At 46.3% G+C, this 66,329-nt stretch overlaps 1 protein-coding gene across 1 annotated transcript; it reads right to left on the minus strand.

Moving 5' to 3' along the window:
* Positions 1–11,621: 11,621 nt before the first annotated feature.
* Positions 11,622–41,845, minus strand: LOC147613151 (uncharacterized). The gene is made up of 9 exons (XM_086782435.1): positions 41,823–41,845; positions 29,703–29,889; positions 29,169–29,267; positions 28,852–28,912; positions 28,663–28,727; positions 12,733–12,807; positions 12,565–12,640; positions 12,257–12,459; positions 11,622–12,127 (listed from the first exon to the last, which is right to left on the minus strand). Exons 1-9 carry the CDS (start codon positions 41,828–41,830, stop codon positions 12,092–12,094), a joined length of 810 nt encoding a protein of 269 aa, XP_086638561.1. The 5' UTR covers positions 41,831–41,845; the 3' UTR covers positions 11,622–12,091.
* Between the last annotated feature and the right edge of the window lie 24,484 nt (positions 41,846–66,329).

The following is a 66,329-nucleotide window of genomic DNA, read 5'->3' on the forward strand; positions in this document are numbered from 1 at the left end:
TGAGTCGTACTTATCCTGCATGGCCACGTTCATTGTTCATTTTATTGTGCTTCCTCAAAGGAAACAGATTCCTCTTTATTACATATACTAACAATGGGAGCACGAACTAGAAAATAACAAGATGCATGATGAGAACATGCATATGTCTTGATAAGTAAAAGAATATCTAATTGCTATCCCATAATACCATTTGGCATACTCTTGGACACCTTAATGGATACCCTTTCCTGATCCAATGCATATCATCCACAATTGCCTCATCAATATGCTAAAATTCAAACTCATTTTAACCTGCTCTATATGGGCTAATTTGTAACACTGTGACGTGCGTGTAGCACCACTGCAGGTGCCCTCACAACAACGGAGGGATCGGTGACTAGTTCACCACCTAGCCATAGAGGAGAATGAGGATTACCTCCTCATTCCCGAGCTATAAAGTGTGTGGCCTGCCGTCCACACTAGCCCGGCCGCCCATGTCTCCGCACGGGCATCCTCTCCCACTGAATCCCGGATGGCCTCGACACTTCGGCCGAGCGCTGCCATCGGTCCGCCGATGGTCACAGGCATTACAGCCTACGTGACATTACCCCCCCCTTAAGAAGAGTTTTCGTTCTCGAAAACAAATAGGGAAAATCACTTGGAAATTGCACTACGACGTTCCCAAGTAGCTGATTCCTTGTCTGTATCCTTCCATTTAACTAGTACCTCAGGGTACAGTGTATGGCAGATTTTGTCGATCTCGATACCCAAGAATCCTTTCCGGTTCATGTGGTATCTTTGGTGGAGTGATCAATTCCACCAAAATATCTAGAGAAACTACGTTCTCTAACCTGTGAACTGATTTCTTCAGTTTACTAACATGGAAGACAGGATGAACTTGAGAACTCTCCGGTAACTCAAGTTTGTAGGCTACGTCCCCAATCTTCTTAAGGACCTTGAAAGGACCGTAATATCTAGGAGAAAGTTTATCACACTTTCCCGTTTTCATGGTTGCTGACTGCGCAGGAACCTTTAAAAATACAAAGTCACCTTCTGTAAAGGTCACTTGTCTGCGTCCTTTATCGGCAAATGTTTTAGCGCGATCCTGTGCGCTACGAATGCTCTCGCGTGTAGCTTTGAGCATATCATTCATATCTTCAAGGAACTCCTTGACAGATTGAATCTTCTTCTTATCTAGGCCTACAGCCAACGGAGACCTCAGCTGAAAACCATACATCAACATGAATGGTGTAAAGCCAGTTGTTGAATGCTTGGAGCTGTTATAAGCAAACTCCAATATGGGCAAATATTCTTCCCAATTTGATTGCTTCTTACTTACATAAGAACACAACATATCCTCGAGTATTTGGTAGTATCCAGCTTTTGAAGACTTCCCTCCAAAAGTGGCTGTTGAACTTTCTATCTCTATCTGACACTATATCTGCGGGCAAGCCATATAGCTTGTAGAAATGTTCAATAAAGAGTTTTGCCAACTCTGGCGTTTTTACCATTTTCTTGGTGGAAATAAATTTTGCCATCTTGGTTAACCTATCCACCACCACCTAGACCGAGTCATTACCTTGACTTGTTGTGGGTAAACCGGTGATGAAGTCCATGGAAATGCTTTCCCATTTCCCTTGAGGAATGCTTAAAGGATGGAGCAAGCCCCAAACCTTTAGCCTTTCACGCTTATTGACCTGACACTTATTGCATTGCAGCACATAAGTCTGGACGTCCTTGAACAAACTAGGCCAATAAAATTGTCGTTTGACTAGTGCATAGGTCTTTTGTATCCCGGGATGACCAGCACTTGGACTATTGTGACTTTCTCTAAGAATGCATGCTCGAAAGTCACCAATAGTTGGTATACACACCCTACCCTTGTAGAGTAAGTACCCGTCGTCAATGGAGTAGTTAGCATACTTCTCCCCCCAACGAAGTTTAGCATCATCCTTTGAAACCGTGTCGGAAAACAAAGGTGATGAAGGGCCTACGTCTGAGCTCTTCGGCTCAAAACTATACCCCGAAGACTCGGCTAGCCTCTCCGGACTAACTCTCGCTTCGCTACCAATGAGGAAGGTGGGCGCGGCTGTGACAAAGTGCGTACGCGTACAGCACACCAGACCTCTGTAAACTCAGGATCATGCTCACACAAGCCACGGAGTGATTCCAAGAACTCATTCTTGAAAACCGTAAAGCTTAACTCATTAATTTGTGGCATGCGGCTAAGCGCATCCACCACAACATTATATTTACCCCTTTGGTAGCGAATCTGAAGGTCAAACTCCTGTAGGAGCTCCGCCCACCGAGCTTTCCGACCTTTCAACTCGTTTTGACTCGAAAGCCATGTCAGGCTTTCGTGATCCGTACGTACTTCAAAAGTGGCACCATATAAATAGTGTCTCCACTTTTTAAGTGCATGTATGATGGCCAGTAACTCCCGCTCGTAAGCCGAGTAGTTACGCTGAGCCCTATCTAATTTTGCTCTCAACTGCAATAGGGCGTCCCCTTTGCAAAAGCACGGCTCCAATGGCCTCACCATTAGCGTCTGTCTCCAAGACAAACGGCTCAGTAGGGTCAACTATAGTCAAAACAGGTGCAGCTGCTATGGCTACCTTAAGTTTTTCGAAGCTTCTTTTGTTGGTCTCCCTCCCAACATATATTCTTTGTTTTTGTGCGCAATTGATCCGTCAACGGGACTGCGATCTTCGCGTAGTCCTTTACATACTGTCGGTAAAACCCCGACATGCCAAGAAAAATCTGCAGTTCTTTGAGATTTTTCGGGCTAGCCACTTGAGAATAGTTTCCACTTTCTCAGGTTCCATCCGCGTACCATGGGCGGATATAATGTGGCCCAAATAGTGAATTTCTCTTTCAAAAAATTCACATTTGCTCTCCTTCGCAAATAGCTTGTGTTGTCGTAATAACTGGAACACTAATCACAAATGTGCCAAGTGTTCTTTACGCGTTTTGCTGTACACAAGAATATCATCTAGGAAGACTACTACGAATTTTCCTAAGTATGGACGTAAAACACTGTCCATCAGCGTCATAAAAGTCGTTGGAGCATTGGTTAGCCCAAACGGCATAACCAAAAACTCAAAGTGACCGAATCGTGTTCTGAATGCTGTCTTCGCAACATCCTCGACCTTAATTCTAACGTGATGATACCCAGATCTCAGGTCTATCTTAGAGAAATATTTCGACCCATAGAGTTGATCAAACAACTCGTCCATAATCGTGACTTGATTAAGAGCCCGATAATCTATGCACATGCGCATAGAACCGTCTTTCTTCTTTACCAGAAGAATCGGTGATGCCCAAGGTCTCGAACTAGGGCGAATAAACCCTTTCTCTAAGTATTCGGTCAACTGCTTTTCCACCTCCTGTGCCTCGGAGTGGCTCAACCTATAAGCAGGCTTGCTTATTGGTTTGGACCCAGGCATAACTTCGATGCCATGGTCTACTTCCCTTGATGGTGGTAAACCATCTGGAACCTCTGTAGGAAAGACATTTGAAATTCCTGCAATAAACTTTTCAAAGCATCTACGTACTTCATTTTTAGAGTCTCTTTTGCCTTGGACTTTGTTGTTTCATCATCACATGCATGCCAAACAGGGTTTTCGGAAAACAGTGGGTCTCTTCCAAGGCTTTGTTTTCCATGTTTGTCTACGCAAACATTACTTTTAGTTTCAGCTACGGAAACAGAATTTACAAGAGGGTAACAAGCGTATACTTGTGCTACCTGGCCGCTGCGGACCGTGTGGCATAACTTGAGCGATGATATAAGTGGTGAAAAGGGGACACTACGGTCTCCCTGATGATATTACCCCTAGACTCAAACTGTAATGTGTTGTGTAAATAACTCCGAAGTAGGCTAGGACCGAGGCTATACAGCCACTCCCTGCCTAAGTAAACATCTGCTCTAGCCAAATGCATGACCTGGAAGTCAAGCACGGCCTCATAGTCCTGCATGATCAAAGGGACTCCCAAGACCACGGTATTCCATACCTTTTTATCATAACCATTGGCCAAACCAACGGTATACTCATGATCACTTGCGGTCTCTTTTAATTTCAACTTCTTGACCAATGAATAGTTCAAAAAGTTATGGCTAGCCCCATCATCTATAAAGACAGTGACTCTACGGCCACTTATGGTGCCATACATGCACACCATGTCATGCGGACCAACACTAGGCTGCCACATAGCTGGTGTCACTGAACAAGCGTGATGCTCGTCACAATGACTCATCGTAACGTCTCTGAACTCTCCGGCACTGAGAGGTAGCGTCTGCACCGTGTGCAACTGCCTAGAGGATTTACCATCGCTCTTAGGCGCCTTGCCACTAGTGCTTGCTTTTAACTTTGGGCAATCAACCTTGTTGTGCCCCACTTCATTGCAGTTGAAGCAATGATTTTCCTATTGTGCTTGCAAGTACTGCTCCTTTTTGTGGGTTTCAGAACTTCGTTATTTCTTGAAGGGTCTTGGTTTTCTAAACCAACGACCTCCTGACTCCCCTCCGTCCTCTCCCCTCTTTTTTCACTACGGAAATTCTTTTAAACTCGACCCCCTTTTTTCCTTTATCCACTGATCTCCCTGCCCCATCTCGCGCACCACGACGCTTGATGTCATCATAGATTTGCGCATACTTGATGGCCTGAGAGAGGTTCTTAGGCGCAAGGGCTCTACATACTCAAGATAATCATTTGTTAGGCCTCGTTTGAAGCCCCTCAATGTTTGGAATGCATCGATTCCCTTCAACTTGAGTATGAGCTCTCTGTAGTCAGAGATGTACTGGGTGAGGGTCTTGTGTTCTATCGAACACTTGTTCGACGCATCCCAACTTCTCTCTTCTTCATTGCCTAGTGAAAACTCCTTTCGAAACATTGTTTCGAAAGCTGCCCAAGTGGTAGGGCGAGTGGTAAGACTCATCCACCACTTGTATGCTTTGCCAGACAATAAGAAACTAGCCTCTACGGGCTGCACATGACTAGGCTGCTTACGCAGCTCATGAATGTCCGTCCATTTCGCTAAGAACATATTAACAGAATCCTTGTTACGCTCTCGTTCCTTGCCGCCAAAACTAGGCAACTTAAAATCTTTAAGTAACGCCGAGGCTGCTTCTACGCAGGCACTGCGGCCTGTCCTTTCGGGACCACGGGTGAGGCTGCGCTCACACGTGTCGTAGGCGGGCGTCTATCACGAGGAAGAGGAGAAGATGTCGAAATAGCGGACAACACGTCTAGGCGTGTGGAGATGCCCTGCAGCATCGTGACAACGTCATTCTAGACCCTCTGTAAGGTCGTCAATTGCGTGTTAACATATCTAAGCATCCCACTAGAGCGCTCCGTCTCTGTGAGGATGTCGGCAGGGTCAGTAAGGTGCTGGTCAAAGTCGTGGTCTGCCAAGAGGTCATCGTGTCCCTCGGCGACGTCAGTGTCCATATAATCCAGCTCATCGACCGGAGCGGGGTCAGCCAGGTCGGCGTCCTCTACGGGCATGCCAAGGTCAAGGGCAGGGTCATGAGACGTGGAAGGCGCCTGCGGGTCATGAGACGTGCCCGGAGAGCGCCCCTCCTTACGGGAGACGGCCTGGCGTCTACGGCCAGCCGACTCGGTCGGGGTAAGGCCCGCGACCGAAGAGAGAGGTCCTGAAAACCTACCGGACTAGTGGGTGGGGACACACTGGGACGGGCAGACATTTTTATTTACTTGCAATAAAACAGAAATACACAACAGAAACATCGGATTATCCCTTGCCGGGATTATCCCTCCCTAGCCAAGTCGAGAGAGAGGATCCGTTTTACTTTACTTTCATTTTTAATTTTATTAAAAATGAACAATGAAAATATATCACCCCCTGCAACTAGGCATTACGGTCTAGGAATTTCCAGGCGCTACGGCCGTAAGTTTTCTCCTCTAGGTGCACACGTGCTGGATGAAATTTTCTCTAGGCGCTACGGCCATAGAAGTGTTTACTGCTCTCTCTCGAAGGACTCGGCACTACGGCCGTGGGATTTGTCTTTCTCTTAGCACGCGGCACTACGGCCGTGTGCGGTGGGTCTCTTTCGTGGAAAACAGGCACTACGGCCACACGACGCGACGGCCGTGTTGGGTTTGTTTCGTGGGACGTACCATTGTTTTGTGTTTTTAATAAAAAATCAAAATAAAAAAAATAACGGGCCGGGCCGGTCCTCACCGCTTCGGGCGTGGCCGCCCGCTGTGGCCAGGCCCCGCCGCCTAAGGGCTGGCCGTCCGCCTGTGTGGCCGCCCGCTGGCATGGCCGCCTGGGCTGGCCGCCGTGGCCCCCCCCGTTTGGTTCTGGACTGTCGCTAGCCACACACACAGCGCCACACCCCCCTCTCCCCTTTCTGAAATTTGCGGACAGAAATAGCCACCCCCCCTCCTCGTTTCGATATTTAGGACAGCTGCCCTCCTCCCCGCTTGGAAGTTTTGGGATAGCCGCCTCCCTCCCCCCTCTTGTGCTTCGCGTCTCGCAAAACACAACAGGCTCACCCCATGTATGCCTCCGTAAAACAGCCCGCTTCCTCCCCGTGTCACAACAACGAAGAAGGAGAGGGAGTGGGGGAGGAACGAGAGAGAGAGAGAGAGAGAGAGAGAGAGAGAGAGAGAGAGAGAGAGAGAGAGAAGTGCACCTTTTTAGCTTTCCAATTTCTCTAGCACACAGAATTGGAGAAGAAGATGAACAGTGCAAAGTAGGAGTTGACTCACCTTTGCAAAAGAGTAGCACAACCTTACAATTGCATGGGGCCATTTCGTACGCGATGGTCACGAATCACTCAACCTCGCTCTGATACCAATGTGACGTGCGTGTAGCACCACTGCGGGTGCCCTCACAACGGAGGGATCGGCGACTAGTTCACCACCCAGCCATAGAGGAGAATGAGGATTACCTCCTCATTCCCGAGCTATAAAGTGTGTGGCCTGCAGTCCACACTAGCCCGGCCGCCCATGTCTCCGTACGGGCGTCCTCTCCCACTGAACCCCGGATGGCCTTGACACTTCGGCCGAGCGCTGCCATCCGATCCGCCGATGGTCACAGGCATTACAGCCTACGTGACAAACACCTTGTTGAGCATTCATTTACTCCACATATGGCTATCCAGCATTGTACAAAGGTAGGAGTGTATCAAAGATGCCATGTGAGCATACGTTTGCTCCGCATGGTTGCTCGGCATTGTACAAAGATAGGAGTGTATCAAAGAGGTCCCAGAGTATACATTTTTATGTCTTTTGCATAAAAGCATAGGCTGATATGAGTTCTCAACAAAGACAATATCTCTAGTAAACAAAATCTACCTTGTGATGGTTGTTGATAGACTCTATACCCTTTTCTTTTCAACTTGTATTCTACAAAAATATGTTTTACTATCTTATCATCCAGCCTATTGCGTTGTTGTTCAAGCGTAAGAGCATAAGCAAGACAACCAAAAACATGCAAATAAGTCACAAAGAGCTTCCTACTATTCCAAGCTTTATAAGGAGTAATTATCTGCAAGGCCTTGGTGGGGCATATGTTTACACATAAGTGGAATGCATAACTATCTCCAACAAAAATACATGAGATAAATCCTAACCTTCAACCATGCAACGAGCCATCTCAATGAGAGAGATGTTCTTCCTCTCAACTATACCATTTTACTCAGGTGTATAAGACATCTTGATGTTTTATATCTCTTTCATCTATATGCATGAAACTCCTTTGACATATACTTCTCTCCTCAATCTCTAGTAACCAAAATCTACCTTGTGGTGGTTGTTGGTAGACTCTATACCCTTTGCTTTCCAACTTGTATTCTATAAGAATACGTTTTACCACCTTATCGTCCAGCTTATTGCATTGTTGTTTAGACATAAAAGCATAAGTAAGACAACCAAAAACATACAAATAAGTCACAAAGAGCTTCCTACTATTCCAAGCTTCATAAGGAGTAATTATTTGCAAGGCCTTGGTGGGACATCTGTTTAGCATATAAGTGGAACGCATAACTGTCTCCAACAAAAAAACATGAGATAAATCCTGACCTTCAACCATGCAATGAGCCATCTTAATGAGAGATGTTCTTCCTCTCAACTATGCCATTTTACTGAGGTGTATAAGGCATCATGCATTGATGTTTTATGCCTCTTTCACCCATATACATGAAACTCCTTTGACATATACTTTCCTCCTCGATCTGCACAAAAAATGCCAACTTTACATGTAGATTATTTTAAACCATAGAAACAAAGTGTCTAAAGTATGTATCTTCAACGGATACACCCAAGTGTGCTTGGAGTAGTCATTTTAATAAAAGTCACAAAGTAGAGATATCCCTTGATCAATGGTTATGTGACAATCTCTCATATCTATTTAACCTTTAAAATCCATGAATTAGAGTACTGGATACCACAATGATATCTCCATCACTCCAATCATGAATTGTACACTTATTATTGACAAATCTAACCTCTATGCCTACCCTACAATCGCAGAGATTGACAACAAGTTCTTTTTAATGCTTAGCATAAACAAGACTTTTGAGAGAATGTTTGTTCCACCATTTATAACAGTGTGAGCACAACCTTACTAACTTCTTTCACTGTATATGAGAAATTATTTACACACGTGATTGCCTACTTGAGAAGCATACTTTAGAGAGGCAAACAACCCACGCTAAGAAGTAATGTGCTTACTATCACCACTATTAAAATACCAGACATGCCGATCATGGATAGAAGGATCATAATTGCAGTGCATAACGAATGCCCAATCATCATGTGCGTAGTTCGCTAACTCCTTGCAGCACTTGGTGTTGTGTGACTCTTTCTTCTTCTCCTTTTTTAAAAGTTTTTTTCTACATTTATTGATATAATGGCATGGCTTCTGGCAAGAGTTGCATTTACCTTTCTTCTCATCTCCTTTCTCGCCATCCTTGCCAGAAGACTGGGCTGATTCTGCCTTTGGCTTTTAGCCACCCTGAGAGAAGTCTGTCATTGGCAACAAATGCCTTATCTCCCATATGTATCCTCATTCCATTTGTCAAGATTGCTCTTTTTGCAAGAGCATTGCAACGAAATGTATTACTCTTCATTATAAGCTTAAGTGTGGATGCAAAATCTTGATATGAATTCGATAAAGCTATGAGAACAACACTAAACACCAATGAACTGTCCAGATATGCCTTATTAATACATGCAAGTTGCTCTTTGAGATCTTTGATCTTTGTTGTGAGAAACTCATCCATCAAAGTCTCCTTCATTTATATGAACAGACTCTAACTGTTTGCACAAGTAGACCACGTGACTTGTTAAGCATCTAGTAAAGCACAACAAGCACATCCTAAGCCTACATGGCAATTTTACATGACCGATTATGAGAAATAATGCTCCTTTTCATAGAAAGTGTCACCAATGCACATGCTGAAAGTACTTGTACTATCCTACGCTAGCAAAACATGGTGTACCTCAATGCCAATAACAACATTCTAAAGATGGTGTACCTCAATGCCAATAACAACATTCTAAAGACCTTTGGCAACTAATACATGATACATCATATAAGACTACAATGAATAGTTAGTTCCTTTAAGTTCAACAAAAAACAATCTAAATACATCACTACCATTTCAACCTACAAATAACGAACCTTTGACACAAAATAAAAATATCTAAACAACTTGCAAGTACTATCAATGCCAAAGAAGTGGCTACCATCATATCATTGATGTTGAAGAGATCTATAGTGTATGAAAAATGGTAGTGTGCATTGTAGAAATGTTACTAGCAAGGATACAAAAGTCGATGACAATGATTATGATGCTGATGAAATTGTTGATGATGAGCTCGACAATGCGATGTCTGGCTGGCCTGTTAGGGAGATTAGCTCTTTTCTACGAAGAGCAGCTCAAGATCGACTCATCTCATTCTAACAAGACTTGCTTACTTAGCGCCTCCCTGGAGCAATCCTAGATAGCCCCTAGTTGGAGTCTCAGATGGTTGTAACCTGCACACCGATATGCTTGGTTTGACAAGAGGAGGGTAGAGTTTTGATATGATGCTTGAGTATCCTTTTGAACCCACTCAGGATACATCACTAGGGATTTTTTTGAGCTATCAGGCACCCACCATCACATAGTCTTGGGCGCACTCAAATCAACTGACACAAGTCGTGTGATTTTTGGGTTGGATCTTCGCACCCCAACTTGGTGCCTTGTTGCCGTTTCATTGGATTCCTAATGGCACACTAGTCAAACATTTGGGTTGTTAGGTGGATATCTCACTTGAGCACCAACTTAGCCCCCTTCTCCTGAGCATTTGGAGGAAGCTCCTTTATGGGAGCTTTACTTGTCTCTCCCTCATCGGCCACGTGGTTGTAGCCAACTAGGTGCTCATGGCTACCGTGTTGCATATTACTTCTTGTTGGGTGTTCTCTAGGGCATGCCTTGGATAGGTGAAGCAGTTGATCAATAACTTTCCTTGGCGGGCAAGGACATAAAATTGGCTCACGTGGGCCAAGGTGGCCTGAAGAGTGATCATATAGCCTTGCCATTGTGGGGGCTTGGGCATCATCGTGGGCGACGTGGGCATCATTGAGATCTTGCTATTCAAAGAAGAGCTATGTTGGGCAAATTGGTCGTTCTAGGTCTTTAGCCAAGCAATGACACCAAGAAAGCTTTTTTCTCGTAATGGATTTCACAACCCGCAACCTCTCCTTGGGGGCCCTTGGACCCTAGTGTGTGATGGATCCTCATATGCCCGCAGTTCCAATTCCTCCTTCAAATTGCTTTGCAGCTAGTTTGATGAGAGCTTGGAGACACCTCAAGCCTGCCCTCTCCCAATTGCCTCTAACTACAAATGAGGAGACTTTGCCAGCCTTTGATCTAGAACCCCTTTTCAAAATGCCAAGTGGCCGCCCCTTGGGCGCTCACTCCCACATTGCCTGGAGGCCTCTTTGCAACGGTCCCACTCAATCATTCGGAGAGTAGTCCAACTTCAGGAACCCCTACTCCCAACACAAGCTGTAGAGTGAGAGCTAGATTGTAAAACTTTCATAAAGTACATGCTTTTGTAGGCTTGAAGCCTTATCTTTTAACCCATGAAAATCACATACACTAATAAGCTAAAGACACATGGCACACTTACCCTATCCACATCTAAACGGGTGTTCACACCTAATTGGGTGTTCACACCTAATAAGCCTTGAATCCCAACAAACCCCCTTTGGAGTGGAGGAGGAGGTGTTTGAGAAACACACACACACACATCTATGTATAGTATATACACATACATGCATGCCTACCTAGTTGGTGACTCCCTATCCTCGCTCTTATGAACACAAGCTCGATAAAGCCATCCTATTCTCCAACCTCTGACCAACTCAAGAGGGAATTAAAATATATATATATATATATATATATATATATATATATATATATATTGTGAAGATATGAATAATGTAATAGGGGGGGGGGGGGGGGGGGGGGGGGGGGGGAGAACCGAGATCACTCGGGAAAGGCAAGTTGAAGCTTGAGTAATGAACAGCTATTCTTATCTCTATAGATAGGTTGGGATTATCGCGCCCCAAAGACGTCGTATCATACTTTCACACTTAGATATAGTTATTTGAGCCGGATGTAATTTGCAAAAGAATGCCGAGTTAACTGTGGGCTTTGATATATATAGCAATAACCAGTATGCTTGGACAACCAAAAAGGAATAGCTCAAAGCAATACAAGTGTTCGCACAAAAAAGGATATAGATACTTTGACCTGCTGTCTGGAAAATCAGCAAGCCTTCCAAGGTAGTACACGGTTGCCATAATGCGAACTCTTGCTGTGTAAAGTTGCCATGAACATATGCATACTTCCATCACCCACTAAAGAAAAAATGTGCTCATGCCATCTTCCTCTGAGGGCTCGTGCAAATTTTAGCTTATACAAATCGAGGAATGACATCCAGGCAATGGGGAGAAAGAAATACAACCATTGTGCAGTATTTGAGAGCCATAAACATTGGTGGGCACACCTGAGTCTACACGCATGTACAATCAGACTCTGCCTTCAAAAAGAGCAGGTGTTGATGCCCTTATTGATTCAACTTTGCCTTTTTTAAAAGAGCAGATTCCCACGATTTTTGGCTTCACCCTGCAAGGTGAACCATTAACAATAAATAGTTTACGTAACAGAAACCTGGGGATGGGTTTGAGGGCACACTCTCGTCGCCAAATTTCTTTAATGAAAAACACCACTAGCAATTCGGCAGAGGAATTGTACCAGTAGATTTGGTGTAAAAAACCTCTTGTTTGTAAATACCCCCGCCGAAGTCTCCTCGTTAATATCCATCCATTGTTGGATCAAGGTTTCGTCAGGCACCATACTGATGTCGGTTACGGTGAGTCGAGGATATCCATTATCAGAGGAACGAGATGGAAGATCCCGCATAACCCACAGAACCACCAGGGAAGGTATAGACTCTCCTGCAATCACATCATTTAGCAGTTTTTCAATTTCAAAAACTAAGAATCTTAGCTGCAGATACAACGTTGCTGCAAAAAGAAAACCTAACATCAACAAAGATATACCTATGAAATAGTATGAAAAGAGGAGGGCAGGAAACTGATCGCCGTGGAAATCTTGAGACCTCCATATGTTCAGTGCCTGCAAGATTTGAAGTTGCTCATTGGATCTTTTTGATGAAAACAAAAAATGTTCTGCCATGTAAGCTGTTTAGCAAGGCAAAGAAACATTACGGGGATATTCATAAACAGTACTAGAAACGCTTGCAGCGAAAAGCACACAACGGAAACAACTGCCAGGCCTGCAACCTGCAAAAGCCCACACCACAGTCAGAAAGAAGAAATGCATTTTAAGTGTTATGTCCAATTAATTCTCCTTCTACGCCTCCGGAAAACTCCTGGGGTTTTTACCTTTTACATTGAGCCACTTCCGTTGGCATTCGGAGTCTCATGTGTGTCCCCTCGTGTGTGTGAACAGCCCCTAAAAGGGTTATTGTTCTAGTAGTGCGTGAACACTCTCTTATTAAGTGGATAAGATAAGTGTGCAATGTGGTGTGATATTTGCATGGGTCAAAAAAATAGGTTGCAAGCCTACAAAAGCCTTGTACTTGGTGAGTATCAATCACTTCTTCTATCAATCAAGCAACCATCATTGAGTCATGCAATACTCTCTTTTGAGCATTCTCTCTCTCTCTCCTTACAATCATTGAGGATGGATTCATCCAGCAACTGGGCTACCTGAGTGTTCACATGTCCCATGCCATGCGGATTGCGATTGGCCAGATATGGGTTTCATCCCACCGCCTCAGAGTGGAAACAGATAAAGTTGAGCGTATCTTCAAAGTGGGGAAGCTCACACGGAGACCTAGGTATGCCGATTATGCTACACAAAGGTTGCGATAGAGGAGCAGAGAGTATGCGGGGCCTGAGCTGGTGGGTGCAGGCGAGCATGGCAGATCTAGCAAGCGATGGCAGGAGCAAGCGAATAGTAAGAAAGATTCTTAGAGCAACTCACATGGTAAGAAGACCACAGATGACAAAACCTAAGAAGACACTAGCGGATAAGGTCAAGGAGGGCATTTTTGGAGATTATCTCCAGCTAGAGGAGCAAAAGCGGTATGTGGGACAGAGCCGATGTTTCTTCTGCCATTATGTGGGGCATGGCAAGAAGGATTCCACCACCAAGTGGGACATTAAGAAAGCCACCAAGTTGCCGTCCTCTATAGAGGCCCACCGCCACCGCCACAGCTACACCTACACCTCCACCTTCAATATCTAATGCCGTTCAGCTCTTGCCTGCTTTGAATCTAGTGCCTCTAGTGGTATTTGATGATAAGTAGGAGGGCGAGGCTGAGGGGTAGACGAAAGCTTCAACAAAGGCACAACAATTCATTGTCCTTTTCCATGTGGGAAACTCTGAAAACGCCATCTCTTCAAAGTCGGTTGCTAAGATGGGATGTACCTTAGTGTCACATCATCTGGTTGTGAACGGTTTTACACCTGGTCTCCACGAGCACATCACTCACAAAGCTCAACAGTTTCAATTCCATGTTTAGAAGGCCACATTTTAGTGAGATTTCATTGTTTCCCCACTCTTGTGGTTTGACATGTTTCTCGGCAACTAGTGGTTTCGAGAGTTTGCGCCCATCCTTGGTGGCGGGACACCTTCACTATTGTTGAAGGTCAACTTGAGCCTGTCATAACTCCTGGGGATAGGAGAAAACCTTGATTTCCACCCATGTCTCATTGGCAGGCCCATTTTACGAAAAAAGTACTTCAGCAGGATGCTAAATAAGGCTTTCACCCCCCTACTAAACCTACCCATCCCACGTCCAGCTTGACCGTGGGTAATGACAGGTAGAATGATTCTGTTTGCTTTCAGAAAAGGTGTGTTGATTTGTTCGCAGTCAACAATTCGCTGTTCATCAGACATCGGAACCTTTAGAGCAATGGTAGGTCTCCTTTTGCGATTTCAAGACCATGTTAACTTCTGCCCAAGTTCCCACCCATTCATCCTGAGGATCATTGGATTGAGTTGGTCCTACAGAACCTCCCAATAAGTTTCCCTACCGCATGTCCAAGGCATTGGAGGGCAAGCTAGAACAATATTTGTCCCAGATACTCCAGGCTCGATTTATTTGGCCACCATCCTTCACATTTGCTGCACACATATTATTTGTCCAGGAGAAAGATAAGACTACACGTTGTGAGGAGCAAAATGAGCCCCTCCTAAAGATGGTGTAGACAAATGGAGTATACAAAAGATGGTGTGAAATGGATCTCAAGGTGACAGGTGTGGCGTGGCAACCACATGGATAAGGCGTAGGTGCTTGAAACGAAAATGGAAAGCGTGTGGTGTAACGAAGATGATGGGTGGCGAATGGTTCTGGAAGAACAGTCAAGGCAGCGATGGCTCTATGAAGGCCAAGGGAGATGATTTTCAAGGATACAGTGGCAGAGGGGAGGTGGGCTTGAGAGACCACCAGTAGAGCTACTGCAAGAAAGTGTGTCCTCTGTGGTTTCTTTTATCTTCATGAGGGTTGCAGGCTAGAATACCTGCAGTTTATTTTCAAGTTTATAGAGGGGAAGACAATGCAGTGAGAAGGGAGCTGTTTGGGTCAAAGCAAAGGAAGAGTTGGAGAACAGAGTCGGCCAAGGTGGTGTGTTCCCTGAGACTTTTGAACCGCACCTTTGTTAGAGACTTGGTCCATTTTGTTTCGTCTTCCACTGTAGCTGTTGAAGCCAATGTCTTGAAGTTGCCGTCGCCAGGATCTACCTGAGGGGGAACCCTGTGTTTCTTTTGTGTTTTCTTCCCGTGTTGATGCCTAGGTCTCAGGGTTGTTGAGACAGTGAAGAGTTTTCTTGCATATCTGAAGCAGACAGAGAGATCGGGTCTTCTTTGCTGTCTTGATGTTTTGTTATGGTGAAAGTGTGGTTTTGTTTGAGCTTATGGAGTTGGCCTCCAGTGGGTGAGTGTCTGATGGCTAGAAAATTGTTTCTGAGTCATTTCTGATTGTCCGAATCTGAAGAGTAAGTACAGAGTTGTTTGTGAGTCAGCTGGACATCAGAACTGTCAGCTGCGGGTATAGAGGGCTTGCCTTGACTAGTATGAGTTGGTGTGCCGTGCTGTGAGCCTGGTCTGACAGTTTGGGACTGTCAGCAGTCAGAAGTCGGAAGGGCTAGTGGACAGGTGTTTTTGAGGTAGCTATGAGTCAACTGTTGTCAGCTAAGTGTCCCTTGTGATGGATCTGTGTGTGGTTTGAATGTTCTGAGGATATAGAAGAGCCAGCTGACATGGAGGAGAGAGAACCTGCATCAGCAGAGTTAGTTGTGCAAGTCTTGAGAAGACAGTTGGTTTGGAGGCAGTTGTGGATCAGTTGTAATCAGCAAAGGGCTTGTAGTGTGATATACTTGCAAGTTTGCTGCCCGAGGGCCTGTGTGTGTCAAAGGACATTTAGAGAAGGTGTCTGTCTCAATAAAGGCTTCAGAGTCAAACGATTTTGCATCAGAATTCTGAGGTAGAATTCGGACAGGTTCAGTTAGAGAGGGGTCAGAAGAAGGTCGACAAGTGTGCAGGAAGATCTTGGGGATTGGGATATACGGTCAGCTGATGCTGGAGGACAACAAAGGGAGCCTGGACAATAGATTTCTGTCTGGGAACTAGAGGAAGACTTCGGAGGCAGAATCAAGCTGTTCTGTGTCAGCGGAGAGGAGATTTTGGTCAGCTATGGTCAAAAGGGGCTTTTGGGTGAGTGATTAGAGCTTTTGAAAGCTTGGGCTAACCTGATAGGATAGCCAGAGGAGGCAACTAGGCCACAAAGGGAAGTTGGGAGGGTGAAGAAGTGACCTATTGAGTCAGCTGGAGGGCTGTGGACAGGTGCAGGTCTGGTTGGTGCCCTTGGAGCTCGGATTTTGGTGTCCCCCAGTTCTGATCCCACTATGTCTTCTTATTGTGTGCCCATTGGTGGTGTAGTAGAGGCCATCACCCAGACACCACACATTGTTTTGGTGCCCCCACTTAGGAATCAAAAGGCTTTTGTGAAGGGCTTTGGTTAGCAGGTTGGAGTCCACCTGTAGGTCAACTCAGGACCTATGGCTGATTTTAGATCTAATGTGTTTAGAGGTGAGAAGGGTGAGGATGTCACCCAATTTTTGAGAAGGATTGAATTGGTGGCTTTAGGCAATGGCAGGGATGATGATGCCTCCAAGCTGAAGATGGTTAGCCATGGACTGGTTTGAATATAAGGCCTCAGATGCTAAGAAGGCAAGCTGGAATAATTTGAAGGAAGCCTTGAGGAGGAAGTTTGGGAAGGTGGAGACTCCAGAGGGCATGTGGAGAGAGCTGACCAGGCTGAGCCTGGAAGAGGATGAAGATGTGCCAGACTTTGTAGACAGGTTTGAGGCAGCGTGGAGGAGGATGGTGAAGAGCTTGGGAGAAAACCAGGTTCCTCCTGACTTCCTGAAGAAAGACAGGTTTGTTGGAGGACTGAATAGAAAGGTCCAAGAGAAGGTGGAGGTGAAAGACCCCCTGACTTCTGCAGAGGCTATAAGGACTGCTGTTTATCAAGAAAGGAAGGCAAGACGGAGGGCTGGTATGTGTATGCCATCCATTATGCCAGTTAGAGTGGTTACATTTGATGTGTTTGATGTGTGTCCTGCTAGGGACAGTGTGCAGGTTGTAGATACCTGTGTGAATGCTGTGACAGAGAGTGCAAGGGCAATGGAGCAACATGTTTGTGAAGCTGCAGAGAGTGCAGGTTGTATGCCCGTTGACCCAAGTATGGAGATAGTCGATGCTGTTAGAGTATTCATGGAATGCCCAATGGTGGATGAGTCAACTGTGGAAGGATGGATGATCCCAAGTGTATTGGAAAAATCACAGGGGTTAGAGTTGGGGTCTGCAGACTTGTTTTGTGGTGAGGTAGAGTGCAAGGTGGAGAGTTTGGTAGAATTGCCTTTTTATGATGATACAGGTGAAGATGGTGCTAGCATGAACCAGCAGGCATATGTACATGAAGATATGGATAATGGCATGGACAGTGCAAAGGGTGCTTGGTCGGATGATGCTTTAGAGTGTCTCCACATTATTTGAAGGACCCGTGGATCAAGATGATGATGAGCAGGCCGGTACCTATGTGAATGCTGGAGTGTATGTCATTGATGATGAGCTTTTAAATGCCATGAGCAGGTTGTGGGATGAAGAGGCTGAAGATATTGACCAGGAGACTCAACAGGTGTTTGATCTGGGCTCTTTATTTGATGGTGTTGAGAATGGTCTTGATGAGGAGGTTTTTTGTAATGGTGAGGATGGATTGGATAGAAATGTGTGTAAAGGTTTGGTGGAGCTACAGAGAGTTGTAGAATGTGCAGCGTTGGATGGAGAGCTCAAAGCTGTCAAGGATGGAAAGGCTGGGAGGTGGTTGGACGGTAAGAATGCTTGCATAATGCAGCCAGGAGATAAGGGGACCTTGAGGTGGTCTGAAGATGGTGGGCAGATTTTTGACCCAGGTGGTTGGTTAAGTGCAGCTAGGTGGTTTTGGGGCATGTTGTTGTTCCCTTTTGATCTAGGAGGGAGATGAGAAGCTGGATCATGTCTTTGCTGTAAATAGAGTTGTGTAGAGTATTGTGTGCGTAGAGAACAGTTTGGAGCAGTGCTCGAAACGAAAATGGAAAGCGTGTGGTGTAACGAAGAAGATGGGTGGCGAATGGTTCTAGAAGAACAATCAAGGCGGCAATGGCTCTATGAAGGCCAGGGGAGATGATTTTCAAGGATACAATGGCAGAGAGGAGGTGGGCTTGAGAGACCACCAGTAGAGTTACTGCAGGGAAGTGTCTTCTGCGGTTTCTTCTTTATCTTTGTGAGGGTTGCAGGCTAGAATACCTGCAGTTTTTTTCCAAGTTTATAGAGGGGAAGACAATGCAGTGAGAAGGGAGCTGTTTGGATCAGAGCAAAGGAAGTGCGCGGGAATAGAGTCGGCCAAGGTGGTGTGTTCCCTGCGACTTCTGAACCGCACCTTTGTTACAATCTTGGTCCATTTTGTTTTATCTTCGATTGTAGCTATTGAAGCTGAAGGAACAGGAGAGCAAGCTAACTCTAGGTGCAGAAAGGAAAGATGGCAAACATAATGAAATGGAAATGAAAGCAACGAACAAGTACTTACATGTAAGATAGCTTGATTTGATTGATATTACACACAAGAAAGTACATCACTCTTATAGAGTGAACACACACACTCAAGTACCATATGCTTATGGGATAACTCCCAAAGTGACACGTGGCACTCTCTCACGCACAGACTCATAGACTAGTTCCTAGTATACACTAGAACACACTCTTTGACTATGATTTCTCCAACATTCCCCCTCAGAGAAAAGAGTGTGAGACTCAATACGCAAGGAGTAAACCGATCCCCCCTCCACCGCAATACTGCAAAGAGCGAGTCCAACTGACCAACATCTCCCATGTGTCACTGACTACTCAGTCAGCTTGCGACCAGCAGTGAGAACCATCACTCGTCACCCCCCTCTTACTCTGAACTGGGTGTCAATACTTCATATCAAAGTAAAAACAAAACACATTTTTGGGGGACAACCCAGGGCAGAGGACCCTTATTGACCATCACACATCACACTGTTTACTTCATCCATTTTATGCGTAATGCAAGGGCAGAGCACCCATACACACACAGAAGAAATCAGAAACAATAATCTTTGTCAGTGACATGGGTAGAAAGTGCATGATCTTCAGGAAGCTCGTCTGGTGGTTCATCAGCAACAACAAGATTAGCATGGTGTTGCTCTTGTTCTTTCTCCTTCTTCTTGAAGCAATTGGCCTCAATATGACCTTTCCGCTTACAGTATCTGCATATGATGTTTTTGTTGGCTTTCCATTTGCTGGCGGAGATAAGCGCCTCTTCAGTACTTGAGGTCAAGGATGTAGAAGTGGTTTCCTTGTTCCGGCGGTCTTTCTCAATGAGAAGAGCAACCAAGTCATCATATGTAGTAGTGGCCAAGTGTAATACTTCAATGGTCTGCTCAAAGTGAGAAATGCCTTGCATACTTTTGATTAGTACTGCCATCTTGTCCTCATCATCTGGAGAACACTTCAAACTTGATAATTGTTGAACAAGAGAATTAAATTTGGAGAGATGATCACTTAGCTCTTCACAGCTAATAAAACTTCAATTTCAGAAAAACTTTGAAATTAGTGACCTTGTTACCAAAGATGCTCTTCAATCGATGCCAGATCTCCTTAGCCGTGGATGTAAAGTCGACGTGATGAATAAGAGAGTCCGCCAGGCAGAGACCAATGAAGGCAATGGCTTTTGCATTTTGCTGCTTCCAAATTTTCCTTTGTGGCTGATCCAGTGCATCAAATGTGTCGTTCTCAACAACTTCCCAGACTCCTTTACGCATAAGTAGCAGCTGCATCTTGGTTTGCCATGTGGGAAAGCCTTCCCCCTTGAACTTATCAATGAACAATGTACTAGAAGATAGCGAAGTCATGACTCAAATCTGAACTGAAAATTTTAGCTCAAAAGACTTGAAGGTGCAGCAGATAGGTAGGAAGTTTTTACATTCATGTGAAAGCCTCCCTATTTGCAGTGAAGTGTGAAGCCAAAAAGAAATAAGAACCTTATCCCAAACAAATCCCAAATAAAGGTTGTGAAACAAGTGTTGGAGAAGACTGGTGACAAGTGAAAGACTGGGGGGGATGCGATGGAGAAGACTGTGGTGGGCGATGGGATTGGCGTGAGCAGCTGAGGACTTGCGACGACTTCATGCAACCGGAGCACGGACAGTGGGGGACGAGGCCCAGCCATTGCTGTTGCCAGAGCTTGCCTGCGCCAACACCAGCTCAAGGGGTTGTCTAGCACGGAGCGCGGCCAATGGGAGACGAGGCCCAACCATTGCTGTTGCTAGAGCTTGCCTGTGCCAACGCCAGCTCAAGGGGCTGTCTAGTGTTCAGCAGAGTTAGTTGGTCCTGTTCTTTTGCAGAGCTTTTCAGGTTGCGTTCAGCAGAAGCTGCGCTTCACCTACACTCAGAGCCTCCATGTAGTTGTGTTTGCGTTCAGCAGAGTTAGCTTGGAGAGGTTATGGCAATGATGCTCATGCGGCGGCAAGCTTTAGAGAGCCAAAGAAGAGGCTGGTGGTTGTGGGTAGTGGGCAAGATGGTGGTTGTGTTGAAAATAAGTGCACACTAGGTGTACTATTTCTCTAGTCTACATTTGTCTAGTCTCAGTTTTTGTCTTAAGTCTTGAGTGTGTGCCATGTGGCACCTCTATAATTGTCCCATAAGTCAGTCTACTCTATCTTGTACTTCTCACCTATATATTGTGGGTGTCACATCAATGAAAGTATCAATCTTGTGTCTTGTCTACACTCATCTCAAGGTATGTCTACGCTTTGTGTCTTCTTCTAGTCTTGCTTTCATTTCAGTTTCAGTTTCAGCTTTGTCTCTACCCCATTTTTCATAACATGGTATCAGAGCAGGTTTATCCTGGCTCCCCTCATCTTTGCCCCTGTTTCCTGTGAGCGACTGCCCCTCTTCTCTCTCTTGCTGCAGTCACTTGGTTCAGAACAAGCCGCCGCCTTTGCTGTTGGCCGCCGCTTAGCTGGGTGCTGCCCCTGCTCTTGGTAGTCGACCTGCTGCTGTAGTAGCCCAACAACTATCTGCCGCCACATTTTTGGGAGCTGCCTCACGTTTTTTTTTTTTTTTTTTTTTTGGGCATCTCACCGTTTCTATATGTTCGCTCCTGTCCTCTAGTATTGCACATGCAGCTAGTCATATCAGTAAGCAACCCGCCGGCCTGAACTTTCTGTCCGCCCACTTTCTTGCTGTCCGCCCTGTTCAGGCTCATACAGCCCGCTGTACTGTTGCTACTCTCCTTTGGCTGCCTTCTTCATCGACTCAAGGGTGCGCATCATCTAGAAGCAGCTGCAGATCGACTTTCCTCCTGTTAACGAGCTATTTGCTGCATTCAGTTCTGCCATCGCTTCCTCTTGAAGAGTCTACAAGGTACTGTGCATTGTCTCCTTCAGTTTGCTGGTCAGTCCTTTTCTTATCCTCATATCTGCAAACTGCTAGTTCCTCATGCTTCGATGGGCTGTCACATGCTATGGCCTTGACAAGTGGTGAGAGAGCCGGCTTCTAAAAACAGTTTGGATCTCTTCTTTCATTCATTTCTGCAATCTTGTAAGGGAATAGACACTGCCCTTGCTTTTTTAGCAAGAGGTAAGACCTTCCCACATGGCCTCTTCTACTCATTCTCTCATGTCTATTGACAAATTCAATGGGTCCAACTTTCATACTTGGCAAATCAAAATCAAGTGCCATCTTATGAAAGAAAGTCTTTGGGATGTTGATCACCATGCTGCTCCCGAAGATTCCGACATTGAGCAAGTTATCACTTATGTTCCCACTGCCAAGAATGACAAAGCCTATGCTATCATCTTGCTCGGTCTTGGAGATGATTACATTCATCACATCTCCGACATACAGTCTGCTTCTCGAGCATGGATCACTTTGGATACCCTTTTTGAACCCCGCTCTAAAAACTCTAAGATTGCACTTATGATCTCATTCTTTGATCTATATATGCAGGAGGGAGCTACTATAGCCTCTCATGTCAATTATTTTCGCAGTCTTATGGTTCAGCTTGCATCAGTGAAGTCCCCCATCTCCGAAGATATTGCTATTGCTGTGCTTCTCAAAAGCTTACCTGACACCTATGCTACTCTTGTCACTACCTTCAAGTATCACAACAATCCTACTCTTGAAGGTATCATCAATGCTCTCCAAGAAGAGGAACGAACAAAACAACAAAAGGTAACTGACACTGCATTTTTAGCAAAGAAAGGAAGTTCTAAGGTAAGAAAGCCTTGCACCCATTGTGGAAAAACTAATCATATGGAGAAGGACTGCTTCAAGGCTCATCCATGCACCATTTGTGGCCGTGATAATCACCGGGAGAAGGACCGCTACTCTAAAACCTCTACATCAGCCCCTGCATCTACCTCAGCCCATGTTGCTGCAGCATCTCCATCAGCAGATCTTGCTGTTCATTCCTCATATGATGAGGAGTGGGCTTTCTGATTACTTCACCTTTCTTGTCTACCACTTTGACCACCGATGATGTAGGTCAAGGAGTACTAGTGTCTTACTCATTATGCTTTTTGACCTCTCTCTTGTCCCTACCCAAGAGGCAGAGATTGCCCTTGAGGAGGGGATGTCTTCAAGGTCCATCTGTTTGTCTACAGTCAGGTCTACAGTCAGTCTTCTGTCTATCTAGTCTTGTCTGTCTGTCTATTTGTCTATCAATCTGACTGTGTCTTGTTTTAGATCCATCTTGTCCCTATCCTTGTGGACCCATATGAGGATATCACTTGAGGAGAGGTGTCTTAGGATCTTTGTCTGTCATGTCTTCTGTCTTGTCTCTCAGTCTATAGGTCTTTATGTCTGTCTTCTAGTCTTGTCTTTCTGTCTTCCTCCTAGTGTCCACTTAAGGAGGGTGTTGGAAATAAGTGCACACTAGGTGTACTATTTCTCTAGTCTACATTTGTCTAGTCTTAGTTTTTGTCTTAAGTCTTGAGTGTGTGCCATGTGGCACCTCTATAATTGTCCCATAAGTCAGTCTACTCTATCTTGTACTTCTCACCTATATATTGTGGGTGTCACATCAATGAAAGTATCAATCTTGTGTCTTGTCTACACTCATCTCAAGGTATGTCTACGCTTTGTGTCTTCTTCTAGTCTTGCTTTCATTTCAGTTTCAGTTTCAGCTTTGTCTCTACCCCATTTTTCATAACAGGTTGTGGGCAAGATGGTGGCGAGATAGCTTGGAGATGGACAACCAAAGGAGGAAGGCCAAGTTCCATTTGTGGGTTGGCCTTCACCCCCCAAGGGTTGCCCATGGAGAAGCATGGCTCTAATACCACATGAAGGAACATGAGAGCAAGCCAACTCTAGGTGCAGAAAGGAAAGATGGCAAACATAATGAAATGGAAATGAAAGGAAATGAAAGCAATGAACAAGTACTTACATGTAGACCAAGATAGCTTGATTTGATTGATATTACACACAAGAAAGTACATCACTCTTATAGAGTGAACACACATAATGAAATGGAAATGAAAGGAAATGAAAGCAATGAACAAGCACTTACATGTAGACCAAGATAGCTTGATTTGATTGATATTACACACAAGAAAGTACATCACTCTTATAGAGTGAACACACACACTCAAGTACCATATGCTTATGGGATAACTCCCAAAGTGACACGTGGCACTCTCTCACACAAAGACTCATAGACTAGTTTCTAGTACACACTAGAACACACTCGTTGACTATGATTTCTCCAACAGAAGCCAATGTCTTGAAGTTGCCATCGCCAAGATCTACCTGAGGGGGAACCCTATGTTTCTTTTGTGTTTTCTTCCCATGTTGATGCCCAGGTCTCAGGGCTGTTGAGACAGTGAAGAGTTTTCTTGTATATCTGAAGCAGATAGAGAGATTGGGTCTTGTTTGTTGTCTTGATGTTTTGTTATGGTGAAAGTGTGGTTTTGTTTGAGCTTATGGAGTTGGCCTCCAGTGGGTGAGTGTTTGATGGCTAGAAAATTGTTTTTGAGTCAGTTTTGACTGTCCGAATATGATGAGTAAGTAGAAAGTTGTTTGTGAGTCAGCTGGACATCAACTGTCAGCTACAGGTATAGAGAGCTTGCCCTGACTGGTTTGAGTTGGTGTGTAGTGCTTGTGAGCGTGGTCTGACAGTTTGGGGTTGTCAGCAGTCAAAAGGCCTAGTGGACAGGTGTTTTTGAGGTAGCTATGAGTCAGTTGAGTGCCCCTTGTGATGGAACTCTGTGTGGTTTGAATGTTTTGAGGGTATAGAAGAGCCAACTGACACAGAGGGGAGAGAACCTGCATTAGCAAAGTCAGTTGTGCAAGTCTTGAGAAGACACTCGATTCGGAGGCAGCTGTGGATCAGCTATAATTCGCAAAGGGTTTGTAGTGTGATATCCTTGTAAGTTTAGAGGTGCCTAAGGGCCTGTGTGTGTCAGAGGACATTTAGAGAAGGTGTCTATCTCAGTAAAGGCTTCTGAGTCGGACGATTCTGCATCAAAATTCTGAGGTAGAATTCGAATAGGATCGGGATATAACAACAGAGAGAGCCTGGAGGATAGATTTCTGTCTGGGAACTAGAGGAAGACTTCGCAGGTAGAATCAGGCTATTCTGCGTCAACTGAGAGGAGATTTTGGTCAGCTGGAGGTCAGGTGTGGTTAGGAGAGGCTTTTGGGTGAGTGATTAGAGCTTTTGAAAGCTTGGGCTGACCTGATAGGACAGCTAGAGGAGGCAACTGGGCGAAAAAGGAAGGTTGGGAGGGTGAAGAAGTGACCTATTGAGTTAGGTGGAGGGCTGTGGACAGGTGCAGGTCTGGTTGGTGCCCTTGGAGTTGGGATTCTGGTGTTCCCCAGTTCTAATCCCACTGTGTCTTCTTATTGTGTGCCTGTTAGTGGTGTGGTAGAGGCCATCACCCAGCCACCACACAACGTTTATATGTGGACTACAAGAACTTTATAAGCTCACTATCAAGAATAAGTTTCCAATGCCCACGATTGAGTACATTCTAGAGCGTCTCGATGGTGCTAAGATTTTTTCCAAGATAGATGTCAAGAGTGACTACCATCAAGTGCGGATCTTTGAGGCCGACAATCCACAGACGACTTTCAGGACTAAGCGTGGCCATTATGAGTTTGTGGTGATACCGTTCGAACTCACCGATGCACCTGCAAAGTTCAATAACATGATGTCTCGATGTTCATAAAGCTCATTGGAAAGTGTGTTTGCATCTTCTTGGATGATATACTTATTTTTTTTGCCATTGTAGAGTAGCATGAGCGGGATGTGGAGAAAGTCTTGTAACTTTTGTTGGACAATGAGCTCTCCATTAGTGAGAAGAAGAGCGCATTCGGATTATTAGAAGTTCACCGCTCTTGGTATTTGCCTTGACCCTCAAAAGGTGCAAGTTATACTAGATTGGTAAATTCCCAAGAGTGCTCAGGAAATCACGTCATTTGTGGGTCTTTGCCAAGCCTACTGTACACATATGGATAGGTTTTCCAACCTTGTAGCACCTCTCACAAATCTGCTCAAGGGGGTGAAAACGCGTTGCCAGAAAGTGTTTATTACAGGCAAGGCTCTTGAGGTATTTCATGCATTCAAGAAAGTGGCCTCAGAAGCACTTGTTCTTAAGCTAGCACCATGGAATGACCCATCCCAAGTTATTACCAACGCTAGCAATCTTGCCATTGGAGGTATTTTACAACAGGATGGCAGATCGATGGCTTATTTGAGCTGGAAGTTGAATGTTGCCGAAAAAAACTATTCGGTATATGAAAAGGAGCTATCGAGGGTGATCACAGTACTCAAGCATTGGAAACCTTTCCTTTATGGGTGGCAATACAAAGTAAAGACGAATCACCAAGTAGTTAAATGGTTACAAGATTATACCTAGTGTCCCATGGAGTGATAGGCAAGCTAGGTGGAGTCAACTTTTCCAACAGTTTGGAGGCATGATTGAGTATGTTCCTCGCAAAAATAACCCCATTGCTGATGCTCTTAGTCCACTGTGCTTGAGATTCAAGACAAAGATTTGGATAGTATTAAGGCACAATATGCAAATTCTTTGAAATTCGAGACTTAGTATAACTTGATCCGCAATTCAGAACCAGGAGGCTATTGTACAATTCAAGATGCTTGGTTCTACAAAACCCAACTATGTGTACTATGGGAGAAAAGATAGGCACTTCTTCAATGTCCATGATTCTCTTGTTGGGGCTCATCTCGCGGTATCAACAATACCTTGGAGAAGTTAGAACAATTATTTTATTGGCCAAAAATGAGAAGGGACGTCAAGCATGTCAGATTTGCCAAAAAATGAAGGTTCCACACTCAAAGCAGGCTGGGTTACTTCAACCTTTGCCTATTCGAACCTTTTCAAGATATTAGCATGGACTTTGTTAGCCCTCTTCCAACAGCTCTAGGAAGCAAGAATACAGAGTGTATGACCATTGTTGAGACTGGTTTAGTAAGTTTTGTATGTGGTACCCCGTTTGTGGTTTACCACCACAGACAATCACATCAAACAGAGATCCCAAGTTCACTTCACATTTCTAGAGAGTATAATTTAATAGCTTTGGGACTAAGTTACAGTTGTCTAGTGCATTTCATCCACAGATAGATGGTCAAACATAGATTTATAATAAGCTAGCCTTTGATGTTCTCCAATTATATTGCCATGACCAACAATCAAGATGGGAACACTATCTTGAACAACACTCATTCATTCAAAATTAGCCGGACTCCATATAAGGCAGCATTTGGTCGCCATTTCTTGTCTCTTCTTACAAGGATGGTGTCACCATCATTAGAGGCCAATTAAACTACAAAAACATTTGCAGAGATTATTGAGTCTATAAAGGAGTGCCTCTCCAAGCACAAGAAGTTTATACCTGGCAAGCCAACAAGTCTAGAGGAGATTTCAACTACAAGGAGGGAGATTGGGTTTTTCTTCGCATCATGAAGCGACGTTTGAAGCAAGTGGGCAAGCATTGTCCCAAGGTCTCATGGTTGAAGCCTTATGTTGGACTATCTTTGCAAGAGGTCCCGAATGAGCTATGGCTGAAGAAGATCAATGATGTCTCCATGAAGTTGAAGTTACCAGACAGTTGGACTAAGCATGATGTCGTCCAAGTCTCATGGTTGAAGCCTTATGTTGGACCATCTTTGCAAGAGTTCTCGGATGAGCAATAGCCTGAAGCGGTCGATGAAGCAGAAGTAATCGAGTGCGAGCCAATTCTCCTCCACGGGTGTGAAGCATGGTTTGGGTCAAAGACTCAGTTAGTTCTACATCAAGTGCAAGGACTGAGGCACTCATGAAGCCGTTTGGCTCGACGAGAAGTGTTTATCCAAGAGTACCCACAGATATTGGGGGACTACTTGGAAGCCATGCAACTGCAAGAGGGAATGTCACATGCACCCATGCACTAAGATGCTATGCTCATCATCACTGCTACATTTGTACATTAAGAAAAAATCTTTTTAGGGATTTATTTGTTGTATGTCGTGACCCCATTGCTACATAGGTCACATTTGAAGCCTTAGGTGTTAGCATGTGTCACTTAACCCACTTGGAAAACATAGCATTTAGGTTATCCTAGGGTAGAAGTATTGTAGAAGCATTAGGTATCATAGGCTTAGGCTAGCCTTTGGCCAGCCATTAGTGGGTTTCCATGTGGGATGCCCAGCCACAAAAGGGGCCAGTCTTAGTACAGCAGTGAAACAATTCAGTTTCAATGTGTGCTTGAGTCTCCATTTTTGTTTATACATAATTTCAGCAGAGCACCTTCATGTGCTTCATTTCAGCCACCAATCCCGCATCCCCTCAGCAGATCTAGTGTGCACATCGGCTCATGAAGTGGCCTCTAAGTTGCCTACAGATTGCTTAATGGTTCAGCCGACGTTTGGTCCACCTTGTCCTCTTGTTTAACATTCCACAATCAACCCTCGTCAAGTAAGTTTCCTGGTAAAGTCTACATTGTAAAGTTCTCCCAAGTAATAACGCAAATACTCCTGTTTGTAGGAGGGGGCCCTCAAGTGGGTAGTTGGGAGCTAATCTAGTGTCGACTCTCCATTTCTACAGCTCTCTCTTGTGTACAAAGATTAAAGTGGATTGCTTAAACTCACTAAAAGAAAAGGTATAAAGAAGGCCTTGCTGAGTGTTACACGATCATACCGGTTGCATGCTACAGGAATTGTCCCTTCTATGAGGTTGCATTCTTGCAGGTGTTACTGACCTCTAGAGTGGCTCCCTCCATCAACCACCAAATCCCCCCCCCCCCCCTCCCCCTCCCGCTTCTCCAACACGCCCCTTCTAGATACAGCCAGTTCCTATTGGGAGGACTCATTTTGTTCCTCTTACCTCTCTTCAAGTTGTTAGGCACATTAAAAAACAAGGCAACCTCACGTACCTATTTGGAAGACCATATAATAACCAGGCCACTCTACCTGTTTAGAAAACCTAATGCAAATCGATGCATCATCACAGATAAGAAAACAATCCAGCTTACCTCATACAGCTGCAAATGGGAAATTATTGCGTTACCTTTTTCAAGTCACCCGAAGCGCTGTCTGACCGAACTCTCTTCATCTTGTGATACAAAATAAGTCCTGGCCATCATCATCCACTATGAGGGCATCAGAGTCCTTAACAAGAAGGTTTAATCCATGGGATAATTTGGCACACACTTGTCAGAAATTATAATAAAATATCTCTTATTCTAGTAAAACTGACCATATCCAGCAAGGCTTCCCCCTGAGATCAATATGACAATGGCAAAAATGTCCGAGTAAATCTGCTACAGCAGCACAAGTATACAAAAATTGGCTAAGAGAAAGAGCAGGAGAATAGGATTTAAACCCAAATAATCCCTTTGATGACACTAGAAGCTCAAATAAGGTTCATTACAGATGAAGCATAGGTGGTCAAGATGGGGCCCTGCAATGGGCGGGGAATTGGCGATTATGTCTGTAAACCCCCTTGGTGGCTTGGCCTTTCCAAAAAAGGTCACAACCTTCGAATTAGTAGTGAGAAACAAACAGGCGGTGTACCTGAGAAAGAGTGGCTGAATTGATGGAGTTGTCCTTTCCCATACCAATCCAAATAAGCACAGCAAAGGCTGCTGTGAAGAGGCATATGACTACAACAACCTGATTACAAGAAACCCGAGTCATGTGAAACATCGCCGACAGTTACCAGAATACCATGGAGAGCAGGAGACCAGTGTGTTGGGTGGATTTTTATATAAAGTGAAGATGAAGGTAAGTCCTCTCATGAGTCTTTAATGTGCATGTAAGATACCTTAAATAGAAATGCCATACATGCATCCATACATACCTGCATCAATCCATGCAGCATCATCCATTGATCCATCCATCTATCATGTATGCATGTGTACTCCATACGCACACACGTAATGCATGAGCATGCACACGCACGCACGCACGCGCACACACACACACACACACACGCACACACATAACCTAAGCTGATAGCCTTCACAAAATTGTTACTATACAAGAATTTGTGATAACAAGCAAATGGGGAGGCCATGAGAGGCTGGAGCAAATTGATTGACTTTGTACCCCAATGACAAACTTCTGTCGACTACGTATTCGAGAGAACCGCCAACATGGGCAACATTTCCGGCTTTCGGTGGTGGATCTTTTGCTGGAGTCTGTCTGATTAAATGCTGGAAGAACTACATAATCACGCTCTTCTTCCTCCTCCTCCTCCTCCTCTCTATCAGTAGCTTGGTGGCAGAGATCCAACCTAAATGTATCATATTTCAGAAGCTCAACAAATGTTAAGGTTGTGTACCACTGCAAAACAATGATGGAAAAATATGATGAAAAACCATGGATTATATAACTACAAAGCATTCTTCCAATTTTCACAGTACATATCAATCATTTGTCTAGCTAGCCCACTATTGCAGCCACGATTGTGTAACAAAGAGACTAATATAACTTAAATTAGAACAGGGATGTCAGACTCCATAGACTAACCCCTTCCATTAGGAGATGTACCAAATGCTTGGTATGGAGCTGCACTAAGACGTGAATCTGTGGGCCCTGGCCCGTCTGGCTATCATACCACACTGCCCGGCAAAGGGGGCGTGAGTTTGAACCCGCTATATACTCTTTTGAAAAGAAATTTTCAAGCGAGGGTCTGTTTAAAAAAATTTAAGGGAGCACCTTGATTAGGTTCCAACCTCCTGGCCAAACCTGTTGTATTGAAAAAGTGGTACTTCCACGTTGTCTAGTGCAAAAAACTGGTGTTCTATACCTCTAATTCAATGCCAAATCATGTACAAATAATACTCCAGGCTTCAAACCTAATACGTAGCTTGATGCGTTCCGGCCTACACACTTGCTAAAATTTTAGGCCCCCAAAAAGCTTTTGCATTGTTTTTCTTTCCCCCATAAAAAGAAGGAGACGGTGCAGGTGGTGCAGCTTAACTTCAATGAGATCAACCATTTAGTGGCTGAAAATAAGCCTTAGGAGAATGCCCAGCACTTCCCAAGGGTTCTCTTGCATAGAACTTGTAGCAACCAGAGCCAAGATGATTCTTCCACAGCTTCAATCTTTAGAAATAGTCTTCTTCTTCTTCTTCTAGCTTGAATGGAGACTTTCAATTCTGAAAATTAGAATTCAGCCAGCTTCCAAGTGTTTTGGAGAGGTAAAACCACTATGGTATGGCTGGAAAAATACTCTATAATAAGTGCATTAGATAGAGCAATAAACAAAGGCCAAGAAGTGTCAGACGACGTTGTCGCTCGGTGAAGCTCCCGCCCACCCTCCCTGCTCGCGTTGCCTACACAGCGTCGCCCTCCCTGCCTGTTCGCCCCCTCGCCTCCCCTTGCCCCCCTGCCTGCCTTCGCTGCTGCGCCCTGCATTGCCCGCCGCCTATCCATTGCCCCCCCCGCCCCCCCCCCCCCCCCCCCCCCCCGCGGCCCGCATTTGCTGCTGCGCCCCCTCCCGCCTACCTTCGCTGCTGCCGCCACCCTGCTCTGCTCGCCGCCCTTCCTACCTTCGCGCCCCCCCCCTTGCTTCGCGCCCTCCTCCCCTCTGCAGCGCCCCATCCCCCCCCCCTCCGCCAGCTCGCTTTCCTCCCCTCCCTCTTGCGCGCAGCTCCCGCCCTCCCCCCCTTAGGGTTTCTCCTTCACCTTCTCCCCCCCCCTCCTTTTTCTTGCTTCCGCCCCCAGGGGGTTTTGTTTTCCTTTTTGCTCCGTCTTCCGCCTCTCTGTGTGCAACTCGGTTCCAGCAGGATCCCGCCTTCGCCGCAGCTTCAGACTTTGATGGAGGCTCCTCCCGCCCCGCCTCAGAGGGACTCATCCGCAGCCCCCTCGCTCCCTCCTGAGGACACCCCCATCAGGCTTTCTCTTTCGCCAGAAGAGGAAGCGAGCCTCACCGCAGAGGTGGAACGCCTCCAGGCTCATTCCACCATCTGCCGTATAGTCGGCACTCGCCCCAGCAGAGGGGAGATCAGGGATCTTCTTCAGGCCCGCCTTCTTGCAGATGTGGGCAAGATCCTGGACGTACAGCTCCTGGGCCGGGGACATTACCAGATCGAGTTCGAGGCCGCCCAGAGCGTTGCCAAGGTCCTTGCCATGAGTCCCCTTGACATCAGGGGTGCTCGGGCTTTCTTCAGATCTTGGCAGCATGGATTTGACCCAGCAGCGGGCGGAGCAAGGAGAGCGCCTTTTTCATGTTACAGTTTGCTTCCCTGGACGCTGCCGGGAGTATCTTCCGCTCCTCTCCAGGCTCGGAGCATTGGTGGGCTCGGTACTAGAGACTGGCCCCTCAGTAGCTGCAGTGTTGGCCAGAGCAACTGGGCTACCTTCGGTCAGAGTGTTGGTGTCTGACATCTCCTCCCTTCCTAAGGTCATTCAGCTACCTAGGATAGGGGGGGGATAGATAGATCAGAGAGTGGAGCTCTCGGGGCTCCCGAATCAGTGCTTCATTTGCAGGCAGGTCGGCCATCTGGCCAAGGCCTGCCCTCGCAGGAGACCCCAACCCTCACCACAGCAGCAGGCTACTGATGGCCCGCCCACAGATTCGGCTCGGCAGGCTGCCTCTGGGACACCTGCTCAGGCCACAGAGACCTCGGAGTGGCAGCCTGGACAGGGGCGCCGCCGAGGGAGACAGCCACGGCAGCACGCCTAGAGACCGCTGCAGCAGCAGCCACAGTCTCAGCCTCACTGGGTTCCCGTGAGGAACAGCTTTTCTCCCCTCCAGGAGGAGACCCCCGCGGCGACGACTGAGGACCAGGAGATGCCAGCACCCCCTCCTTCACCCCCCCCAGCCCCGTCCCCTCCCACCGCCTCGCTTCCACCATCGCCTCCTCCCGTCCCCGCTCCGGTTTCGGCAGCGGCTCCCTCTCCACCCCCTTCGCCCCCCCCTCCTCCCCCTCCGCCCGCCTCACCTTCCCGGGAGGCCCTGGCAGTCCCCTGGCGTTCACCTGCAGTCCGGAGGGCGCTGAGCACTGACCTTGCTCGAGCATCACAGAGGAGACCTACTATGCCGATTCGGGCTTCACGGATTTCATCTGTCCGCAGTCGGCTGAGTCGCCTTGGCATTAGACAGCGCTCGGAGGCTTTTGATTATGCCTTCACACGGCTTTTTGGAGCATAGGGCCTCCATGAGCCAGCACCCATCCGAGTTCATGTAGTGATACCTCCGGCCCGCGGGGAGGAGGCACTAGACTCAGCGGTGGCCTTCTTGTTCCCTCTGTGTGGCCCTTGCGACTGGGAGTGGACGTTAGAGCTCGCTCTCAGCACTTTGAAGACTCAGGCAGTTGAGTTTTCTCATCACATGAGCGATTTGGAGGTGACAGATGTGATAGGCCGACTTTGGGAGTTGGCTCATTTTTTCTTGGATCCCGGGAGTGTGGATACCTCAGGGATTCGGCATTTGGTCGTGCGCATAGTGGCAGACTTAGCACGCGACCCTGGATATGTGTGTATACACGAGGTTGCTCTGTCAGAGCGGGAGGCAGTCGCCATGGGCCACAGCCATTGGTGCCTGATCCGGGATTCTTGCAGTACACCGGGTGGGCAGATTCGCAGCCGCTCGGATGGGGACTACTCTCCATCCAAGCCGCTTGCGAAGGCCCGCCGTACGGCTGAGACAACATCCACCTCAGCAGGGCATCCATGAGGATCATCTCATGGAATGTACAGGGCCTTGGCGGAGCACATTTTGTACGCTATCGTGGTTGCTTGAGGCAGAAGCTTCAGAGATGCCTGGTTGGTGGCAGCATTGATATTTTGATGATGCAGGAGCACCACTTGGGTGAGAGCACGATCCGGAGATATGGTTCGGTGATGCCTGGTAGATGGGACACTTTTTGGTCTGCACGGTTTGGTCCTTTGGGTGGACAGGGAGGAGTATGCATGGTCATTGCAGATGTATGGCGGCAGGCCATTGTGGATCGAGGGATCATTGTGCCTGGTAGAGCACAGTATGTCATTCTGAGGATGCATGATGAGCTATTGGGCGTGCTTAACGTCTCTGTGCCCAATCATGCTAGTGCCAGAGCAGAGTTCTGGACCCAGGTTACGGATGCATTGCCAGAGGCCGCACATTGGTGTGTCGGGGGAGACTTCAACATGCTTGAGGACTCGGCAGATAGGGTGGGAGGCAGTCATGTTACAGTGCACGGCACGGAGCTTGCAGCTTGGGACCGGTTTTGCATGTCACTGAGGATCACTGATGCATGGCAGCATGGGGCTTTCTCCCGGTCTCAGGACAGTCTTAGTTTCTCTCGGTCGGATCGCCGACAAGGAGGGACTAATCTATCACGGATTGATCGCTTCTATGTGGGCGACTGGTTAGGGGAGTGAGGGGGCTCCGTCGGCATTCTCGCTGGCACCTCATTTTCAGATCATGCGCCAGTTATCTTGACATTGGAGGAGAGGACACGGGAGCCCAGCTTGCAGTTGAGGATCCCAGAGAGGGTACTTACAGATCCCAGTCTCGCTGAGGACATTGAGAGGATCTGGCATGATAGTCAGTGCTCTGACCAGGATGCAGCGGGCCAGTGTGCCCAGGGACTCATCGATCTTAGCTCTTTTCTGCACGCTGCAGCTTTGACACGGTTGGGAGAGATTCGCGAGCGGGAGCATCGGCTGAGACGCAGCTTTGCTTCGCTACAGCACCTTCAGGAGCAGCTGCCTGCATGTGAGTGGGTGGCGTCCCAGCTGAGCCAGGCACGCCAGGAGGTTAGAGAGGTAGAGGAGCAGAGACATGAGTTTTACTATCGTCATCAAGCCTCTCAGTGGACGCAGCTTGGTGATAGAGTGACTTGAGAGTTTTTTGAGATCACTGGACCCCGTCATGCGCGAGCAGGAGTCCGCCAGCTTGGTAGACCGGATGGATCGGTAGCTACTGAGCTCGGGGAGATCAGAGCCATTGCCACTGCATTCTATAGAGACCTGCTTTCAGCGGAGCCAGCCACTGAGGATCGAGATGTTTGCAGATAGACTGTGTGGGCCCATGTGCAGAGGAGGGTCACAGACCGTATGCGTACAGTTCTAGGTGCGCCTCTGTCAGAGATTGAGCTTGCCGAGGCCTTGAGGGTCTTGCCGCGACATAGTTGCCCAGGGGAGGACGGACTGACGCCGGCCTTTTTTATGCGCTATTGGGACCTTTTGGGGTTAGGCCTCCGCAGGGGCTTTCAGCATGTTTTGGACACTGGGGTGATGCCGCAGAGCTTTTCAGAGGGCTTGATCTATCTTATCCCCAAGGGGGAGGGAGTATCAGATGATATTCGGCATTGGAGGCCCGATCCTCAATACTGTCTACAAGGTCTTAGCAAAGGCCTTGAGTTTGAGGATCCAGCCCTTCCTGGGGGAGTTGATTCATGCTACTCAGACAGGATTTGTCAAGGAGCGCAGTATCCTTGACAACATCTTTACTTTCTGGGAGGCGACGGCCCGAGCTAGATTTCTTGGCGAGGACTTGGTCGTGATGCTTCTCGATTTTGACAAGGCATACGATAGAGTTGATTGGGGTTTCTTAGAGGGCACTATGCTTCGCCTGGGCTTTGAGCCAGGATGGATCAGAGGGGTGGCGGCTCTGTATTCCACAGCTCGCAGCCAGGTGTTGATTGCAGGAGGACGGGGGCCGAGTTTTGAGCTGACCAGATCAGTCCGTCTCAGGGGTGTCCCCTCGCCCCTTTTCTTTTTCTCTTCTTTGCGAGGCTATGAGCATGTATTTGACGGCAGAGGAGGTTGGTTTGAGAGGACTTTAGCTCCCAGTCCGGGGGGAGGACCTGCTTGATGCTGAGTTTGCAGACGACACGGGCTTATTTTTGCATGGCCAAGAGGCCAATCTTCTTCGAGCAGAGCAGTCGCTCCAGGTTTTTAGTGCAGCTTCGGGAGCATTGATCAATTGGTGCAAGACAGTGGCCTTTTGGATCAGTAGTGCTCCCACTCCGGCATGGAGCCCGGACCCCGGTTTTAGATGGATTCCTCCAGGCACAGCAGTGTAGTATTTGGGATGCCAGATTGGCCTAGATTTGTCACCTGAGCAGCAGATTGCCCCGCTTCTTCTGAGCATTCGGAAGAAGCTTTTGTATTGGAGTACAGCTCGACTATCCTTGGCTGGGAGGGTGGTGGTGGCAAATCAAGTGCTGTTAGCGACCATGTGGTACATTACGTCTTGCTGGATCTTCTCGAGCTCTTGCATCAGCCAGGTACAGAGGCTGATCAGGAACTTTCTGTGGTCTGGGCGGGACGGTTAGCCAGCTCGGGCAAAGGTTGCATGGGCAGTTATTACACTTCCGCTGGCTCAGGGAGGTTTGGGCATTATAGATCCAGTTGATCAGAGTAGAGCCTTATTGGGGAAGCTTATTGTTCGGGGGTTGCTTCCAAGCACTGAGCCTTGGAAAGAGGTCCTCTTGCAACGGCTGCAGGCTCGGGCGCCCCCAGCAGGGGGCACTTGGGCACCAGAGATTCGCTGGATCTTCATAGAGATGAGGAGGACAGGCCTCCGTAGAGGATGGGAGGACAGATTTGCTTTGAGTATCCTGAGAGCTTGGGAGCTGCTGAGACCGGGGCTCTCTCAGCGACCTCCTTCTTGTGTTGAGGAGCGGGCCAGACAGCCGCTCATCTGGAGCCCAGCGGTTCGCACAGAGCAGGGTCATATGCTGAGTTCTCGGCCTCGTCTAGCCTGGGGACCTTTAGCAGCAGGCCCAGCTCGCAGTTTTGGAGACTGGTAGGCCTTCTGCAGTCTCCCAGAGGAGATCCAGGTGGAGAGGCTGAGTCACTTCAGAGGGGGGTTGATTATGAGGGATGATATTTAGGAGGCACTCACAGAGGAGTGGTTCACGCCTCTCGAGCCAGTGGCCCCACGATGGATGGGAGCTTTTACACAGTTGGAGATCCTGATTGCTGTCAGAGCTTGCACTGAGGTTGGCAGTTGCCTCTACTATGAGATTCAGGATGAGGGCAGACTCCAGAGAGTGGAGGTGGAGTTGCCTTTGGTTGCAGAGTGCACCTCTCAGAGGATTCGGGTAGTGGCCGCCGCTTCTCGGAAGTGGCATATTGACCCTGACCCTGCTGATGTGCTCCCGGATTGGCGCATATGGGCATATGCAGCGCGCCCCTTGGCCCGGCTACAGTGGGACCCCGGGGAGTACGAGTGGCATGATCCTTATGCATCCCTTGAGGCCACAGAGATTACCTTTTTCTAGTATACTGTTCGACTGGGGCGGCATATTTTGACGGCGAGGAGGACGGTCTCTCCAGCGGCAGCGGGGCATTGGCGGCTACAGGGACTCTCATAGGAGTTCCTGGAGGATTTTTGGGCTCGGCTCTGGGCTAGTCGACAGGCCCGCAGGATCTCGACTTTTCAGTGGGGGCTGGTCGCCCACAGGGGCTCAGCAGTTGGCACTTGGCTTGTTTACAGCGGTCTTCCGGCGGCCTGCGTCCGATGCGGCCACCCTATGGAGACACAGAGACATTGCCTTTGGGATTGCCCTCAGGCGCAACAGATTTGGCTGCGGATGCTGCGTATTCTGGCTCCCCCCTCTCCAGAGGGTATGTTTACGTGGGGTGCCGCTGCTTGGTCGACTTCGTCAGGGCCTGCTATGGGCTATGAGATGGAGCAGGGCAGTCAGGCCATCAGATTTATTAGGGGCCAACCTCGCCTGGTTCCGGCACCAGATTTCTTGTCCGCCAGCTAGACACAGGAGAGGGATTTACGATGGGAGCTCCTCAACAGCCTCACCATTTGGTTCACCTGGAGGGCCCGGTGCTTGCTTTTGAGGGGAGATTGGAGCCACCAGCAGAGACTGTACGGGGGATTTGGCAGGAGTTGATCCACACCCTGCGAGGACAGTACGACCGCATCCGGGGAGACTCGGATGAGGCGATCTTGCGGCGCCAGGCCTTTCACACCACTTGGTGCTGTGGCCCCTTCTACACCTTACACACGGGATCCCCCGATGGCACTACAGGCCACCTGTTTGGCTCTTCCCCCCCCCCTATTGTATGATTTAGCCTCTCAGTCCTTTGTACTGATGCTTGTATTTTGCAGCACCTAGGGAGAGTCTCCTGGGCTGCCATGCTGTATTCACTGCTCTGTTTTCTCTTATGAGCAGGAGAGACCTTTTGTAGCCCTACGGGCGTTTTTTATATAACTAATGAAAGGATCTTTTCTCGGAAAAAAAAAAAAGGCCAAGAAGTGTCTTGAAATGAGGCTGAAAATCTAAATTTATAGAGCTTAGAAGGAGGTGCCTACAAGAAGAGAAGGGGTGGATGATATTACTCATAAAAAGATGTGGTAGGGAGAGGTTTCAGCTAGACATTTGGAACAACAAGAATGGCTATAATTCAAGGAGCAACTCGTGTAGCTAAAAGAGGAGGAAAAGTTTACTTTGCATCCTTTTCTTTTCAGTTACATTAGGAAGTGAATGGGGTCTTCTTGGGCCCTTTAATTTGCCCCAGCCTAATCAAGGTGATTAAGGAATAGCCAAATGGGGGGTTGCCATGTGGACTGAAATGTTGGGTTTTTAAGAGAGGTGTAAGAGTGATCAAAGGGTGCACTTTTTTCCCCAAAAAGAGGGGGGGGGAGGGGGGGGGCAATTTTACAATTTTCGGACCTCCATAACTTCTACATACAAGCTCCGATTTGAGCGGAGATTACAGATCCGTGATTTACGCATCAAGAGCTTTCCATAGATATGTTACATGATATGGTTTTATCCGCTAGATTTTAAATTCCATTTTCCCCCCAAAATTCAAATTCGAATAAAGTAGCCGTTTTGAAGCTTCTAATTAGAAAACGTTTCTTCTTAAGAGAAAAAGTTTGACTTCGTTAAACTGCCAAATAAAAGGGCCCAAGAAGCCTTCCATTGAGGTCCTAATGAACTAGCTTGCATGCCTTACTTTTAAGAAAAGTAAACTTGCATGGCACACTTTTAGGTGCATGAAAAGATAAAGCATTGCATGATGCATGCATGTAGCTGAAAAAGCTTGCATGTCACATGCATGGGGGTTTCTGGCCTTGCATGTCGGATGCATGAGGGTTTCTGGCCTTGCATGTCACATGCATGGAGTTTCTAACTATGCATGTCACATGCATGGAGGTTTCTCATCATGAAGAAGAAGATTATCAACCATGCTTAGTTAAACTGTCATGCATGCATGCATGCATGGAGATAGAAAACCCGCACAAGAGTGGGCTGCCTTCAAAATATTAAGTATTCATGTACAAATCCATCAATACATTAGCTGAAAATGGATTATGCAACATACTAACCCATGGGTGCAATCCAAGCGTCCCCAGATCCATGAGCTTCTCATGCAATGAAATCCAGGCATTGTCCAGGCAAACAAAACAATACACACAAATAGAAATAAGTCATGCACACAAATGTATGCATTTGAACACATATTTTGGAAGAAACTCCATCTATTTACATGTACTTGAAATTTACAAAAGCTATGGCATTTGGCTCTCCAAGATCCATCAAATGTCCATGGCATTATGTGTTGCATTTGGTTCTCCAAGATCCATAAAATGCCTAACATGCTTCTTTGTAGCTAGGATCTCGTAGATACAGCTAGCATAGACATACATAAGAAGCTTTAACCATAAACATTTCATGGCTGCATTTCGTGTCCAATACCCATGTCCATGAATAATAGAGAATTTACAATATAAATCCTTAGAAATTAGGGAGTAGTTACATTCCCCCCGGCTTCTAAATAGTTGTCCTCAACTGAAAAGCTTCTAAATAGTTGTTGAGGAGATCGAGATATTCTTTGAGATCTTGTTCTTGCATCCACCTTGAATCCATAGGCGAATAGTTTTTGAATTTAACCAAATACTTGCGTGTGACCTTGCTTCCCTTAAGCTTCCGTTCTTGATGGAAGACAATCTGTTTTGGTTGAAGCATCTGTGAACTGGCCTCTAGCCTTCAGACGAGACCAAAGGGCGGTGTAAAAACAAACTTGCACACAAAACACTTCAACACATTTGAAGACCTAGAAAAGGAAAACAAACAGGGGGAGCTAGAGTGCTCCTACAAACAGTATACGAACACCGATTGGCCCCAAAACGCAGTGGCGCCCCTTGCGGTATTTCTTTAATTGATTATAAGAGGGCTTTCACAATAAGACTTGAAACTCAGCCGTCACAGTAGAACTCCTGAAGCCGCAAAACCATCCATAGCCTCTCACCCCATGGACAGCATCACACCCTGACACATCCAGTGCTTCTGCATCACAGCAAATACTCCCAAACTGTCTCCCAAAAGAGAACTCGCATCACAGCACAACATCCCATACAATAGACATCTGTACACTCCCTCTCTACCTTCCAAGGGTAATATCCATCTCAGTCATGGATTCCCTGTCCCCTGTCCAATCAGTATAGCAAGGCTGTACCAAACATGTTTCCACATGAAACAAAGACTTGTTTCAGTAAACATCGGGTGACCTATTTCCCCATTAAACATCTGGTCTGGACCAGCATGAAACCCATGTCCTGTCCACGTGAAAACATTCTCGGCACATACTCAAATGTAGTGCCAACACAACACACAAACAAAAGAGAGAGCTCTTATTGAATATGTCTGGCTGTATTTCTGTCCCACAACTATGTTATATAGGTATGCCCAAAACTGCAGGTCCCTCTGTTCCTTCCAAGTAGGAAGAAAGCAATTTGCTCCATGGGTATGCACCCATGAGAGCTTGCATTGCTCCCATGCCAAGAAACATAACCAGGTGACCTTGTACTTGCAGCCAATAACCCATGTACACAGTGAACTTGCAGCCAAGCAAAACAGTCTCAAAACATCCCAGTTGCACAAGGAGGATCAGCACACTTGTGCACCTCTGTCCAGCAGCCACCTATGGGTGAAAGGAGCTGTACACTACAATCCAACTGAAGTCTCATATGCACTGCCAAAGACCTACATGGTCTTCTGCAGTGTTATCCTCCTGCGGACCAGCCCTATGACCATCTGCGCAAGCAATCCCTGCATGTACCTCTGCTGTCTTGGCCACCTGTGTGCATGCTGCAGCCCTGCTTTTCAGTCCAGCCACGTGCAGTCCAGCCCTCCGTTTGCAAGAGAAAGAGAGAAAGTAGGCAGTTCAGCCCTCTGCCTTTTTACCAATAGAAAGGCGCCTGCTGCAGCCCGCCAATCCCTCCTTAGAAAAAGCACACACGTGGCCCCCAATAATAGCTTATGGGCCATGTTTTCTTTCATAAAGAGTATTATCAAGCTTTTAAAGGTTTTTAAAATCTTTTGTCCCCTCCCCCCACATGGGGTTGTGGAAAAGAGACCTTAAAAAAAAAAAACCTTGAGTCCTTTTTGACTTCCAAACCAATGCCATTCACACTATCCACCATGTCCCCGTGCACACTTGCATACTGTCCAGAGAAAAACACAGGGTCGTCACACCATCTCCTCTAAATCATCCACTTATAGTGGATTTTCTGTAACTAGTTGAGAAGGCTTTTATGACGAAGTTTAGACTTCTCAGTAAAATTGACATTCACAAATGAGATAGAGCAATAAACAAAGGCCAAGAAGTGTCTTGAAATGAGGCTGAAAATATAAATTTATAGAGCCTAGAAGGAGGTGCCTACAAGAAGAGAAGGGGTGGATGATATTGCTCATAAAAAGATGTGGTAAGGAGAGGTTTGAGCTAGACTTTTGGAACAACAAGAATGAATATAATTCAAAGAGCAACTTGCATAGCTAAAAGAGGAGGAAAAGTTTACTTTGCATCCTTTTCTTTTGAGTTAACTAGCTTGCATGACGCTTTTGGATAAAAGTTAGCTTGCATGCTTTACTTTTAAGAAAAGTAAACTTGCATGGCACACTTTTAGGTGCATGAAAAGATAAAGCATTGCATGATGCATGCATGTAGCTGAAAAAGCTTGCATGTCGCATGCATGAGGGTTTCTAGCCTTGCATGTCACATGCATGAGGATTTTTGGCCATGCATGTGGAATGCATGGGGTTTCTAACTATGCATGTCACATGCATGGGGGTTTTTGACCATGCATGTTGCATGCATGGGGGTTTCTCATCATGGAGAAGAAGATTATCAACCATACTTAGTTTAACTATCATGCATGCATGGAGATAGAAAACCAGGCTAAGAGTGGATTGCCTTCAAAATATTAATTATTCCTGTACAAATCCATCAATACATTAGCTGAAAATGGATTATGCAACATACCAACCCATGGGTGCAATTCAGGCGTCCCCAGATCCATGAGCTTCTCATGCAATAAAATCCACGCATTGTCCAAGCAAACAAAACAACACACACAAATAGAAGTAAGTCATGCATATACAAATGTATGCATTTGAACACATATTTTGGAAGAAACTCCATCTATTTACATGTACTTGAAATTTACAAAGGCTATGGCATTTTTTTTTCCAGAAAGAGACTTCTATTAAGTATGAAAAAGAACAACAATCACAGCTATAAGCCTGAAAAGAATAGAATCACCCCAATATGTAAGGTGATTTCAACCACTGAGGAGCATCATGATGCCATGAAAGACCTGTGGGACCATAGGAAAAGAAAATGCCATGGTCCCACTCCCGCATAAATATAACGCGCTTTGCTTGCACAGAACGAGAGAACCCCTGAATATGCGTCCAAGTAGCCATAAGAGTATGAATCATCATGGATCTACATGGCATGCTTGTACTACCCCTTCAGCATATAGAGATGCATCTTGCCTTAGCACTCCATCCACATCCCCATATACAAACAATATATCTTGCCTTAGCACTCCATCCACATCCCCATATACAAACAATATAAAGGGGGGATGTGGATGGAGTGCTAAGGCAAGATGCATCTCTATATGATGAAGGGGTAGTACAAGCATGCTATGCAGATCCATAAAGAGAGAGAGAGAAAGAAAGAAAGAAAGGAAGATATATTAACGTCTGCAAAAGGCCAAAATTGACCTATGAGACAAACAAGTAGTACAATGATGTTCCTCCAGTCATCAAGAGGAAAATGTGGAAAATGATGTTCCTCCAGTCATCAAGAGGAAAATGTGGAGAGAGAGAGAGAGAGAAAGTTGTATTAACGTCTTCAAAAGGCCAAAATGACCTAGGGGACCAAAAGGTTACATCATATCCATGAGGTACATCATCTTGGGTACAAAATAGTAATAAAGAAAGATAACAAAAATCTAGAAATTTAGCCATCATCAGGGCAGCCTGTAACGGTGGTAGAGGCAAGTGTGTAATAAGAGAGCCTCATTTAATGAAGAGAGAGGGCTCCAATTTATAGATTTGGGCCTCCCATGAGCTTAAATGGCAAAAGGAGGCTATAATGACAAGTGGAGAGCCACACAATAGCTGAAGTGACAAGTGTGAGGTCACTTGTCTCACTTTGATCCACTTTCTAAAAAGTGTGAGGCCATTTGTCTCACTTTGGTCCACTTTCTTGCCAAGTTAAAGCATGGTTAGGTGGTACCACTTTTCTACTTTCAAGTAGAAAAAAGATGACTAACTTTAGGGTTTCTATTGTGGTTTCAAATTCTAAATAATATTCTTTTAAGTTCTTTTATGGATAAGAATCTTAAAAAGTACTACTAGTATTTTCTAAATTTACCTAAAACTCTCCAAAACAAAATAAAAGGTAGTATTAAAAGCAATGTCAAAGACACCTATCCATGCTTTCACCCTGCCACATGTCCCACCTATCCATGCTTTTTGTACCACCTATCCATGCTTTCACCCTGCCACATGTCCCAATCTAAGAGATGGGTCCTTCCATAAAATTTCTCTCTAAAAATATCCCAACTGGTAGACATTTTGTCATAGGCACTTTGGCAACTCTTGGTATCTGCTCAATTCAAGATGTAATGACGCCAACAGAATTTCCATCGGAGTCGTGCCAAAAAAAGTAACTCTCCTCAATTTTAGGAGTGTGATCCTTTGCATTCCAAGATAATCCCCCATTCCCAAAGCTTGTACTTTCCAAATATTTAGACGTCCTGGAGTCCACCATACCCCTTTCATATTGGGAAACGCCCTAGTTGGTGACATCCTCCCTAGCTTCTTAAAAGTTGTCCACAACTTTAACCTTGAAGCCATATATTGAAGATATAATCATGTCCAATCAAGTGGGCGAGACCAGAAAGCCTCAAAAATCCAATATAACTGAAAGAATCCATGTCCCAAATAAATGGATGAGACTTGATAAGTCTCCATAAAACCAATATCAAAATCATGTCCCAAAATAAATGGGCGAGACAAAACAACCTCATTAGTCCAGACCATAATCATGTGTCCGTGTCCATACTCCAAGTCGAATCCAACTCCAAGGAGCAGCTGATCCTTTCCCAATCCCCAGTGTCATGTAAAATGCATGCTACTCTCCACTGGCTTCCATGCTTAGACATGCAAAGACCAAGCCGAGAAATAGAGGACCGATGGTCACCAATTGACCGACCATTTGGTCCATCTCCAATTTTGTGTCTCGTTCACTTGAGGCCAGACCGGTGTCTCATGTGAAGGGGCCAGTATTTTTTTTTTGCTTAACATGGACGGGAGCCGGACTGGTGCCATCCCTGTGTTAGCAGGATGGTGGCTACACAGGCGGCTGCTCCTCCTCCTCCACGACAAGCTTCTGCGCCCTGGTGTATTTGTCTTCCATTTGCGAGCTACAAGTAAGTGGATTGAGATTTAATTAAAGGACTTTAATGTAAATCTGAAAAGGGATACTCTCTACCGCTAACACCTGTTCGGTGCCGGGTAGTCCAAGCTTCTGGAGAACCACGGTCCAAGGGTGCCGAGATCGGGAGAGCCAGGCGTTAGTACGGGAGCGCCTGTTTGTGCGTGGTCCTGGAACACCAGTGGGGTGCTCTCCGCGGATTCCAGTGAAGGCACAGGACCGTAGAGACTTGACCACTCAAGTGGGTCGCTCTCCTTTGAACGTCTACTTCGAGTCTCTTGTTTGGTACTGTATTCATCTCAGTTGTACATGGACATCATCTGGTTCTTTGAACCCATGGAGCATTGTATCTTTTAAATACTCCCAATAATATATCATATATTGAGGGGGGGGTCGGCCCGTTCCGGCCCCAGTGCTGGTGTCCATTGATCAACATTTCATTTCATTTCAATTTTCAGTTGTTATTAAGTTGTCCATTCAAATTGTGATATTTAAGTTGTGCTATTACGCATTTGGGTGTCCAATGGAGTCTATTCCCACTTGACGGGATCGGTTTCATTGGTATCAGAGCACGGTTATTTCCCTCTTCTTAGTGGGGAAACGAACCTATGTATTGGACACCCCGCTTCTAGCACACTTAACACAATGGACAGCCAAGGCAACCCTTTGGAAGTGCCTAATTCGAGGGGCCCATCAAGTGCCTCGCGTGGTTCTGATGCTTTACAAGGAAGACACAAGCCCCTTGAGAGGGTAAATGATAGTAATTCAAGGGGACAACTGTCTCGAGGAAAGACACTCATGCAAGAAGAAGAGCCTGAAGCAATGAGGGCTGAATTGGAGCATATGAGAAAGCTTTTGCAGGCACAAGAGCAAGAGCTGAAATTTTTGCATGAAGATCCCCATGTGCAAAGTGCCATTGAAGCAAGGAAAGCCGATGCAATGGTAGACGTGACTTTTGAGTCCATGGCACGGGAAGTGGGCAAGAAGCCAAGGGAATTGGCACTTTCCTACCTCCTCCGCAAAGGTGACATCAAAGAGGGGGAAGATGGAGAGCTGAAATTCAGAAATCCACCTCGCTTGAAGCATGGAGATCCCGCATCTCAAAGGTTGAGGTCATTTATGCAAAAGGAAGAGGTGACAGTCACCTCTTGTCATGCATCTTCTCCACAAGGCACAAAGCCTGACAGGTATATGTATGCTAGTGCTCATGGAGGGCACGATGGTCACATGCATTCAAGACATGTATCCCATGGTAGGGGTGACAGGTTTGCCACTAGCATCTGATTCTCAAGTTCGTGGAGCACATGCCACCGTGCTTCATGAAACTTCCATGATGGCCCATGGAGCCCATGCAGATAGGGCTGCCCCGTTGGATAAAGGGAAAAGAAAAAGAGAGGACCATGAGCCTCATGCCAGAAAGCTCAAGGAATTTAAAGCAGGTGACAAGTCCGTTAAGTTTGATGTTTTTCATGGAGAGCATGATGCTTCCAAAGTGTTAGCATTTGTGGCACAGTTTGACATTGCTTTTAGCGATGAGGACTTCATTGAGTCTAAAGTACGCCATGCTAGCTTGTTTTTTAAGGGGACCGCTGCTCATTGGTGGATCACTGAAAAGATCACCAAAGATCCCATTTGCACCTGGAAAGAGTTTAAGAACAGATTTTATGCTCAGTTCTTGCCACCTAATGCAGAGCAAACTCTCACCCAAAAGTGGGATAGACTTGAGCAAAGAGATAATGAAAGTGTGCAGCAGTATGTCAATAAGTTTTGGAAAGTGTTGCTTGAGGTAACTCCTTTTATGCAAATCACTGAGGATGAAAGAAAGAGGAAGTTTCGCTCCGGATTGCAACCAGCTTATCGTTCGGGCATTGAATTGCACCCGAAACATACTTTACAACAGCTTACAGCCTCTGCTCTTGCTACGAAACAATTGGTGCTCAAAATTAAGCAAGATCAAGGCGGTTCAAAGGGCAAAGACAAGGCTGTCCCAAATCTGCAAAAAGGTGGACAACCACCTAAAAAGAACTTTTGGGAGACCCACAAGGGAGGTAAAGCTGAAAATACCTCATCTAAAGATTAGGGCCCAAAGAAGAACAAATTTGGCTTGACCTCTAAGCAAAGAGAGCAATATGCCAAGGAGGGAAAATGTTTTTCTTGTGGCAGCAAAGAGCACATGTTTCGACAATGCCCTGTCCGCATACCAAAGCATGAGGATAAGCAAACCAAAGCTAATGTGCATGCAGTTCCCGATGTGCAGGGAAACACAAAACATGATGCAACGGAGCAGATGGTATGCAAAGCTTGGGGTCAAATCAAGGATTAGCCCGCCTTATTCATGTTTGATGATTGTGCAACCGATAACTTCATCTCTATACAAACGGCAGCTGCCTTGGGTATTGAGGTTGAGCACATGGGACCTCAAATTGAAGCAGAAGCTGCCTTTGTTGGTAAAGAGATGCAAGTTACCCCACTGATAGGGAAGTTGCCCATACATATCCAGTGCTACCTTGATAATGAGCATTTCTTAGTTGCACCACTACATGGATGTGATGTATTGCTGGGCAAGCCATGGCATCATAGGCTTGAGCCCCGCAAAGAGTAATTTCTTTTATGCATAAAGGCCGCATGCATTTCATTGATGCCGGCAAAGAAGGGGATTCCATCCCACTTGTATCTCACATCCAGATTAATAAAGCAATGAAAAAGAGTCTTTCTGCGTACTTGGTTTTTGTTCGTGATAGCATTGTACCAAGTCATCAAAATGTGGATGCTATGACTTACGATAGGCTGAATTTTCTTCATGCATTCAACGATTGTTTTGTTGATGCATTGCCAGGTGAATTATCTCCCCAAAGGCCCGAAGATCATCGCATAGATCTTGTGCCAGGTAGTTCTCCATCTAACAAACCCGCATACCGTGTGAGAAGATCATCGCATAGATCTTGTGCCAGGTAGTTCTCCATCTAACAAACCCGCATACCGTGTGAGTGCTGCACAACAAGAAGAGATCATGAAGCAGATAAATGAGCTTTTAGAGAAAGGTTTGGTTCAGCCTACTTCCTCACCTTATTGCTCTCCTGTGCTTCTTGTTCAAAAGAAAGACGGGTCATTCCGCATGTGTGTGGACTATAGAGCTTTAAACAAGCTTACCATCAAGAATAGATTCCCAAACCAATTGGCCGACCATTTGGTCCATCTCTAGATTTGTGTCTCGTTCACTTGAGGCCAGGCCGGTGTCTCATGTGAAGGGACCAGTATTTTTTTTTTGCTTAACATGGACGGGAGCCAAACTGGTGCCACCCGTGTGTTAGCAGGATGGTGTCGTCTAGACTGGTGCCACCCGTGTATGACCTGGACTGTGTTCTGTCCATGGGATTGTCACGCCATGGAAGAGCCAGCTATGGGACTGTCACTCCACAGGGAGGCTCGTGCCTGTGCCTGGATCTGTGTCTTACCTATGGGACTGTCACTCCATAGGAAGACCGAGATTTATGTTTCTCTGTCATGCCATTATTATGCCTGACAAATGTTTTGTACTTGTTCCATGAACGGGAGATATGTCAATGATACTGTTTGCACATGCATTCATGTTTTGCATGTTTGGAACTGTTTTTGCATGACTTGTATTTTTGTGTTTGCCTGTTTGACGTGCCACTTACTGAGCGAGGATGCCTGCCAGTGAGTTGTGAAGTTTGCCCTGTCTTCTGACAAGTTTTGTTGCGTGTGAAAAGGTGGCAAGTGTATTGCACTTGTTTGTTTAATAGCTTTCTTTCTAACCTTTATTTTTATAAGGTTGTAAGTTCACATTCATTTAAAAGTGGGCACCCATTATGGGCACCCACATATGGGCCAAGGTAGGGAGGGAAACCCCACTCTTAACCCTCTATGTGTGGAGGTGGGTGCATGGCCACCTACCCACACCCCACCTTGAAACTGGCCGCCCCCATGCAAGCTAGGGGAGCCGGCCAGCTATGGTCGTGTGCTTCCTCTCCAACACCTACAAAGAGGCGACCATCCTATCATCCTTCACGGGACTTGGCAGGCGACCATCCTTCATGCTCCATAGGCGGTAGCGCACTTTCCACAGCAGGCTGCACTCCTCTCCATAGGCAGCTGCTCCCTCTACCTTGCAGGCGGCTGTGCCACCCCACAGGCGGCTTCTGTTCTCCTCAGGCAGCTGCACCACCCCACAGGCGGCTGCAGCTAGGCGGCTTCTGCAGGCGGCTGTGCTCTCCCAGCAGGCTGCGCTCCTCCCTTGCAGGCGGCTGCACCTTCTCCACAACAGGCGGCTGCGCCTCCCTCACGCGGCTGTGCTCTTCAGCTGGCGGCTGCACTACTCTCCTTAGGTGGCTGCTCCCTCTACCCCTCAGGCGGTTGCGCACGCCTCCCACACGCTGCTACTGGTGGCTGCGCCTCCTCCTCCTCCTCCTCCACAGCAGGCGGCTGTGCTCCCTTGCAGGCGGCTGCGCCTCCCTTCCATAGGCGGCTACAGGCGACTCTGCACCTCCCCTCTTCAGGTGGCTACACAGGCGGCTGCTCCTTCTCCTCCACGACAGGCTTCTGCAGCCTGGTATCCATCTCTAGTAGCTGCACATAGACGCCTCGGTATTTGTCTTCCATTGTGCGAGCTACAAGTAAGTGGATTGAGATTTAATTAAAGGACTTTACTGTAAATCTGAAAAGGGATACTCTCTACCGCTAACACCCGTTCGATGCCGGGTAGTCCAAGCTTATGGAGAAGCACGGTCCAAGGGTGCCGAGATCGGGAGAGCCAAGCGTTAGTACGGGAACGCCTGTTTGTGCATGGTCCTGGAACACCAGTGGGGCGCTCTCCGCAGATTCCAGTGAAGGCACAGGACCGTAGAGACTTGACCACTCAAGTGGGTCGCTCTCCTTCGAACGTCTACTTTGAGTCTCTTGTTTGGTACTGTATTCATCTCAGTTGTACATGGACATCATCTGGTTCTTTGAACCCATGGAGTATTGTATCTTTTAAATACTCCCAATAATATATCATATATTGAGGGGGGGGTCGGCCCGTTATGGCCCCAGTGCTGGTGTCCATTGATCAACATTTCATTTCATTTCAATTTTCAGTTGTTATTAAGTTGTCCATTCAAATTGTGATATTTAAGTTGTGCTATTACGCGTTTGGGTGTCCAACTCCCACTTGACGAGATCGGTTTCACCAATTGACCGTGCATGCGGATGTACAACGTCCACTGGATCTGAGCATAGACATCAAGTCCCCAGCATACTAGATTCTAGTCTACCGACACTTGGTGTAGACACAGTCCCCTGCCAACAAGGTGTCACTTCACATGACCTTTGGCGTAGACATAAGTCTCCTGCCAACAAGGTATCAGTCCACATGACCCTTGCCAACAAGGTATCAGTCCACATGACCCTTGGCGTAGACATAAGTCTCTTGCCAACCAAGTGTCATGTCCACTTTACCACATGCACTCCGTGTTGGTACTCTGACCACACACCTTGGAGGAGAGGTGGACTCTAAGTGTGTAACATAAGATAAGAATCACTCACAGGAATAGATATCTTGGTGTTCCATAAGCATTTCTGCTACACATAGTTTATAGACATTTCGGCCACCAACTCACACTACCCTCTCAATTGTCCATGTTCCCTTCCATCTGCGCTCTATTGTTCCACCCACACATGGTAGAAACAATCTTCAAGAGAGCACGGAGAACAAGAGAACACTACATAGGGTATGTTGTGCTTGATACTACCCTCTGAAGTGTCCATGTTCCCTTCCATCTACTCTCTATTGTTCCACCCACACACGGTAGAAATAGTCTTCAAGAGAGCACGTAGGACAAGAGAACACGTGTGAACCATGAGTTCCTTGCATCCCAAATAAAGGGAGCCATAAACAATGTTTCCCTGAAACCATCTCAAGGCAAACAACAACACCTTTCTCCTTGCATTGCTATACAAGGGTTAGTGAATATCAAAAACACTCCATAGTGAATAGCAAAAGCACTAACTTTGCAAACTCAAAGCATACTTAGCTTTTCTTTGCCAGGTTGGTCATGAAGCCAAAGAAATTATCTCCTCACCATATCCTTCAGATATCCCCAAGCTATATCTCCATATAGCTTGCATGTAAGCTTGATAATATAATCCACAATATCCATATGGAAAGAGTGCTAAACACGTGCACATAAAGCCAACTCCATACTTCCAAGATAAATTCTCTGAATTCATAATTCCTTAGACCAAGTTGTCTATTGCTCGTGCTCGTGCTCTTGCTTCATAGACTATGAAGCGGCTGGCCATGCTTAATAACAATGATGGTAAGTGTGGTTCCCACTTGAGATCTTTTCTCTTACTTATTGATAGAATGAAGCCTCCGCTTCCAAGAAAGCCTATGCTTTGATACCAATGAAACTCGTGCTCGGGGGACTAGGGCCTTTGACACATTTGTTGATACCATCAATGCATATTAAAACATTTAAACATGGCCACAACCTTAACACATATCCATCATCACTTTGCATAAAACATAAAAGCTGGACAAAACATCCACAAATGCTGAAAATGGAGCTTACACATGTGAGACCGCATAGAGGCCGGAATGGGCCAAACCCTCCCCCCCCTTGGAGTATTTTATTACCCAAGGAGAATAATATCATGTACAAGCTTTGAGGGCCTTACTCTCCCCATTGGAAATGCCGGATTATCCATATACAAATGCCATAACACAGCCCAACACGACGCAACCAAGCCGAACACAAGCTGTAGAAATGCCGAGCCAACAATATAATCTATATACCTCTGTGTGGGTATTGATTCTTTTCCAAAAACCACAGGTCTTCAGGCAATAGAGCTGGTACAATAGGTTCAGCTCTCCATTCAGCCAGTACAGCAAGTACAATGGCTGGTACAGTAGGTACAGGCTGGTACAATCGGTACAAGGGCTGGTACAACCAGAACAATGGTTGGTATAGCAAGTACAGTGGTTGGTATAGCAAGTACAAGGGTTGTACAACTGGTACAGTGGCTGGTATAGTAGGTACAATGGCTGGAAATCATAATAAAATGATTAAATACGTTTTCTTCAATATTTCTTCGCGATGGAAGCCTCCAAAATAGTTCCCAACAGCCAGTATACTTCATGGGTAGCCTGAGAGAGAGAGAGAGAGAGAGAGAGAGAGTAGCCATCATCAGGGCAACCTATAATAGTGGTAGAGGCTAGTGTGTAGCAAGAGAGCCTCATTTAATGAACAGAGGGCTCCAATTTATAGATTTGGGCCTCCCATGAGCTTAAATGGCAAAAGAAGGCTATAATGACAAGTGGAGAGCCACGCAATAGTTGAAGTGACAAGTGTGTGGCCACTTGTCTCACTTTGATTCACTTTCTAACAAGTGTGAGGCCACTTGTCTCACTTTGGTCCACTTTCTTGCCACATGTCCCAATCTAAGAGATGGGTCCTTCCATAAACTCTCTATAAAAATATCCCAATTGGTAGACATTCTGTCATAGGCACTTTGGCAACTCTTGGTATCTGCTCGATTCGAGATGTAATGACGCGAACAGAATTTCCATCGGAGTCAGGCCAAAAATAGTAACTCTCCTAAATTTTAGGACTGTGATCCTTTGTATCCCAGGATAATCCCCCATTCCCAAAGCTTGTACTTTCCAAATATTTAGACGTCCTACAGTCCACCAGATCCCTTTCATATTGGAAAATGCCCTAGCTGGTGACACAAAGCACTATAATCCACACACATACGAAAAGATCCATCCATCTTTTGAACCAAGAGGATGGGTGAACAATGTGGGGAAGAGCTTGGTTGAACCAAACCCTTCTCAAGAAGGTCATTTACCTGCTTCATGATCTCCTCTCTGGGATGCACTCACATGATAGGCTGGTCTATTAGGTGGTGAGCTACCCAACACAAGATCAATGCGCTGATCTTCCAGTCGTACAGGTGGTAACTCATCAGCAAAACAATCATTGTATCCTCGCAAGAATTTCAGCATATCATCACTAAGTGTTTACATGCGCATTAGTTTCTTCAACATGATCCCCTACAAAAATCAAGTCCGCAAAAACATCCTTTTTCATTACTTTCTTAACTTGTACATGAGATACAACGGGAATGGTATCACCCTCTTCATGCATCTAGCCTTCCAGATATTCTAGGTTGAGATGCTAGCAATAATCTACCAAGAGCTGTCTAACCTCTGTGCCGGAGGGACAAAGTGTGAAAGTGACAAATCCTGAAGACAACACTGCCGAGCAACTCCTTGCCTAACCATAATGGCCAAGCTCCTGTCAGTCCCCTCGAATCTCAGCTGAGGCCCAGACTGTGTCAACCAAATGATAGAACCAAAAGAAATGATAGCATCCCTCTTAATCCTACCAAAGAGGTGTGCAATCGCAGACCAAGCCCCTTGTGCTTCCCTGTATTCCCATAAACAATGGTAAATTGACTCTGAAACTCCTGCACATCTAGGGCATGCTAGGCAAGCACTAGTAACAGATCTCCACTGATTGGTGGCCAGACCACCATGAAGAGAAAGCCAGATAAAGAAGGAAATCTGTGGCTTCCTATAAGAATGCCACAATCTCCACCAAAAAAGCCTCTGAATGTCAGTCGAAATGCCGTAAGATTCCCAATGGGGTCTAAGAGTAGGGACACTCAGAATGTGTCCCAAGATAAGATGTCTGCCATTCCACACCGTATAATTGAAAAAAGGCATGCTTTTCAAAGGGTTACAAGCATCCTTCCACTCCCACTCACCGGGGTCCCAATGCAAATGTCTGATAGGACAGCCACCATACAACCAAAGGCTAACACTCTCTGTGGGGGGGGGGGGGGGGTGGTCAACAAAGACGTGCTTCCCTAACGTGCCAACAACTCTAACTGGACGAATCTAGGGGCCCTCAATAAGGTCCTGCACGTCACATCTCTCCAGCTGCCATCCATCCTGTATAGAAAAAAAGACCGGTACATCATCCTCCCTAGGCAAGGGTAGACCCATAACCTGAAGAGGAATACCTGTCCTAGAGAAAATCCCAAACCAAGAATGATGACGGCCTTCCAAGAAAGATCCAGTAATCCAGTGGTTGGGAATGGCTGCATCAATCTGTGCAATCCTCCGGCTAGAGCTTCTCAAATGCTGCGTGAAATCCAATCTCTGTACCTCGATGAGACTCTGAAAGCTCTTCCAAGCCAGCACTGTGGGGCATAGGGTCTCCCAGCCAACCCAAAAAATATGCATAGCTGCCCCAAGAGGCCTACCATGCACATCTAAGATCAAATCATTCCACAGAATGGGCTGCTGGCGGTTAACTTTCTCCGCTGAACGCGGGGGGATGTGTACCAAGAAACTCCTCAGGCAGGCCCAGGCCCGTAGGAGGGACATAACCACGGGGGATGAAGGGGAGCGGTGAACTGCATCCGAAAAAATAAAGCGTGAGCTGAGAGTCCAGTCACCTCCGCGAATAGGGACACACTTCGTGGATGCATTAGCCTGCATCTTAACAATTTTTTCCGAATGTATGTCCATTGGGACAGCCCCTATGACTGGCATCATTGTAGGAACAAAAGGTGATGCATTAGACATAGATACATGTGCCCTGTAATCATGAGGCAAGGGTGGCTCCTCGACACATATTCGTGTATTTTTTCCCATAGCTTCTCCCTCACGAGCACACTCAAGGACATGAGTAGCATGAGAGATACACGGAATACCTGCTTCAACAAAAAATTACAGTCCATGTTGCATGTGTTGTACATGCACATTTTCAGCTGGCAATGGCATTTGACATACATTTTGACCACTGCCATAAACATTGTATCCTTCACGGGCTACATAGGGTACATCTGCACGGCGTGAAGTCGCCGATGGTTCATCCTCTTAGACATATGTTCATGTTCCCATAGGGTACACCTGTATGGCGTGATCTACAACTCATACTACCCTCTCAAGTGTCCATGTTCCCTACCATCTGCTCTCTATTGTTCCACCAACACATGGTAGCAACAATCTGCAAAAAAGCACGTAAGACAAGAGAATATTACACAGGGTATGTGAACATGAAGTCTTGCTCCTCCCTCCTACTACTTGCTTCCATAATTAACCATTAAAGCTTACCGATTGAAGTAGAGTCAATGACAGCGGAAGTCTTTGCCATGGAAGCGTCTTGAGTGTTCAAATCTTTAAATTGACGCGATTCTTTGCGACAAAAGTCTTCAAGAGAATGAAGGGAATCATGCGAAAGCTTCCCCTATGGTTCAACTTGAGAAAAGAATGCTGACTAACTTATCTAGGAGTTTTTTATAATCACTTTGCAGACATAGAGAAACTTTCAAGAGTAAAATTTGAAGAAGAAGATAAGGCTAGCCACATCAACTTCAATGCATGCTCAACAATTATCATCATTACAAGCATGTGCATCAAGGTGCAGCACAATTATTTATACCCACAATGCTTGGGAGGGTGTGCCCAAAGAGTCATGCTTGTCCAAAGAGCATTGAATTAAAGAAACTGCTCACCCATCATGCCACACTTCCGTGTGCATTAGCCCTAGCTGTATACTCTATAGTTAATCTAGTTATGCAGTGCAAGTTGCAACTCTTCTAGTCAAGCATGCTAGTTCCCTTTCTTAAAATAGGTTCCCTCTTCTCAAGCCCTATGCATGATAATCCCGTTTCTCCTAGTGTATTTGGGTTTACATATGTATTATCATTTATGCAATGCTATTTATACAAATGTTGTGAGCTAATCTTGTTTTTATGCAATATATGATAATTATCTTTTTAAAGGTATTATAATACTTATTTATTTATCTCAAATATCTTAATTAAAACCCCCAAGGAGGATACCCATCCAAATTGCTCCTACATGAGCCCTCAGGATGGTGACGGTCCCTCATAGGATCCTCAAAAGGGTTGATCAACAAACTTTACCCCGGAATGAATGACCATTTCCACCATAATGTTTTTGCACTACAAGGGATGGTGACAACTTGCTAAGCTGCTCTTAAAAGGGGGTCTTGTTGATAATATTTGAGTGGAAGGATTTTAATCTACTTAATTTTTCAGTTTACTCTGATAATGCCAATCCCTTCCCAACTGTGCAACCCTAGTGATCAATCTAATGCTCATTGCTCACTCATGGTTCTCTCTCCTCCCCTTTAAGGGATCACATTAGAGCCTCATAATCTCTCTCCTAGCCCTAGTCATACACACTCACATGATGCATCTGACATACAAGCTGATCTATGCTGAGGCTCATTTTTATCCAATCAAAAGCTACTAAAAACATGAGACATATGTCTTAGGAGGCACCAAAACCAAAGAAAACACAGAAAAAACAGAATAAGAAAGTACCAAAATGAGAGGAGGAGAAGGAACGTAGCCAAAAACACTATCTGTGGTAGAGCTGCACATCAATACCAACAAATCAACACGGTCGATCAGAAACATAAGTGCAAATATTGAAGGGAACATCAACAATCAAAAGGCACCATAGGAAACGAAAATGCACCACAACAATCTACTTGTGCAATAAATAGAGTTCATGCGTGAGGCTAAGAAGTTTTTGGAAGAATTGCATTTTTGCTTTCTTGCCAGTTCTGAGGATGGACCTGAATTAGGGAGGGGTGTATGTTAACCACAATGGTTAACATTACTTTGGTGCAGAGGATCCTATGCATTTTCACGATGGATTAGACCCCCACTCGTATTGTTACTTGGGACACAATTTCTTGGGCCATTGAGGCTGTGGTTGTCACGTCATATGAGAAGGTGAGGGACTAACCCTTCAAGTCTCTCACCTTCACATTTCTGCACTGCCAAGCCCAGCTCCATCCACAGGTCACCAGGTTGTTGCCCGAGATGGGGGATTTGCAGTAGTATAGCTATGTGGCACATATGGAGAGCTAGATGCAACGAAGCCATCAAAGGCACCCTCACCACGCCAACGGAGTCCATCTGTCGATATCATTCATACCCTCCATGGTCAGTGGGGGAAGCTTCAGGGTGGCTCAAACCGCATGCGGAAGCATCGAGAGGCCTTCCTGAGGATCTCGCGTCATGGTCCCTTTCTCACTGACAACGGTGGCGAGCCATGTGGCACTACAGACCACCTGTGTGGTTGTTTCCCTCTCCCCCATTGTATGAGATAGCCTTCTTGGCCAGCCGGAGGAGGAGAGCATCCTTCCCTTTTATGCATCTTGACTCTCGTTTCCCATTTGAGGACGAGTTTCTATGTACCATTTTGGCTGTTTTTTCAACAACTAATAGAAGGATCATTTTCTCGGGGAAAAAAAAGGGTACGTGTAATTTCCCTAATCAAGGTTGAGCACAATCTCGTCACACTTTAATTTCCCTAATCAAGGTTGAGAACAATCTCATCACACTTTAACTATTAATACCATTAAACAAGATAGCATATGGCACAACATCAACCAAAGCTAACACAACTGAGCAAAGCAAATACACATCACTGAAAATGGTGACGCCTACACTGTGGCTGGGATGGGCCGACCCCCTCTCAATAATGATATATTATTGAGAAGTATTGATTGTACAAGCTTCATGGGCACCTTGTGCTAGATTTCCAATACAAATGAAATGAAAAGACGTATCACAAGCTTGTGAATGGCTTCTAGAGCAGCTCTCCCTTCGGAGCTGATTGTGCACTTCTAGGATACTCGTTTGCTTGGTCGAGGCTTCTTCCAAGTGGACTTCCATTCTCAAGAAGCTACTTCTCAAGTTTTGGCTAGCAACCCCTTCCCTCTTGGCCCTAGGAAGATTTTATTTTTTTAGTACCAGGTGGGCTTTGATCCAGTGGCGGAGGATCAACGCCTTACCCCGGTCTCACTGCGGTTCCCTGCTCTTCCTCGGTCCTATTGGAAGCTTTTAGCTTCCATAGGGACATCCTTTGGCCAGGTTCTAGAGGTACCGGCCCTTCCAAACTCTCCCGCCTCAGCTTCTGCGCGGGCGGCTGTCACCACCACTTCTGATGGTGTACCTCAGGTCCTTGTGCTTATTCTTGATCCATTGATTACTGACGACCATATTATACTTCAGAGACCTGACGACTCTCATTTTCGCTAGAGGATGGAGATTGCAGGCAGACCTGACCAGTGTCGGATTTGTCGTCGGCAAGGCCACATTACTAGAGATTGTCCTAGATCGAGGGGCCATGCTATGAGGCGGCGTGGTCCCACCCATCAGATGCCTTTTGTAGTTGCCCAAACTCCAGGTGATCCTATGCCACAGCAGACCGCCGCATAGCGTTGGGTTATGATTAGGGATGGCAAGCACCCTTGGGCCCCGTACCTGCCTCTTCACCCACACCCCTAGTGGAGCACCCCAACCCTTGTGCAACTCTTGCCTCACACGATGTTGATCCTTCTTTGGAGGATGAGGCTCTGCAGGCACAGGATTTGGATCCCTCACAGGAGGATGCTACATTACAGTTGCAGGATGATTGTACCCTTGAGGATGATGTTGTGCAGTTGCATTGCCATGGTATCTCTCCAGTTTTGAGGACCAACCCTGGCTTTTCCCCGGAGTGGGAACGAGAGGTAAGGTTTACATTGTCAGATTTCCCTTCCTTATCTATGCGAGACGTACTTCCATCTCTAAAGGGGGTCCTTCATCGACCACGAGATCTGGTCGTTCCTACTCTAAGTCCTTATGAGGATTGTCTCGTGGAACATTCAGGGTCTTGGGGGCTTTTTTCCGCGTCAGCAGAAACAAATTGTCAAAACTCAGCTTCATTGTGCAATTACAGGTGGACCTATGGATGTATTGCTCTTGCAAGAGCATACACTGGATGCTAGGCAGTGTGGGAGATCAAGCAAGCTTCTCTCGGGACACACCTTTTGGTCACCAACTATTGGTACCAAAGGTGGTGTCTGTATCTCTGTTTTAGCTTTGATCTTGCCTTGGATCATTGGACATGGTGTCATTTTGCCTGCGAGAGCGCAGTGGATCCTCCTTATGCAGGGTACTACACGCATTGGTATTCTCAACCTCTATGCTCCTAACCATAGAGGTGAGAGGATTGTCTTTTGGACATCTCTCACTATGTTGATGCCTCTTGCCGACCATTGGATTTTTGGTGGGGATTTTAACATGGTTGAGATGCCAATGGATAAAAGAGGTGGACATGAGGGCTTGGTGCATCCTCTTGAAAGAGCATCTTGGGAGAGGTTTATACTCTCCATTCATGGCAGAGATTGTTGGCATGAGGATGACATTTCGAGGAGACCATCCACTCTTTTTTATTCATGGTCTAACAGGAGAAGGGATGCAGGATGTATTTATGCATGGTTAGACAGATTTTATGTGGATGATTGGGTGCTCGACAGAGGGGGGCATACTTTTATTGCTACAAGCATCTCTAAATCGAATCATTGCCCAATGGTTTTATGCATTAGAGATCCGAGTTGCCATGGATCAGCACCCCATGTACACATCCCTGATCATTTGTCTTCAGATGCAGAGCTATCACGTCGTATGCTTGATATTTGGAGATCTCATGATTTCTCGCAGGTCTTGCAAAGTTTGGCCTCTACTCTTTGTGATATTAGTGACTTTTATCACACATGTGCCTTGTCTAAGAGGCCTTGGATTTAGAAAGGGCTATTAGATGTAGACTGGTTGCTTTACAGAAAGAGCATAAGAAACATCCTCATGCTCAATGGGTTGCAGATTCTTTATGTACTGTTAGGGCAGAACTTCATCACTCTCTTGAGCAGCGTGCACAGTACCGTTACCGTGCCCAGGAATCCTTTTGGACCCAAATGGGTGGTAGATGCAACAAACATTTCTTTGCTACTCACAGCCCATCTTATGCCAGAGATAGCGTCAGGCAGTTGCAAGATTCACATGGCACTCTTCACTCAGATTCTCCTATGGTTAGACATTGCCACTAATTTCTATTGCCAGCTTCTTAATGTTGAGCTGCACTCTGATTTGAGACACAAGGCACAGAGGAAGGTTTGGAATGCACTGCCACATTTGATCACTGAGGAGATGCGTGTCGTCCTTTTTCTATGCAGGAGTTCAGTCATGCTCTTCATGCCTTACCTCATGGTAAGTGTCTAGGGAAGGATGGCCTCTCCTTTGTTTTTTTCATTACTTTTTGGGATGAGATTGGGGCTGAGATCACATCGGCTCTCTAGGAGATGTGGGACACAGGTTCTACACCTTCTTCTCTCACTGAGGGGCTTAACTATCTTATCCCTAAGACTGGGGATAAGACATTGATTGGCCAGTGGAGACTTATCCCCTTACTTGGGACTGCATATATAAGATTCTTATTAAGGCTATGAGCATCAGATTGCAGCCAATTTCGCAGGATGTCATTTATGATACTCAGAATGGATTCTTACACGGCATCTTTGATAACATTTTCTCATTTTGGGAGGCTATGGAATGGGCCAAAGCGAGCAATCAGCCCTTGGCCATTCTGCTCTTGGATTTTGAGAAGGTCTATGATAGAGTGGATTGGGACTTCCTTGAGGGTACTCTTAGCCATATGGGTTTTTCTCAGAGATGGAGCAAGGGAGTTTCATGCATGTATCGTGATGCCCATAGTAGTGTGCTCGCTTGCGGCGATAGAGGAGAGCGGTTTCAGATTTCTCGCTCAGTACGGTAGGGTTGCCCTTTAGCCCCATTATTATATATCATAGTTGCAGAGGCCATGAGCATCTTCCTCCGCTCCACTGCTGCTATTTCTGGATTGAGGTTGCCTCTTCGTAGTCAAGGAGAGCTGGTTGACACAACCATGTTCTTGGAGGCCTCACACATATGCTTATGTTCCTTCCGGGTAGCACTGGAAGAGTTTTGTTTGGCAACAGGGGCACTCATTAATTGGCACAAATCTGTTGGTTTTTAGATTAGTGATTCACCGAGAGATGCTTGGGATGCAGAGCTTGGTTTTATTTGGATCAGTAGAGGATGCACTGCTAGATATTTGGGATGCCAGGTTGGGGTTGATATTTCTCCTACACAGTAGTTTGCTTCGGTACTCATGAGCATCTGGAAGAAGCTTCTTCGTTGGAGCTCCAGGAGATTAGATTTAGCCTCTAGAGCTTTGGTGGCTAATCAGGTATTGCTTGCCTCGGCTTGGTTTATTGCCTCTTGTTGGTGCTTCTTTGGTGCATGCATTGGTCAATTGCGGAGATTGATCCGCAATTTTCTTTGGTCGGGTTCGGATGGCACCACAGACACTCGTGCTAGGGTAGCTTGGCTCATAGTTATTCAGCCTAGACAAGAGGGGGGATTGAATATTATTGATCTGGATGTTCAGTGTAGGGCGTTGTTCTACAAACTCGTGGTCAAAGGTTTCCTACCAGGCACTGAGCCTTGTAAGGATTTTTTCTTGTCTCAGAGACCCTGTGTTGGGAGAGACTGGCTGCTCAACACACGGTTTTTGCTCACGGAGGCTGATATTAGGGCACCATCTTCCCCTCTTATTGTAGCCATTGTCAGAGCATGGAGAAGCATGATGACATTTTTGCCACAAAGGCTTCCTAGGTCTTTGGATGAGACTGATCGACAACCTATTATGTGGAACGAGTTCATCAGGGATGAGGCCGGTCGGCCACTTGGTGCATCTCGTTACATGCAGTGGTCAGGATGGGAGAGATGTGCATACACAGCTCTTGCTTGGAAGACATTTAAGAGACTTCCGGAGGATTGGAGAGCTGCATCCATTCAACATCTTAGGGACTCTCACATACGTATTGATTAGATTGATGTAGCTATTCCGCATGAGTGGCTCTCTAGGACCTTTCATGGAGACTATCATCCAAGTTGGCTTGGAGTCTTTTCGAGGATAGGCATACCTCTGCAGGTCATTGCTCTCCCAGGCCAAGAGGCTACAGATTGCATCATCTACTCTATCATTCCTGGAGGGAGATTGAGAAGATGTAGCATGGAGGGGATCATCCTAGATACTAGGCTTAGTCCAGTGAGGATTGTTGGTCATTCGAGGAAGCCTTGGTTCATTGACCCTTCTCCTCAGATAGTGACTCATGGCTCTTGGTATTTGTGGCTATATGGTGGTAGTCCTATCAGATATCTTCAGTGGGATCCAAGAGAGTGGGAGTGGATTGATGCTTTTGATCCATTGAAAAGCCTTCCCTTTTTCAGTTTCACGGTCCCGAATGCTAGGCTTCTCCTCACTCGACAGATGCATAGAATCCCTACTCTCAGGCCTCATTGGGAGAGTTGTGACATCTCTCTAGTAATATAGCGCAGATATTGGCATAGGCTTTGGCATTCATACGGAAGGAGCCAGATGTCTCATTTCTTTTGGTTATTTTTACATGGTGGTCTCCCCACGTCACCGACAACGGCAGCTTGAGCAGAAGCTAAAAGTTTATGGACCTCTCTATTCTGCAACCCTAATGAATGGGAGCACTTTAGAACAATGGAGAATCGTCATGAGCACACCACAGGAGGCGATTTCTGTAAAGGCCTCTTATACCACCAGGGTGAGCACCCACAGCAGGTACAGCCAGCACACGTGTACAGCAGCCTCGGGAGATGCAGGTGGAGCTGTACGGACAGGTTGATCAGCAGCAACAGTATGTTCAGCACAGGTGCAGGTACAGCAGCCGAGTACAGCAGGAGCAGCAGCTGGCAGTGATGACGTCAATAGTATGGAGGTAATGCACGGAACAGCAGTAGGGTACGAGGATATCTTGCAACCTGTGAGCTAAAGGGTCAGCCCAAGCTTCACCCTTGAATAGCTTGCATAAGGGGAGGAGCATAGAGATCAACCATATCAAGGCTGTCCATTGCGCTTGAGCTGGAGAGAAACCACCCCCCCTCCCCCGCCCCCTCACTGCAGCCTGTGCCTCCCTCCAGCTTTCGCCATCCATCCCCCCTGCTGCCTGGCCTTCGCCATCCCCCCTGCTGCCTGGCCTTCGCCATCCCCCGCAAAGTTTTGTTTGGTAACTAATAGAAGGATCTCTTTCCGGGGAAAAAAACACTTTCTTTTTGTGAAACCACTACTTCATTAATAAAAGTAATGTACATTCATAGCTGTCCCAAAGTAGGACAGCTAAGACACAGATAAAAAAAAATGGAAAAACACCTCGAGGTTTGACATGAACAACAGAAAAAAGCAGCTGATTCAAGACATGGTAGATAGTCTAGAGTGCCTTGAATCTTGTCCAATCCAGAAGGACTGCATAAGCTAGAATGGTGGAGAGAGTCCACCAAAAAGCCAAAATTGCCTCCCAAAAAGTCTGCCTGGAAATCGTGCCTGTAGGTGCCCTAACAATCTGTCTAGAAGGGCTTGAGAGTGGGAGCAGTACCACAGAAGATGGGGGCACTGTCTCACATTTGTGAGAGCATCACCTACATGAGGTTGAAGCAGTGTGTCTACGTGCCAAAAAAATCCCCACCGGAAAAACATCCATAATACATCTCCATAGAAACAATCGTTGCTTCAAGGGAAATTTGCTCTTCCATATCCATCCCAATACTGCTTTCCACCAAGGCAAGGATTTAGACATCTTCCATAGATGATTCGCATGCTCATGAATCCGCAAAGGGGGGGGAGGGCGGGGGGGTTGTGGAGAGGGCAAAAGAAGCTTGTACACCGTAGAAACTGTGAGCTGATGAAAAGGAAGAGGTGTATATCCAAGGAGCTGCCCGTCAAAAAGCCAGTCTCTGAGTTGGCCTTCTTCTCGAAGCGCAAGCATTGGCTGCAATGGTTGCATCATCTCCATAATGACCCTCCAAATTGACCTATGATGCAATCCCAAATGACAATTTCTGACTGCTCGAGGAAATGAAAAAACCATACCGTGCTCATCAATAACATCCGGTATGTGGCGAATTCCAAGCATAGAAAAGTTATAGACCTTCCTTGGCTGGGATAATACAAGAGGCACTTCATAGTCAAAGAGTTTCCTTGGTTTGGGGGCCGGCCCGACTGATGTAGGTGGTGTAACAAAGCTTTCTAGTCTTAAATGAGAGCAATAGCATAGGGAGGACCCGTGATTTTGCCATTCAAATGTCCAAAAACTATATCATCATAACAGGTGACCCAAAGTCCATATGCTTTTGTACGCATGGAGAGACACATACTGTCCAACATGTGAGCCCATGGCTTTGTTTGTGTGCCACAAAATCAGGTAGAAGCATCTCCTTCCTCACAAGGACGTGATAATGGATATTGAGAATATTAAGTCCATCATGCATCTTAGGTGAGCAAACCAATTCTTGTTTCATCAAACGAAGGGCTTTAAAAATTCAGATAATGAGAAGAGGGAGAGTCTGCTTTTTGAATGTAATACATTCATGACAATGTATTTATTACCAATGGTGGATAACTAATTATTCTTCTGACTTAAAAGTGGAACATTTTTCAAAAGTGACATGGCTATGTGAATATTCTCGTTCTTCCATACTCATTTATGAATACTCATTAAAGGAAAAGGATGAGTAACTGATACTCTCTCTCTAGAAAAAAAACATAAAAATATCATTGTATTTCTTCATAAATCTTGGTATTTCAACAACCTCACAACCTCACAAACACCTGGATGCAAGATAGATAAATCCTCATCATCAAAGAAATTATCTCCCACAAGATCCATCTCTGGCAAGAAGATAGCACCTTCACATGCTCTCTCACAAATGTTCTCTTCCTCTTCATAGATATTCAAAAACTCTACATCTTGTTGGTCTTTAAGCACTTGCAAAACTCTCTTTTCTTAAAGCTAGGAAACCAATGAGGAACCCTCTTTCTTCTCACACCTTCCTTCTGCTTCTTCTTAGCACTTCTTAGCACCCCAGTGCACTTCCCTTCTAATAGTGTAAGTAATCACATCCTCATAACAACTCAAATGCTCCTTCTTAGCTATCCTCCTGATTTTAATCCTCTTATAAAACAAAACATTTTCAAAGTACCGAAAGAACTACGCTTTTGTTTTCCACAGGCATTCCAAGGCTTTAGAGATGAAAAGGTCAAATTGTCTGTGAGACCAAGGCAGCAAAGGGAGATAGAATCGCACATACGCCATGATTATAGATTGCACTATTCACTATCTACATGCAATGGCCATGTAGATGGCTTCCAATATTCAATTTTGTGATGTAGCTTCTGCATCATCCACTCAATCTCTTCTTTCAGGGAGATCTCCCATATCCAAGATGTCTAACTATTTGATCAAGTGGCACAATTTGTCATGGCCACAATAATCTATGCCAATCATGGATTTTATTTTTTTTTCAAGAAAAAGATCCTTCTATTAGTTAATAGAAAACACCCACGAAGGGCTAAACAACCACGAAGGGCTAGATACAAACTCACCTCATGTGCAAGGTGAGGGTCAAAAAATCAAGGGGTGGAGAAAGACGCTCTTCTCCTCTGGCTAGCCGCTCTATGAGGAGAAGGCTATCTCATACAGGGGGAGGGGGAGGCAATAACCACAGAGGTGGTCTGTAGTGCCAAGTGGGCTCACCACCTTTGTCTGTGAGAAAAGGGCCGGGCCACCAGAGCCTCAAGAAGGCTTCCCGCCGCTTTCGCATGTGGTCAGAGCCACCCAGCAACTTCCCCCACTGGTTATGAATGATATCAAGCCAAATGCTCCCGATGGACTCCACAGGCAGAGTGGGGGTGCCTTCGATGGCTTCATTGCATCTAGCTCTCTAGATATGCCAAGCTGCAATGCTGCTACAAATCTCCCATCTCTGGCACGAACCCGGAGTCCAATGATCAATAGATGGAGCTGGGGCTGGTACTGTTGAAATGTGAAGGTGAGAGACCTGAAGGGCTAGCCTCCCACCCTCCTCATCGGCCATAACAAGCTCAACTTCAATGGCCCAAGTGACAGTGCCCCATGAATGATGAAGGTTGAGGTACTGTCTCCATCGTGAACATGCGGATAAATTGCTACCAAACTTGTTGAGCCTTTGGGAAATCCCAAAGACAATGTTGCTGAGAATCCTGAGGGTGGCCGCACCTCAGACAAGCAGCTGGTCGACCAACAATGGCCAACCACGTGCCAAGTGCCAAACTCTTGTGTGCCAACACCCAAAGAAAGAGGGTGATCTTTCGAGGCCGAAAACTGTCCCAGAGCCTCTCCCAAAAATCTGACACTGCTAAGAGAGGCCCTGTTACTGCCAGTGTGGTGCTGTTGCGGGGGTGCCCTTGACCTTTGGCATCTGAATCCTACAGCCTGCGCGGTGTATGCGAAGAATAGGGTACCCAGTGTCTCCTCCCGGTTAGTAGGATCATGCCAAGTCCACTCCCCCAGGTTCCACTGGAGGCGTGGGAGGGGCCCGCTCTCCCAAATCCATAAATGCCAGAGTCTCTCCTTAGACACATTGGCCGGCAGGGGGTCAATGTGCCACTCATGTGCCTGAAATCCGATCACCCTCACCCTCTGTAAGGTGCAGCCACTGAAGACATCCAAAGGGGGCTCTGATCTCTCTAATTTGCCATGGGGTCCAACAAAAAAGTGAGCAAAGCACAGCTCTCATCCGTGCCATGAACTGCCAAGAGAATATACTGCCTAGTAAACACGCCTAGCCTTTGTGAGGGGGTTGGGTCTGGGACAGGGGTCAGCTTCCTCTTGGGGAATAACAAAGTCGATATTGAGGCTGAGTCTGTCTCTACCTCAAATCCCCACCAATCTCCAAGGGACCTGGCAGGTACTATGCTCAACGCTCCCCATGATACATGGGGTCAGGTCCCCAGCATGTGGCCACTAGGTAAACGGATCAAGGGGTTCCAAATCAAGGGATGCCGAAGACACTCCTCCAAGGCTACTGGACTCTGATTGCTAGAGAGCCAGTCTGAGGTGATCTCAAGCTCGAAGTAGTCTGGCTGCAAATCTATCCTCAAAAGCTAGGCTAAAGCCACGGGCCCACATCTATGTGAAGATCCATTTGGTGCTCTGTCGCCAAAGGCCCCCCAGGCTCAGAATATGGGCTGAAATCCGGGCCATGAGGAAGTCCTTCCAAGGCTCACCACCTGGAAGAAGTCCTCTAACAATCAACTTGCCCAGTAGGGCACGA

Source organism: Cibotium barometz, chromosome 44, assembly GCF_041138505.1.
Source record: "Cibotium barometz isolate CiBa-2024 chromosome 44, ASM4113850v1, whole genome shotgun sequence".
NCBI lineage: Eukaryota > Viridiplantae > Streptophyta > Polypodiopsida > Cyatheales > Cibotiaceae > Cibotium > Cibotium barometz.

What these genes read in the sequence shown, in the direction of transcription:
- LOC147613151 (XM_086782435.1), bottom strand. An exon ending in GGGAAGCCTTGCTGGATATG is followed by an intron (nt 28,728 to 28,851) that starts GTCAGTTTTACT and finishes GATGATGGCCAG; the next exon opens with GACTTATTTTGTATCACAAG. An exon ending in CTTCGGGTGACTTGAAAAAG is followed by an intron (nt 12,808 to 28,662) that starts GTAACGCAATAA and finishes GGGCTTTTGCAG; the next exon opens with GTTGCAGGCCTGGCAGTTGT.